The 62,025-nt window shown below is 38.8% G+C and overlaps 1 protein-coding gene across 2 annotated transcripts; it reads right to left on the bottom strand.

Annotated features, from left to right (window-relative positions):
• Positions 1-1,952: 1,952 nt before the first annotated feature.
• Glyatl2 (glycine-N-acyltransferase-like 2) lies at positions 1,953-35,016 on the bottom strand. Of its 2 annotated transcripts, XM_087607145.1 has the most exons (7): positions 34,935-35,016; positions 16,557-16,602; positions 13,983-14,072; positions 12,608-12,715; positions 7,235-7,361; positions 5,776-5,947; positions 1,953-3,034 (listed from the first exon to the last, which is right to left on the bottom strand). In XM_087607145.1, exons 3-7 carry the CDS (start codon positions 14,058-14,060, stop codon positions 2,632-2,634), a joined length of 888 nt encoding a protein of 295 aa, XP_087463271.1. In that variant the 5' UTR covers positions 14,061-14,072; positions 16,557-16,602; positions 34,935-35,016; the 3' UTR covers positions 1,953-2,631.
• Positions 35,017-62,025: the final 27,009 nt, after the last annotated feature.

Raw genomic sequence — 62,025 nt, 5'->3', positions numbered from 1 at the left:
TTTTCTTTTTTCTTTTTAACATTTTTATTATTTTTCTCTATTACATCTCGACTGCAGTTTCTCCTCCCTCCCCTCCCCACCATCCTCCCACCTCCCCTCAATTTTCTTTCTGATTTATATATTACATTATGTTATATATTATGTATATATTTATATGTTATATATTATTCTTTGATAATTCCACACATGTCTGTAATTTTTTTGATCATCTCCACCACCCACTTCCTCTAGATCCACCTCAAAATGTCTCTTCCAGACTTCTCTCTCTCTCTCTCTCTCTCTCTCTCTCTCTCTGTGTGTGTGTGTGTGTGTGTGTGTGTGTGTGTGTCCCATTGAGCCTAATTAGTGCTGCTCCTAGATGCACATGGATATAGAGCTATCCTCTAGGGAAAACCTACGAGTGGCCACCCTCCAAGAAAAATTGACTCTCTCTCCTAAGCATCTATGGTTGCCAATAACTCCTTAGGTAGGGTGGGGCCTCATGCACTTCTTCCCTGTCCATACTGAGATTTCAATTAGCTTGATCTTGGGCAGGTCTTTTGCAGGTAATCACAGCTGAGATGAGTTCATGTGTGTAGCAGCCATGCCATGTCCAGAAGCTAGCATTTCATAGCTCTCTTCCCATTCTCTTGTTCCAACCTTTCTGTTTTTAAATTTTTTAATCACATCAAATCTTTTTTATACTTTGTATTGCATAGAAATTTTCACATTTAGTAGATACTGACTGAATATTAGCTATGCAAAATTATATACATGAAGAGTAAAAAAATTAATAGAGCTAAAAGAGCCCCTATACCACTTTATTTTGACTCATTCACTTTTTAGTGTATTCAGCAATTATCTCTATCCAGTTCTTCCTGTGATTTAGAAAATTTGGTGGGTACAAATGGGGAACAGTGACACTGAAGTACAATTTTAGGCATTTCTAGTTCAATTTTTTGCTTATTTTCTACTCTTAAAAAACCAAGTGATTCATGATAGAAAATCTCATTAACATGCCTTGTGTGCTTTCAGTCTTCACTAGTGATCCCTGTAACACAAGAAGACCTCTTGAAGAAAGGAAAGATTTCATTCAGAATCCGTTGAAGACCTCTTCTTTAGTCCTCCCCCTCCCATACTGTTTTTATTTTCATTTTTACATGTTCGAGCTGCCTAATCCTTGGTGTCACTGTTTACCAAACTTTGAATTATGATAGAAAATAGGCAAACCCTATTAGGTACTGTACAGTAATCTAACGTCAACTGGGATTTATTCCAAGAAGCATCCGCCCCTAGAGGACTTGGCGACTGCTGCTGCCCTCTGCTGGCTTGCCAAAGCCTGCAAAGTTCAGAGGATCTTTTTTGGACTGTCCTTCATTCTCTTTTTTTTTTTTTTTTTTTCTTTTTTTTCGGAGCTGGGGACCGAACCCAGGGCCTTGCGCTTCCTAGGTAAGCGCTCTACCACTGAGCTAAATCCCCAGCCCCCCTTCATTCTCTTTTAATCTGACCACTTTCTGCTCAACTCAGCTATGAATGCGACCACATTATTTATCCTCTCTACAGAAGAGCTGATCTCTCTATAACCTAAGATATCACTCTCCCCTCCCCTCTTTTCCCTTCCACCCCCTTCCCTCTTCTCTCCTCCTCTCTACTACCCTCCTTTCCTCTCCCTTCAGCACCCCAGTTCTGCTTCCCATCCTCCTTCCTCATCCCAACTTCTTCCTTTCTCCTACATAACAGACATCCGTTTTTCCTGTTTTTAATGTTGTTATTTTCTCTTCTCCACACAGTTCTTTGCTTTCTAGAGCTTAAGCTTCCATAAATAAAGAATTTATGACATATAAACGTTAGACTGAAGTAATGAAGCTCAGCCTTTAGAACAATGCTAAGTGTTCCTTCCTGGCACGGGAAGTAATAGTGAATGTTCATTGAAAAAAAAATACAAATCTAGTCTCAAAGATCACCAGTTAGTCTTTTTAACTGTTTAAAGATTACATTTACTTATTTGTGTGTGCACATGCGCCCCATACCTGGGGAGGTTAGAGGACAAGTCGATGGAATAGATTCTCTCCTTTTACAATGTGGTTCCCAGGAATCAAATTCAGGTTACCAGGCTTGACTGCAGGCACATTTACTTGCTGAGCTCTAGTCTCTTTTCTAACAATTCTTACAGTTGTACCACACATACTGTGTATCTGTGTTTGCATGTATAGTAGTTTTTACATATTAACAATTTAATGTCTGGTGAGTGACATGAGAACAAACTTCTCCAACCCATAAAAGCAAAGCTACAGAAAGCCAGAGGAAGTATGCCTGTGTGCAGGGTTGTGGGGGGTCAGGTCACAAAACAAACCTACTGACTAATAGCCATGGATCAATGAGCCTGCAAAATGAATAGGAGAGAGTACAATTTAGCCAAATGTGTTACAGGAATCCTGAGAATGTGGGAGCAGGACATGGTGGCCTTCTGTATGCTGAGAAATGGAATTAAGAGCATGAGCAATGTGAGGGCGAAGAAACTGTGTGCAGCTCAGTGTGATGCAACCCTGCTCTCTAGAAACACACACCACCCTAATGACAGTTCACTTCTCTCTGTTCACTCAGCCATTTCTCCATCTACAAGTGCAGTCCCCCTCTCACTCTTTTCTGGCTTTAGAGAGGTACCCAGTTCCACTGGTTCCAGGTACAGGGCATGGGGACATGCCCCAGCACAGCAGACATTCTCTGAATGGTGAGGTTAACCTTATCCACATGTAAATACATGGGAAAGCCCAGCTTCTCTAGTGTATGGACCTGGTGAAAAGCAACAAGGTAAATGAGGTTCTGGTGCCGGTACTTAGGCAAGGTGCCTGCCATTCTTAGTTCTCCAGTGTGATCCATCAGGGCCCAGGACACAGGGGTCCCCTCAGGCCCCATAATACAGACGCTGGGAAAGGTAAAGATACAGCGTTCAATGAACTTCTGGCTTTTCTCATTGCCACCAAAATACCAGATGCTATTCACCAATGCAGCATGCTTAACATCCAGGCGGGCAAATTTGAATAACTGATGGTCACTATTGAAAACAAGAAGAAAGAAGTCGTTAGCTACATAGGTGGTGAATAAGTTTATTCATTTCCCCCTAAATTATTCCAAGAGGCAAAAGATAGAATATCTAAGATATTGTACTCTGCCATCAGATTGCCTGAGTTCCCATCATTAGCGCCGTTCTCTCTCTCTCTCTCTCTCTCTCTCTCTCTCTCTGTGTGTGTGTGTGTGTGTGTGTGAGTTTGCTGATTAATCACTCTTGAATTTTTGAATTTCCTCATCTAGTGATCAAGAATAATAAGCAATTTTCATGGTAGACTAATGAGCCAGCATGGTAAGGACTCAGATTCAGCGCCTAGCAGGTAGTAAAACTTTTCCAAGCAATATTTCCAGTTCTTATTTGCCTGTGACCATTGATTTTCTAAGAGAGTTCAAATATGATCATTTTTGTTTTATATAAAAGGAAAAATGCAGATAAGCAAGATTCCTAAAACACATGAAGCAAGCAGAAAAGTCAAAGTTCAGAATCATAGAACTTGGTATCTTGTGCTCCTGAGACATTGTGATGAGCAAAAGAAAGTCAAGAGCAAAAAAGGCAACAATGTGGAATGAAGATGGCCCTTGTCACTAAGTCCTGATGTCTGAAGACACCTATAATGATGCAAAGGGGCTTAGGGAGTCATCCTGGAGCTCTGAAAGTGGAATGAACCACTGCATTTCAACTCTAGTTACACATTCCATCATCCATGTGCTGAGCAAGCTATCGTGTCATTGGACTCTTTCTGTTGAGAGAATATACTGAACTCCTATCTCACAGTAGGACAAACTTTCTAGTATGTTCTAGATGGGGATGCTGACCAGGTAACCATGTAGTTTACAAAAAGAACAGAGTTCTTCCAGGTACACAGAGAGTCATGTGCCTGAGCATCCTCAAATCACATACCCATTGCCAGCTTTCCATTCTTCTAAGCATTATGTTAAACATAAATTGGACAATGTGAAATGTGTTCAAAATCTGTTTATTAGAATTCAGTTGTCTTATGCAGAGAATTAACTGAACACATATTTGTTTAAAACCTACTGTGTGCCAGCAACTGAGGATCCCAGCTCCTGCAGCATTTGCTTTCTTCTTAGAGAATGAATCAAATATTGAACCTGTAGAATAAATTAACTAGTTCCAAATACTCAGGAGTGCTATGAGTAAAACGAAGTTGGGCCCTTGTGGAGGTGACTTTTATTGCAAGGAGGTAACTAGTGAACAGATCTGGGTAACAAAGTAAATGGTTAGGATAAGATTGATCTGCTTAGGAGAGAGATATTTTAGACAGAGTGGAGCTAATAATCTTAGAGGCCTGAGCTTGTGAATGTTAAGTAGAAATCTTATAAAGCTATAGTACAACATGGTTGTACATTAGCTTCTGCATTTAGCTTCAGCACTAAATGAAATCATGAAATCATTCACACAAAGGCCTCAGGTCACCGAACTAATATTAGATTGTTAATTGGTTTCTCTGAGAAAGAGGAGTGAGCAAGAGAGTGAGTGAAAGCAAGAGATCAAAAATATGAACAAGAGTCCCTCAGCTTTAGTCCTTACCAAAATAATTAACTTGAAGTAACCTGACGTCAACCAATATGACAAATTCTATTGTTGTATCTTCTTTTTCCTATTTTACATGGAAAATAATATTGAAATGGCAACACTTTTGGGTGCCGTTATTTTAGCCTTTCTCAGTCTTTGGAATCAACCTCTTCTTCTTTAGACTACTTCTTTTGGCAGAATGTCTAATTTTCTGATTTTATACTTATATGTAAAAGACAGGTAATGTTTCTCTAAAATGACCTTGTCATATTTTTGACAAAGGCTAGACATTTTGGAGGGAAGAAACAATAGAAGAAGCCAGGTCTGAGAGGTTGATGTAAATCTCCTCTTAAAGGGTCAAGGAGTCCAAAATTATCTGGAAGTGTGGCAGGAAGCACTGAACTCTTGTGAACAGAGACATGGTCCTTATTTAAATCTCACTGTGATTACACAGCAGCTCTGCAGGATACTGGTTGGATGGTTATTAGACTAGAGTTGGCAGGGGTAGTGAGGGCATGGCAGCTTAATGAGCAACCCACATTCAACCTGTGTAAGCAATTAAAAATTTAAATTATAGTTATTTGTTCATTTGTATGGGTGTTACAGGCTCTCACAGGAAGATCAGAAGATAACTTTTGGGAGTTGGTTCTGTTCTTCATTGTGTAGGTTCCAGAGATTGAATTCAGGTAATCAGACTTGCCAGCAAGCACCTTTAACTGTTGCACCATGTCACTAGCTCCTGATATAGACAATCTGGTTTAGAAAAGGGACATTTAAAGATATGTTTAGGATTTTAGTATAAGGTCATCCCAATTATTTTGGGGGGTCACAAATCCATAACTGCCCTTACAATAGACAAAAGAGGAAAAGACACAAATGAGAGAGAAGGTCATGTAAAAGTGTTCTTAGGGAGCGAAGCAATGCATCCCAAAGCCAAGGTACTCCTGGGATGTCATTAGGTGTTGGAACAGATCAGAAGGGACTCTACGCTGTGAGTTCCAATGTGTCATACAGCTCTGCCACATCTTGATTTTTACCTTCTAGACTACAAAATAAGGACAGATCGCATGCGTGCTGATTCTAACCCATGTTTTAGGGTGAAACTTTCATGATTACTTTGAAAACCTAACAGAGGAGGCATGTCATTAATAAGAAAGTGAATGGTTCAGAACAGCTTTGTTCATACTTACAAAGGCGTGGGTTTCTCACTGCTGACTACTAAGTGCTTTGCATCCACCAAGGAAGGAGTCAGTTTCTTTGCTGTATGAGATACCATATAGAGAAAGCACTGCTTATGCTTGACCTTGCCCAAGTTAGTGGCTCCAAGGTTTTCTATCACTTTGCCCAGGTCTGACTGTGAACCTTTATGGGGAGAATAAGGGAAAAAGATATATAATTATACATATTAATATTTGGGGAAAGCTACTCAGTGGAGTCAAAGGGAATATTAACAGAATCAAGTCTTGTGTTAAATCATGATAGCTTTTTATATTATAGAGATGAATTCCCTGCATTGTCTTTTTAATTTAAGTTTTGGATGGTATCATGAAGCCTGTCTACATAAGCCTGCAGTTATATCTACCAAAGAAGATGAGTTAGAGGCAAGGAACTGAAAAATGAATGGATGATTTCTATGTCCTTAGCCCATTACATTGTTATTATAAGTTTCTTAGTTTCATGTCTTTTTCTTTTCCTTTTTTTTTTTTTGCACCAACATGACTCCCTTCACCATGAATTGGCTTTTGTTCATTTGTAAAATTTGCTTAGGCTTATAGGAAAATGTGATTTAGTAAACATGTTTCAAAGAAAGAATGCACTGGGTTTAACTTTCACATTTTGTTCCTGATCCTGTGACATTTACATGTCACCCAATCCAGTTCCCCCTGTCCCTGTAGTTAAGAGTTGACACAGTGCTATTATTCCAAAATGCCAGACTTGGGTTCATGATGAGCCTATTCCCACAGATAACCCATATGTGTGAACTCAGATGAGACCAGCAGAGATGCATAGCTGAATCTGACCCACATTTCCTACCCATACAATTGTAAGGTTAAATGATTGTCATTTCGAAATGATATTGAGAACACTTGAAATTCTATAAAACTAAGTAGGATATTCATAAGGTTTTTTCTTTAATGGTATCATTTAGTACTTAAGGGCTGTGTTTGAAATCATATTATAAGCATTTTTCTCATTATTTTTAAATCTCCATAGCAGAAGTAACCTACCCTTTACCACACAGCTAAAAACTGGTTCAGCCAGGCTTCAATCTTAGATTATACAAATCCAGAAGCCGTAGTCTTATTTACTAAAAAATTCCTGTGACAATGTGACAATATATTAAAACAAATATTAAATGGAGGATACATTGCTCCCACATTTATGTTGATTAATAAAATATAGACATTCTAAAGAATAAGTCCTAAGATGGTAAGGAATTACATTAAATTTCTTTGAAAATGTTATACACTGTAACTCAAGGGTTCCTTTGGAGGGGGTAGATGCTAAGCCAAGGAACAGACAGCAGCCTGTTCAGTGTCCATGGCTTGCAAAAAATTTGTGTGGGGTGTTGCGATGCTTGTTCAAGAAGTTATTTCCATCGTGTGTACAAAGAAGGTCACAACATCCCACATGCACCCAATTTCTTACTTTGGATCTGCAAATGTTGTTTCCAGTTAATGACGTCTGATGAGCCAAGGAATTCCTGACAGTGCTTGGGATCCTTGGAATAAATTAGGTAAGTGTTGTTGTAGTGGTCAAGGTCATCTGTCATGTCCTGTTTTAGAAAAGAAGAATCAATCGAAATGTTTAGAGGTGGTATAGTGTTTGTTATATCAGTATTCAGTTTCATGGTGGTATTTAAAAATAATAAAAATAGTAGTTCCTGTAGATTTATGTTGTAATTATTTACAATTCAAAGTCAAGACAAAATACCCTCTTTCAATTCAAAGTAAGGGTACAGAGCTAAACAAAACATCCTCAGCTGAGGAATATTGAATGGCTGAAAAGCACGTAAAGAAATGTTCAACATCCTTAATCATCAGGGTAATGCAAATCAAAACAACCCTGAGATTCCACCTCATACCAGTCAGAATGGCTAAGATCAAAAACCCAGGTGACAGCAGATGCTGGCGAGGATGTGGAGAAAGAGGAACACTCCTCCATTGTTGGTAGGATTGCAAACTGGTACTACTCTGGAAATCAGTCTGGAGGTTCCTCACAAAATTGGACATTGCACTACCTGAGGACCTAGCTATACCTCTCCTGAGCATATACCCAAATGATGCTCCAACATACAATGAAGACACATGCTCCACTATGTTCATTGCCACATTATTTATATTAGCCAGAAGCTGGAAAGAACCCAAATGCCCTTCAATGGAGGAATGGGTACAGAAATATGGTACATTTACACAATGGAGTACTACTCAGCTATCAAAAAACAATGACTTCATGAAATTCATAGGAAAATGGATTGAACTAGAAAATATTATCCTGAGTGAGGTAACTCAATCACAGAAAAACACACAAAGCATTCTCTCACTGATAAGTGGATATTAGCCCAAAAGCTCAAATTACCCAAGATACAATCCACAGACCACTTGAAGCTCAAGGGAAAGGATGACCAAAATGCGGATGCTCCCACCCCTTCTTAAAAAGAGGAACAAAAATATCCATAGGAAGGGATATGGAGGCAAAGTTTAGAGCAGAGACTGAAGGAACATCGAGTCTGAGCCTGCTCCACATGTGGCTCATATATATACAGCCACCCAAACTAGATAAGATTGATGAAGCTAAAAAGTGCATGCTGAAAGGGACTGGATATAGATGTCTCCTGAGAGACACATCCAAAGCTTGTCAAATCTAGAGGTCAATGCAAACTGAACTAAGAACAGGAACCCCTTTGGGGGAATTAGAGGAAGGACTAAAAGAGCTGAAGGGGCTTGCAACCCCATAAGAGCAACAATGCCAACCAGCCAGAGCTTCCAGGGACTAAACCACTACCCAAAGACTATACATGGACTGACCCAGGGCTCCAAAAGCATATATAACAGAGAATAGCCATGTTTGGGCACCAATGGAAGGGGAAGTCCTTGGTCCTGCCATGGTTGGACCCCAGTGCAGGGGAATGTTGGAGGGGGACAGTAAGTGGGGTGGATGGGGGGGACCACCCGTATCGGGGAAGGGGAGGGGAAGGGGGCTTATAGACAGGAAATTGGGAAAGGGAATAACATTTGAAATGTAAATAAAGAAATATATCTAATAAAAAATAAAATTTCAAAAAAGAGCATTACCCCAAGTCAAGAGAAACCAGAGTCTTATAAAATTCATGTAGAAGAGTCAAAATAACAAATTAAAAGCAAAACATTTAGGAAAAAGTATACTTCCTCTGGGCTATAAATGCTCTGGGATTCAAATTTATTCTGAACACAGTTTCAGAATATTCACCTACAAATAGAGAACCAATCTGTGAGACAGATCACAATGAGTGTGTTTCTAGCCCCTAATACAATGTGTGCCTGGATAGAGTCAATGGCTCCTACTGCTTCAGTGTGTCTAGATACCAAGGCAGGCATTCTGACTTGGAAGTAGATGATTGTTTCTGATCCCTGCATGAATGAGTCTTTATGCATCAATGAGATAGGAAGAGATACACATGTCTGTCCTCAAGAGTATTCTGGTGTGAACTGTGAGTTGGAAGTTAATGAGTGTGGATCCCAACCATGCGACATTGTGCTATGTGTCACACGATATTCTTAGGGCTTACTTCTCTGACTATGCACCTGATTTCTTGGAGGCCACTGATGAATATGCCAGTCAGTCATGTCTCCATGGAGGTCTTCATGTGGATAGAGGAGACAACTACTACTGTGACTAAACAGATACTAGATTGACAGGGACACACTGTGAGTCTTTGATGCCCCATTGTTGGTCAAAGCCTTGTCACAATGACACATCATGTGAAGACACTGTTGACAGTTATATTTATAACTGTTGCCCTGGATACTCAAGTGCCCTCTGTGAGAGAGACATAAATGAATGCAGTAGCAATTCCTGCCAATTTGGTGGGGAACATGCTCAGCTGTTCTCAGAGGACAAATGGGGACACATGGCAGGCCTGCTGTCTTCTTTCAACTTGGAGCCTCAGGCTCCATTTGAATTTGTCAACCTGGGTTCTTAGAGGGGAGTCTACCAGAACTGTCCTCTGCGAGGCTATACTGAACAGCTGACCATAGCAGATGCAGAGACCTATAGCCAAACATTAGAATGAGTTTGGAAAGTCTCTTTGAAGAGTTGGGGGAAGGATGGAGGAACTGGGAGACATGGGGACTCCACAAACAAGATCAGTAGAGTCAACTAATCTGAACCCTTAGGTGCTCCCAGAGACTGAACCACCAAGCAAGGAGCATATCAGGGCTGGCCCTGGCCCTGGCCCTGCCCTCCTCACACACATGTATCAGATGCGCAGCTCGGTCTTCATGCAGGTCCCCCAACAACTGGAGCTGGGACTTACCCTGACTCTGTTGCCTGCCTGTGGATCTTGTTCCCCTAACTGACTTGCTCTGTCTGGCCTCAGTGGGAGAGGATGTGCCCAGTCTTGCAGTGACATGAAGTATCAGGATGGGTTGGTACCCGGGGGTGAGGGAACCTCTGCATTTCAGAGATGAAGGGGAGTGGTAGTGAGAAGAGTGGCCATGTGAGGGAAGAGAGGTGGAGTCTGTCGTCAGGATATAAAGTGAACAAATAAATTAATGAAAAAACAAATAGGGAGCCAAAGATAAAGCTAATAAGATAGATACTCCTCAGAGTAACTTATTATTATTGAGAAAATGACAACCACATAAAACAAATAGATCAACATATATGCATGTACATGTATACATATATATGTGGAACAAGTTTATAAACCCATAATAGCACTACTTAAATATAAGAAGCATACCACAGAAATATTACTTACATTAACATATAATCTGAATGCTTTTATTTCTCTAATTTTAATGAAATATTAAATAAAATATGTATATTTATAATAATGCTTTAGATCAAACTATTGATTTTCCTGTTCTGCCTTATAAAATATTTAAGTCATCTTCAAAATTCATGTTGGCAAAGTTTTCCATTTGGAATCGAGAATAAACTCTGATTCACTCCCTGTAACATTAACCACCTGTAGCTCTTTTCTTCTACTTTGTTTTAGTGATTTTGCTGTAGGTGATTGATGTAAAGGCAGTGCAACACCTCGGTAGGAAACCAATACTACAATGGAAAGTTGTCATAGAGTGAGAATCAGTTGTATTATTTGATATCCGGTGATTTTAAAAGACAGGAACCATATTGCAGTCTAGGATAATAGTTGAAATGGAACTAAGAACTCACTTGTTACAATATACAAATCTAATTTAGTAAATGTTCTTATCTCCAAATATTTACTTACTTTTATTTTGTGGGTATGAAAGCCTTTCTTGCATGTATGTGTGCATACGACATGTGTTGAATGCCTTCAGAGGCCAAGAGGGCATCAGATTCCAGATAACTGGAGTTACTGACAGTTGTGAGCCACCACATAGGGTTAGGAACCAATCCCTGGTCCTCCACAAAGGCAACAAGTGTTCTTAACCACTGAGCTATTTCTCTAACCCTCAGGAAATATTTTAATATTTATAATAAAAGATCAAGCCATTCTTTGAGTCTCAACATGATCTTAACTTAGTATGACCTATCAATTTCCTAGCCACCAGCAAGTCTCAGATGCCAGAAAAGCAAGAGGCTCCCAGGATCCAACAGGGGTGAGATTAGCTGAAGTGTTCAACAAAGGGGAGGGAGAACCTATATCCAGAGTTTAGGCAAGGCACCTGGTTGGGGAATGGGGCCACCCACTCTTTGTTGAACTCAAAATTGTAACCCAGAACTGCTCCTGTCTAAAGGAAATACAGGGACAAAGAATGGAGCAGAGATTGAAGGAAAGGCCATCCAGAGACTCCCTCACTTGGGAATCCATCCCACATGCAGCCACCAAACCCAGCCACTATTGCTGATGCCAAAAAGTGCTTGCTGACAGAAACCTGATGTGGATGTCTCCTGAGAGGCTCTGCCGGAGTCTTAAGGATACAGATGAGGATGGTTGCATCTAACCATTGGGACTGAGCATCCCAACAGAGGAGTTACAGAAAGGACTGAAGAAGCAGAAGGGTTTCACAACCCCATAGGAAGAACAACAATTCCAACTAATCAGACTCCCCAGAGCTCCCAGGGTCTAAGCCACCAACCAAAGAGTACACATGGGGAGACCCGTGGCTCCAGTCGCATATGTAGCAGAGAATGGCATTGTCTGGCATCAATAGGAGGGGAACCCTTGGTCCTGTGAAGGCTCGATTCCCCAGTGTAGGGGAATGCCAGGGCAGTGAGGTGGGAGGAGTTGAGTGGTAGGGGGAGCACCCTCACAGAAGCAGAGGGAGCAGGCATGGGAGAGGGGGAGACAAGGAAAGGGAAAAACATTTGAAGTGTAAATTCATAAAATATCCAGTAAAAAGAACTAAGAAAAGAAAGAAGGAAGGAAGGAAGGAAGGAAGGAAGGAAAGAAAGAAAGAAAGAAAGAAAGAAAGAAAGAAGAAAGAAAGAAAGAAAGAAAGGAAGGAAGGAAGGATGGATGGATAGAGGGATAAAATTTGCCTGCAGTTCAAATAAGCCAGTGCTGATGGAGGAACCGTTCTAGCAAACAAACAAAATCATGAGTGGAGATAAAATTGTACAACCTGTACCTGTAGTTAACTTTCTCCATGTGTCATTACTATAACCATTGTGTATTTCCCTACATGTCATACTATTCTGTAATTTTTCTGTAGACATTTTTGCATTCTTTCAGACAGAGTATTGGTTGACATCATTATAATTTATTTCGTTTCTCAGGATGAGAGTAGGCATCTACCATAGTACCATATTACCACATTGTCACACACACATTCTAGGAATTCAACAAATGTAGGGGTACAGGCATATTTATTGTATATTGCAACTTACCTGTTCCTGTGGTCGAATAACAACAGTATTAAAATCAGGCCACTTGTCCACCACAGCCTTGAGCTTGAATGGGTTTCCCTGGTTCATGTGGAAGACAGTCCCATAAACCTAAATATTTTAACATTGTAGGAATGTCAGCACATTACAAAATGATGGTAAAATGTAGCATATTTGACCTGAACAAGGATCATTCCCATGAAATTATGAAAATTGTTGAAAAGATGTAATCTTTCAAATGGTTCCTAGTGACTAGCTGCTTGTTCTAACAAAAATATATTTTAAACATTAGTAAGATAAAATATAAGGAATGATAAGATCTATAAATAAACCAATGGGCACCCCCGTTGTAGAATCTAATAGATATTTTACATGGATTTCAGATTTCTTTCATGTGTCAAGTGAATTTTATGAAGCTGAGCCTTTTCAGAAATGAATTCCATTCATTACCAGTGTTTTCTCTCATTACTCCTTGAAGCATTTTTATGATTGCTGCTTTAATATCCATATCATGTAATTTTTATACTTGTATCATGTAGCTGTTGATATCTGTTTATCATCTAACTTAAAATTTTTGTTCCTCATCTAAGCTAAGATTTAGCCAGGCTTAGTATCTCAGCTAGTAGGGATGCTGGGGCAATTAGATTGAAAATGTAAGGGACACCTGAGGTATAGAGCGAGCCACAGGCCAACTTATAAAAAAGTGGCTTCAGCACCATGTGCATATTTTATAACAGAAAATTTTACCTCATCTCTTCTGGGAAGATGTGATAGGTCAAATTCTGGTTCACAGTAAATTCCACAACAAGTTGTGTGGTACATATGACACCTGGAAATTCTTGTACATTTAATCTTTCTTTCATTGAAATAATATGTGCTATGAAAAAGCATCTGATGATTCTCATTTTAATTTAAAATCTTCCCCTGCTAGAGCCCTTTTAGGGCTGTAGGAAAGCAAAATTGAAGTAAGATCAGAACCCTTATCACCTGATATCTAACATGACTTCAACTAAATGATGTGTTAAGAATCAGGAAAAAATCTTTTCCCTACTGGCATTTAAATCTAAGACTTTGCACCTGCTAGGCAAACACTCTATCACCGAACTATAATAGTTCCAACTTTCTTTTGAGTGTTTATTTTGTGATAAATTCTCACAAAATCGTGAAATATCCTTTGGAAGTGAACAGTGACATGTTTTAGACAGTGGCGAGCAGCTCTTTGCTCCTATAAAATGAGACTTCTTTCTTCTCTGGGAAAATAAGCACAGGTTAGAGACCCGCTGTGATCTCAATAAGTTTTCAGTGAGTCTTGACCTCTTCCTTCCCCTGCCATAGCAAGGTGCAGTCCTTAGTTGCTCTGAGAATGTATTAATTTTACCTTTAAGGACTCAGGGAGGTGCTTCCTTAGGGAATTCTTCAGAATCTGCAGTGCCTCAGAACTCTGTATATAGAACATCTCTTCTAATACCTTAGATGAAAAAACAAAAAACAATGATAGCATGTTAGGAGTGGGGAGAGACTTACATAGCGTGTCTAGACCACCTCTAAAGCCTCTAATGATCCGTAGGCTTATAAACATCTAGAATTTATTTCTCTCAGCTTGAGGAAGTCCATGATCAAGGGATTGGTCTGTGTCTTGTTTTGTGGCACTCTGCTTTCTGTCTGTTGGGTACACTTTCTTGCTCTGCCTTCTCAGGATGAAAGGACTAAGCTTGCTTTCTGGAGCTTAATCTACAAAGGCATTCACAACATCCAAAAAGGTGACTGATCCAATAACCCTGCAAGGGCCCAGACCTATTATTATCATATTGGCAATGCGTCCCAATACATGACTCTTACAGAGACACAAACATTCAGACTATAGCAACGTTAAGCTCAATCGACAGTTATTGAAAATGTTCCTCCTGTTTTATTAAACATTCTCTGTAGTCATTGAAAAACAGTTGGACATATGTGTGAATATAGTTCTCAATTTTCTCTTTGGTTTCATTCATGTTTGTTGTTCTTATGTTAATGCCTTTTGATTGCTGTGTCTTAAGGGAGAAAGGGTTTATTTTGGCTAAGAGTTCTAGGTTTCAGCCCATCGTGGTGGAAAAGTCAATGTATCAGGAACATGAAGCAACTGGCCAGATTATCTCTACTGTGAGAAGCTATCAATGGGGACATGTGTGCTAGGGCTCATATCAGTTTGTATACAATTCAGAAGCTTGCCCAGGGAATGTTCTGCCTGCAGTGAACCCTGGAATTGGCCTGTTTTAGCTGCCTTGAGAGACAAATGATTGTGTAGTTTTTGATGTTTGAGCCTATGGTTTCTGTGCTTTTCAGTTCCTGAGAACCCAAGGTACTCCCTAAGGCAGTGAAACATTCAGGCCATACATTTGTCTCTGAGTTTCTTAGAAGCCAGTAGAGCATGTAGACCTTGGCTGGACATTTAATATTAGACATTAATCTTGTATCCCTGGTCTGGCTTGCAAACCCCCATATAGCCTGTTGTATATAAAAATGAGGAGGATATAAAATGTTCGATTGCTTAAAATAAACTTTTCTCAGTCTCAGTCTTGCTGAGATCCCTTCAGCCTGGCCTGACTCATTCACACTAACCACAGTGAGAAACCCTAGTTCTTATCCCTGCACATAATTAAGATGGGTTATGTATCAATAAACATAGTTCCAAAGTTTAGATACCCAGGTCTCAAATGTCTTGAGATTCTGTCAATTCTGATAATTAACACTAACCTTCACAGATATGATGAGTCTAACAAAATTTTAGGTGTTATGGTTATTTAGAATATTTATATAAACTTATTTTGGAATAAGTCTGTGAATGTTTGCTAAAATGCTTCTGAAGTTTATATTAAGCTATCAGTCAGTCAATAGCCCATTTAGGTAAGAAGTAATATCAGAAAAATATCGGATATTCCAACACATGATATATTGTGACGTATCTCTGCATGTTTCTCAGATCATCATTAAAATTTTCTGACATATTTTAAGTTGGGACTTTAAAATTAATGTTTTGTTACATAAACTTTTAATATAAACTTACTTCATTCTGTGGGTGATGTTGTGGATAAGTTACAAGATTTAAAAATTTTCTATTATATCTATTGAAATACAATTCATTCTTAAATAATTAGCCCTACATGTTATAAACTAGTACTTAACATATTAACCCCAGTAGCTTCTTGCTACTACTATTCATTTGAAGGTTATTTTAAATTTGCCTTCTGTATAATCAGCCATGGATTTTTTGTGAAGAAAATTATTTCTCTTTATCCTTTTCTGCCTATTTCTTTTTGCTGTCCCTTGGAACTGCATAGAAATTCTAGTAGGTGTTATGCTTATAGGCTTTTATTTTGTTTTGTTTACTTAGTGCACACTATCTTTTCCTTGGGAAGCACATCTATGAATTCGAGAAGTTTTAAATCTTTGAAAACTTCAGCACAGATAAGAGAGTCTCCTGGGTCTCTTTTTTGGTTAAGGAGCTATTGGCAGCTGATGGCGGCTGGGACAAAATGGTAATTTCTGTTGGGATATTTGGACACTGCCTATGCCAGAGTGGATGGCCCCCCATGGTCAGCGCTAATTGGACTCAAGAGTCTAGTAATAATAATTTAAAAGGAGGACATGAAGTCAGAAGGGACACAGGTGTATTAGTCCCCAGAGAATTTGAGGAAGGTAGGAGGGAATGGAGACATTGTATATATCTATCATTGTATATATGTATCAAAATTTCAAAGAATAAGTGAAAATATTTTTAAAAATGGTAAGTGCTTCTTGAGATAAAGATAGATTTCTCACTATGGAAATGCACCTAAATAATAGCTGCTAATAATAGTAATAGGTCAGGAAGAGGTATCCTTTCAAATACTAAGGTCATCCAGATGGCACATAGCTTTAATCTTAGCATTTGGGAGGCAAAGGCAGGCAGACCTCTGAGTTCAAGGCTAACCTGGTCTACAGAGTGAGTTTCAGGACAGGGTTACCCAGAGAAACCCCTGTAAAGGAAAAAAAAATGCTAAGTTAGTAGGGTTAGAGAGATGACTCTCGACAATTATGAGTACTTGTTGCTCCTGCATATAATATGGGGTTAATTCAGTGCACCTGCAGGATAACTCTTGATCTTCTGTTACTCCAGGTCCAGTAATGTCCACTTCCTTATTTTAATTAAAAATTATTTTTTCCATTGTAATTTGTTGTTTTTCCCCTACCACAAATCCTCCAAGATTCTCCCCAATTCCCTCCTCACACAACTTTATATTATCTCTTTCTCTCAAAAATAAAACCAAGAAACAAATATGAAATAAAACAAGGACCAAAAATAGGAATAAATAAAAAATGAGCAAAAGACAAGTAAGGAAAAAATGCCAAAAGAAAGCAAAAAGAAACAAAAGGTTTACAAAGCAAACAAACAAAAATTGAGTTTGGTGTGTTGGCCAGCTACTCCTGGGCTGGTACTTACTTGGTGTGTGATTAATATACCCGCTCCCTAAGAGAAGACTGATTTTATCTTTGGCAGAGGGTGTCATTTTAAGACAGAGATAGTTCCTTGGTTAGAGATTGGACCTCATGTTCACTGCACTTCTCTGTCTTGGTGTTGAGACCCCACCTGGCTTGAATCTTTGCAAGTCGTGGTGTACTGCCTTAATCTCTGTAAGTCCACATATGCCTCAGTCCTGTTGTGTCTGAACAATACCTGTTCCTGGGAGTCATCCATTTCCTCTGGCTCAAATGATCTTCCTGCTTTCTCTTCTGCATGGTTTCCTCAGTGTTGAAGGGAGGCATTTGGCGAAGACATTCCTTTTGTGACTAAGAAGTCCAAAATCTCTCATCTCAGAACATTGTCTAACTGTGAGTTTCTCTGTTAATTCCCATCTATTACAAGAAGAACTTCCTTTGAGGTGGATTGAAGAAAGTACTGATCTCTGGGTATAGCAGTATGCTATTAGGAGTCATTTTATTGTTGTTTTTTTTTTTTTTTTAGCAGAATAATACTTTTGTGTTTTTCCCTAAGACCATGATATATCTCGTCTTGGGTTCATGGCCACAACAGGAGTGTCAGGTATGGGTTACATCTCATGGATTGGGCCTTAAGTTTAATTTTAAAAGGGGGTTGGTTACTCCCATAGTACTTGGGCCAGTACTGTACAAGTATATCTTTCAGGTGCATCACTGTTTTAGGCCACAGTGTTCATAGCTGGATGCTATTGGTAATTATCTCTTTCTTCCAGAGTGTGTAAAGTATCTTTCGGTATCATGGACACTATTCAGGAAAGAGGAAATTTCTAGTTAGGCACCAGCTAAATTTTTCTGTCCAATGACATAAGTGTTGGCCTCAGCAATAGGGCCTTAGCATCAGCCTGTGATGTTTGGGGGTTACATAGGTCCCCTTTGGCCAATAACTCAAGATGTTATCCATTCCTGAACCTGGAGGTTTTACTGGGTATCTAATGATGTCTAGTTGGGGCCCTGTCTCCCATATAATTTGGACACCCCATTTAGAATCATTTCACATATATATTAGGAAGCTTCCACAGTAGTAATTTTCCATGTGTTTCAAGTAGCACTTCGTAGTAGCAGTGCCTTCTCATACTCCTTCCTTTACCCTTCTCTCCTATCATCTTCATCTTTAATCTTTCTATTCTAGCTTCCCCTGTAGCTCTTCATAATACTATATTTTATTTCCCCTTCTATGGGTGATCCTTTCCTCTCCCCTTGTCACTTACTAGTTACCTAATTTCTATGGTTATTCAAATTGTAGTAGACATTCAAAAGCCTAAAACCCACATATGCAAAAACACAGTATTTATATTTTTGGTTCTGAATTACCTCAGTCACAATAATATTTTATAGCTTCATCTATTTACCTTCAAATTACATAATTCAAGCCATAATTATGTAATTGAAGGTAATTAATAGGTTAATAATAACCTATTGTGTACCTGAGTCAAATTTCCATTATCCATTCTTTTGTTGAGGGACATCTAGATTGGTTCCAATTTCTGACTATTATGAATAGTACAGCATTGAACATGGATGAGAGAGGGCTCTGTAGTAGAATGTAGAATGCTTTATGTATATGATCAAGAAAGTATAGCTGGATCTTATGGTAGATCTACTCCCAGGTTTCTAAGGAACTACCTACCACATTGATTACCATACTGGCTGTGCCAGTGTGTAGGAATGCCAGCAATGACTGTATGTTCTCCTTCTTCAATATCCTCAATAGCATGTGCTGTCTGTCATTTAGGTCTTTATATAGTGCTATTAACTTAGTTCTTTATATACTTTAGATACTGACTTAAATCAGATTTATAGTTGGTAAATGTCTTTTATCATTCTGGAACATGTCACCTCGTATGGATAGTGGTGTCCTTCCCCATCAAAAGATTTTCAGTTTCATGAGGTCTCATTTGTTAATTATTGCTCTTAGTGCCTGTGCTGTCATCATTCTTTTCAGAAAGTCTTTTCCCATGCCAATGAATTAAAAACTAGTCCCTACTTTCTCTTTTATCTGACTCAGGGTCTTTGGTTTTATCCTGAAGTCATTGACGTCTTTTAATTTGTGTTTCACAGGGTAATAAATATGGTTCTATTTGCATTTTTACAAGCAGCCATCTAGGCTGACCAGTACCATTTGCTGAAGATGCTTTCTTTTCTATAGTATGCATTTCTGGCTTTTTTGTCAAGGATCAGGTGTCCATAAAAAGAACATGCCCACAGAATAATTAAGCAGGGATCATAGGGACATACAAAGGCTAAAGTGGCAACCACAGAAACAGCCTGGGTCTGTGCTATGGCCTCTGCATATATCTTATTATTATCTAGCTTTATGCTCTTGTGGGACTCCTAACAGTGAGTATGCATGTTCATGTGTTGGTGTCCCTGGTTCTTTTAACTGCTCTTGGGATCCTTTTCCTCCTCCTAAGTTGTCTCATGCAGTTGTGATATGAGGGTTTGCACCTCGTCTTTTTGTATCTTGTTATGCCATGTTCAAGTCTTTTCTGAAGGGAAACAGAAAAGGAGTGGATCTGGGGGAGAAGGAAGGTGGTATAGTTGGGAGGAGTGAAGAGAGAGGAAACTGTGTTTGGGATGTATTGTATGAGAGAAGAATATATATCTATATCTATATATCTTTATCTATCTCTATATCTCTATATCTCTATATCTCTATATCTCTATATCTCTATATCTCTATATCTCTATATCTCTATCTATCTATCTATCTATCTATCTATCTATCTATCTATCTATCTATCTATCTATCTATCTATCTATCTATCTCTGTGTACTTATTTCCAGGTTTTCAATTCAATTCCATTGTTTGTGTCTGCTTTTATGCCAATGCTTTGGGGTTTTGTTTGCTTGTTTTTGTTTACTATACTTTTATAGTACAATTTGAGATCAGGGATGATGATACCTCCAGAAGTTGTTCCATTTTTCAGTATTGTTTTAGTCATGCTGTTTCTTTTCTGTTTTCATATGAAGCTGAAAATTGTCTATTTCTGCAAAGAACTGTGTTGAGAATTTGATGGGGATTGCTTTGAGTCTGTAAATTGCTTTTGTTAGGATGGCAGTTTTTACAGTATTAATTCTATTGATCCATGAGCATGGGAGATTTTTTTTATGTACCTTTTCTTCAGTGTCTTCTTCAATTTCTTTCTTCAATGTCTTAAAGACTTTATTATATAGATATTTCATTTGCTTGATTAGAGTTAACCCAAGATATTTTTGAATTGCTTCCATGACTTCTTTCTCAGTACATTTTTAGTTTGTATATAGGAGGGATGCTGGGTTTTATGTGATAACTTTGTATCCTACTATTTTGTTGAATGTGTTTATCAGCTGTAAAAATTCTCTGGTGGAATTTTAAGGATCTTTTATACATCTTTCTAGCATGTACCTTCTTCATCTCCTTCACTTGTCTTGTTGCTCTAGCTAAAATTTCAAGTACTATAATAAATAGATATGGAGAGAGAAGGCAGCCTTGTTTGTTCCTGATTTTAGTTGAATGCTTTGAGTATTTCTCTGTTTAGGTTGATATTGACTCTGGGTTCACTGTAAATATTCTTTTTTTTAAGATTTATTCATTTATTATATATAAGTACACTGTAGCTGTCTTCAGACACCAGAAGAGGGCATCGGATCTCTTTGCAGATGGTTGTGAGCCACCATGTGGTTGCTGGGAATTGAACTCAGGACCTCTGAAAGAGTAGTCGGGTGCTCTTAACCGCTGAGCCATCTCTTCAGCCCATAAATATTCTTTTTTATGCTGCAGTATGTCCCTTGTAAGCCTGATATATCCAGGACTTTTATCATGAAGATATGTTGGATTTTGTCAAATGACTTTCTGCATGTAATGAGATGATCATGTGATTCATGTCTTTCAGTTTGTTTATATGGAGGATTGATTTATCAGTTTATATATGTTGAACCATCCCTATATCTCTTGGATGAAGCCTACCTCATCATTGTGGGTAATCTTTTTTTGTTGTGTTCTTGGATTCAGTTTGCAAATATTTCATTGAGAATTTTTGTATGTAAGTTCCTAAGTGATATTGGTCCATAATTTCATTTTGTGTTGAAACTTTGTGGAGTTTTAGTATCTGGGCATAGTTTTCATACAAAATAATTAGTAAATATTTCTTGTTTCTAATTTTCAAATAAATTAAAGGAATATTGGCATTACTTATTCTTTGTAGTTCTGGTAGAATTCTGTGTTGAATCTATCTTGCCCTAGGCTTTCTACCTGGGAGCATATTTTAAATTAATGATTCTATTTCATCAGAGGTCAAGGGTTTGTGTAATTTGCTTATTTAATCTAGATTTAACTTTGTTAGTCCATATATATCAAGAAATTCCTCCATTTCTTTTTGATTTTCCAGTTTAATAGAATACAGATATTTAAAGTCTTTGATTCTCAGAATTTCTTCAGGGTCTTGTAATATCCTCTCTTTCATTTCCAATTTTATCAATTTTGATCTTATATCTCAACATTTTAGTTAATTTGATTAAGGGTTTGTCAATATTTTTGGTGTTCTCAAGGAAGCAGGTCTTTATTTCATTGATTCTTTGTATTTTGTTGCTGTTTACATTTCATTGATTTTACAGCTGAGTTTATTTCTTCTTGTCTATACTTTTTAGTGTTTTCCTCCTGTTTTCTAGAACTTTTAGGTACACAATGGCTTCTGTGATTGTTGTACACATGTGCTTCACACACAAACACACATACACACATGTGCATATATATATATATATATATATATATATATATATATATATATATATATATATATATAAAACCAGGGAAAACATTCACATGCATAAACTAAAATAAATCTTCTTAATGCTGAGGATGTATGACTGTACAGAGGTTAATATATATTTAGTGTATGGTTTTCAATTTTGAGATTATTAAGGTTTTAAGAACAGTTTCAATTTCTTTTCTGCTGTTTATTTTATTAATTTTGTTCTATTTCTTCCTTTTACAAGCTTGGAGCCTCTCTCTCTCTCTCTCTCTGTGTGTGTGTGTGTGTGTGTGTGTGTGTGTCCCCTTCTTTCCCCTCTGTTTTCTCTTTCTCTTTGTGTGTGTTTCTCTCTTACTTTTTTCAATTAAGTTTTAAGGTATTGTTTTGTACAATCTAAATTACTGATAACATCCATAATATATCTTACCAGTGAGGAACATACAGACTCAATGAAAGAAATCAATGATTTCATTAAGTATATAACAAGGAAAATTAAAGACTAAATATCAGATTGCAGATAGAGAGAAACATCAGCGAAATGGCAGAATACCATCAAATCATATGGTCACATCATCCAGCAGAAATCAACTAGGAAAGCTAGGGCAGTCAGCTGGGAGTTCCCAGCTATAAGAGTCCGATGGAAAAGGTCCAACCCCACTTCTGGTTTTCCCTTACCATTGTAGGCAAATTTGTGTTATAGGAAAAACAAATAATAACCTCTGTTGGAAATAATGTTCTGTCTGTTCATCTGTTCTCAAGAACACAGTGTTTTCACTCCAGGGCTCTTTTATTGCTTGGCTTCTTCCTCATCACAGAGTTAGGGAGGCCATCCCATCCCATCCCTGAATAAAGAGTCTTGGAAAACAATTAAAGGCAGACATGCATGAATCTGAAGAGAGGATACCAAGTCTGATTTCATAGCCATCTCTCAGTAAGCTCACAAGCACATGCTATTTTGTTTCCTTTTCTGAGTGAGGTTCACACATCTTCCCTTGAGACCCCCTCATTCCCCATTCCTCTGTGTCTGTGGACTGTAGCATGGTTTCCTGTACTTCAGGGCTGATGTCTACTTACAAGGGAGTATGCACCATGCTTTTCCTTTTCGGTCTGGGTTACCTCAGTCAGGATGATATTTTCAAGTTCCATGCATTTGCAGACAAATTTAATGATGTCTTTGTTTTTATTAGCTGACTAGTATTCCACTATATAGATGGAACACATTTTCTTTATCCACTCTTCAGTGAGGGACACCTAGGTTGTTTCTAGTTTCTGGCTGTTACGATTAAAGTTACTATAAACATAGATGAGCAAGTGTCATTGGATGTAGATGGAGTAGGGGGATTGAGTGGCAGAGGGGGATAAAGGACAGGTATGACGATGGCAATCAGGTGTGTGTCAGGGGCCGAGGGCTGGGAGTGAGAATGCAAGTCGGTGTGGGGGACATCTTTGGAACTAGCTGGAGACCTGGGATGAGGTTGGCTATGATGACACTATGGGGCTGATCCTAGTTGAGAATCCTACCAGTGGGGGATATAGAGACTGAAGTGGCCACCTCCTGTAGTCAGGCAGGGCTTCCAGTGAATGAAAGGACACATCAACCGACTCACAAGTTGTGCAGGGATTAAGATGGAGAGACTGAGGGAATAGCTAATCAATGACTGGTCTAGCTTGAGACCCATGCATGAGAAAGCCAACCCCGACACTATTAATCACATTATGCTATGCTTGCAGACACGAACCTATCATAACTGCCTCCTGAGAGGCTTGATCCAGCAGCAGATGGAAATAGCTGCAGAGACCCATAGCCAAGCATCAGGCTTGGGAAGTCTTGTGGAAGAATAAGGAATAGAATTGAGTAAGCTGAAGGTGTCAAGGATACGACAAGAAGACCTATAGAGTAAACCAACTTGGGTCTACGGTAGTTCACAGAGACTTAATCACCAACCAAAGAGCATGCAGGGGCTGGACCTAGACTCCTGTATATTTGTAGTAGATGTGCAGCTTGGTCTTCATGTGGTTCTCCTAACAAGTGGAACAGGGGCTGTTTCTGCCTCTGTTGCCTGCTATTGGATCCCCTTCCTCTACCTGGACTGCCTGGCTGGCCTTCAGTGAGAGAGGATGTGCTTAGTCCTACTGGGACTGCAAGTCCTAGGATGGGTTGGTACCCAAGGAGGGCTTCTACTTTTCTAAGAAGGGGAGGGTGTAATGGGGGGATTTGTAAGAGTGGGCCTGGGAGGAGAGGTAAGAGGAGCTTCGATTAAGATGTAAAATGTTGAAAAATTATGGAAAGAAAAAAGGATCACATGGCGATTTTTCAATATAATGTTCATTACTGTTACTATTCAAGTAATGGGTTTTACTACCACAGTCTTTCATATATATGAAAATATATATATTTCATATATATACATATATATGATTTCATTAAGTACATAACAAGGAAAATTAAAGACTAAATATCAGATTGCAGATAGAGAGAAACATCAGAGAAATGGCAGAATACCATAAAATCATCTGCTCATACGTGTGTGTGTGTGTGTGTGTGTGTGTGTGTGTGTGTATAATTAGACTTTGTTCATATTTATCCCTGTCCTCTATCAATGTTCCCATGTCTGATTTTACAGCATAGACATGCCATTATCACTGTTCCATCATTTCCTTTATGGCCTTTGTCTCTCTTTTATAGTCCTCTTTTAGAGTAATGACCTACACACACACAGTGTGCATGTGTGTGTGCATGTGTGTTAACATGGCCAAGGAAGGAGAACTACAATAAGGGAGGAAGACGTCTTAAGGAAGGTAAAGACTCTATTCCTTGTATTTGTATTCTATTATAAATAATGTATGAGTAAACATGAATGTGCAAGTATCTCTGTGGGGTGTTGATGTAAATTCCCTTTTTTACCTAAGCAGGAATGGTGTAACTGTGCTATACAACAGTTTTCTTTTTATGATTTTTGAGGTAACTTCACCCTACCTTCTACAGTTTACATCACCAACAGCAGTGCAGGGGTTCCTGCTTTCCCCACAGGCTCTGAAACATTTGTTACCATTTATTTTCTTGATGGTGACCCATTCTGAGTGGGTAAAATAGACTCTCAAAGAAGTTTTAATTTGCCTTTGCTTAGACACCAACCTTTCAGATCTGTCTAGTGGCTCATTAGCTCCCTACTGATTGGATGATTTGAATTTTGGGTGTTTAGTTTTTGCAATACTTTATACTTGATATCAACCCATACTTGATGTGTAGGTGGGAAATTTTTTCCTCATTAAGTAGATGGTATAGTCACTTAAGTGATGTTTTCTCTGCTGTACTGAGGAATTTATTATGGGATTCAAAACTCCCTTTGTAAACTGTTCTTGTGTGCATGTGAAACTGAAGAAAGGGGTGTATCACGACATGCTGACTTGCAATCATTGTTATATCTCTCTGCTCCATTTTCTTTGTGTTCACTGAAGAGGTAATTTTAAATCATAACTTTTGAAGTTAACTGATTGTTCTCTTACTTAATAAATTGTACTTACTGAGTATCAAGAAGAATGCATAGCATTATCCAGGTTCTTGAATTTATGGCACAAATTGTTAAAGCTATTTTCTTATCATTCTCTTGTTGTCTGTATTCTCTGTGTAGTGTTCCCTACTTCATTCCTGGTATTGTTAATGTGTGCCTTTTCATTTTACTTCTTGGTAAGTTTAAAGCAGAGATACATAAATTGAGTTCTTTTACATTTTGTCCAAAATGATTATTTGGTTTTTGGAGGCATTCATGTATACTGTTGACCATATAGCAGAATCTGTGTTCTCTAATAGATGATAGTAGCAATACTTTTTTACTCTAATATCCTGGAGAATATCAAAAATAGTAGTAATCTAATATCTCTATAGGCATTCTGACTTTTTCTTTAAAAGTGTTTTTCAGTTTGTCACAAGCACAAAAAGCATTTTGTTTTTGCACAAAATCATACACACTGTTGTAATGCCTGCAAACTGAATATCATGAGTGTTTCACAAATGTGAACACACACACACACACACACACAGAGACACACACATAATAAATGAGCAAAAGTGTGTACCCAGAACTGAACTGAACCTGTCATACAGCTCTGTGTGCCTAAATCCCATGGGAGAGAGAGCTGAATTCCCAGAAGAGCAGACAATCCTGAGAACCCAAGATGGACTGCCACTTCTGCCCACCTCCTTGGCTCAAGAGCAAACTGTGTAGTGCCTCTGGATACAGGAATATAAAAACAATCAACAACACAAACCTGCTGGTTTCTGCCTGCTCCCTGAATTGAACTGAACTAGTCACACAGTTCGTTGCACCCAAATCCTGTGGGGTAAAGTGCAGACATTCTTAAGAACTCAGAGGAGACAAACATTTCTCTACACATTCCTGATCAAAGAATAAATCACTTAGTGCCATCTGTGCCCACTAGGTACAGGGACCTAGGAGCATTCAGGGCAGGACCCTTGGGGTTTCTGCCTACACCTAGAGCTGAGTCGCCAGGAGTGCAGACACACCTGAGCTCTCTGTTCCCAGATACCGATGAAAGAAAAAACAGGTAAACAGGACTGCTGACACACAGGACTTCAGGAGGGTCAAGCCACTGTCACAGACAGCAAGACAAGCTAAAACCAGAGCCAAACTAATGGCAAGAGGCAAGCACAGGAACCTAAGAAACAGAAACAAAGACTACTTGGCATCATCAGAGCCCAGTTCACACACCAAAGCAAATACTGGATATCCAAACACACCAGAAAAACAAGATTTAGAATTAAAACAACATTTCATGATTATGATGGAGGACTTTAAGAAGGACATAAATAACTCCCTTAAAGAAATACAGGACAATACAAGTAAACAAGTAGAAGCCCTTAAAGAGGAAACACAAAAATCTCTGAAAGAATTACAGGAAAACATAATGAAACAGGTGAAGGATTTGAACAAAACCATCCAGATTTTTTATCTTTATTAAATTGAGTATTTCTTATTTAAATTTTTATTGTTATTCCCCTTCCCAGTTTCCGGGCCAACATCCCCCTAACTCCTCCCCCTCCCCTTCAATATAGGCTTCCCCTCCCCATCCTCCCCCCATTACCACCCTCCCCCCAACAATCACATTCACTGGGGGTTCAGTCTTGGCAGGACCAAGGGCTTCCCCTTCCACTGGTGCTCTTACTAGACTATTCATTGTTACTTATGAGGTTGGAGCCCAGGGTCAGTCCATGTATAGTCTTTGGGTAGTGGCTTAGTCTCTGGAGGCTCTGGTTGGTTGGCATTGTTGTTCATATGGGGTCTCGAGCCCCTTGAAGCTCTTCCAGTCCTTTCTCTGATTCCTTCAACAGGGGTCTCATTCTCAGTTCAGTGGATTGCTGCTGGCATTCACCTATGTATTTGCTGTATTCTGGGTATGTCTCTCATGAGAGATCTACATCCGGTTCATGTCAGCTTGCACTTCTTTGCTTCATCCATCTTATCTAGTTTGGTGGCTGTATATGTATGGGCCACATGTGGGGCAGGCTCTGAAACCACCCAGATTTTTAAAATGGAAATATAAACAAGAAAGAAAGCACTAAGGGAGACAACCCTGGAGATAGAAAATCTAGGGAGGAGATCAGGAGTCATAGATGCAAGCATCACCAACAGAATAAAAGAGATAGAAGAGGGACTCTCAGGGGCAGAAGATACTATAGAAAACATTGACAAAACCATCAAAGAAAATGTAAAATGCAAAAAGCTCCCAGCCCAGAAAATCCAGAAAAATAAGGACACAATAAGATCAAAGAGGTATAGAAAAATAAGATGTATAGAAGAGAGTGAGACTCCCAACTTAAAGGGCCAGGAAATACCTTCAATAAAATTATAGAAGAAAACTTCCTTAATCTAAAGAAAGAGATGCCCATAAACATAAAAGAAGCTTACAGAAGTACAAATAGATTGGGCAAGAAAAGAAATTCCTCCTGTCACATAATAGTAAAAACACCAAATGCAAAAAGCACAGAAAGAATATTAAAAGCAGTAAGGGAAAAATGTCAAGTAACATATAAAGGCAGACCTATCAGAATTACAGCAGACTTCTCACCATAGACTATAAAAGCCAAAAGATCCTGGACAGATGTCATACAGACCCTGAGAGAACACAAATGCCAGCCTAGGCTACGATGTCCAGTAAAACTCAATTAACATAAACGGAGAAACCAAGATATTCCATGACAAAACTAAACTTACACAATATCGTTCTACAAATCTAGCCCTAGAAAGGATAATAGATGGAAAACTCCAACATAAGAAGGAAACTAACACCCTAGAAAAAGCAAGAAAAGTAATCTCCTTGCAATGAAACCAAAAGAAGAGGGACACACAAACATAATTCCACCTCTATCAATGAAAATAACAGGAAGCAACAGTCATTATTAGTTAATATCTCTTAACATCAGTGAACTCAATTCCCTAATACAAAGACATAGAATAAGAGACTGGATACAGAAAGAGGACTCAGCATTTTTGCTGCATAGAGGACACACACCTCAGAGACAAAGACAGACACTACCTCAGAGTAAAAGGCTGGAAAACAATTTTCCAAGCAAATGGTCCAAAGAAACAAGCTGGACTAGCCATTCTAATACCATATAAAATAGACTTTCAGCCAAAAGTCATAAAAAAGATAGTGAAGGACACTTCATATTCATCAAAGGAAAAATCCACCAAGATGAACTCTCAATCCTAAATATCTATGCTCAAAATGCAAGGATACCTACATTCATAAAACAAACCTTACTAAAGCTCAAAGTACATATGGTACCTCACAGAATAATAGTGGGAGATTTCAACACCCCACTCTCATGAGTGAGCAGATCATGGACACAGAAACTAAACAGAGACATAGAGAAATTAACAGAAGTTATGAACCAAATGGACTTAACAGATATTTATAGAACATTTTATCCTGAAATAAAAGGATATACCTTCTTCTCAGGACCTCATGTTACCTTCTCCACAATTGACCATATAATCAGTCACAAAATAGGCCTCAACACATGCAAGAAGATCGAAATCATTCCATGCCTACTTTCAGACTAAGGCTGGTCTTCAATAACAATAATGATAGAAAGCCCACATATACATGGAAGTTGAACAACACTCTCCTCAATGACAACTTGGTCAAGGAAGAAATAAAGAAAGAAATTAAAGACTTCTTAGAATTTAATGAAAATGAAGGTACAACATCCCCAAAGTTATGGGACACAGTGAAAGCTGTGCTAAGAGGAAAACTCATAGGTCTGAGTGCCTGCAGAAAGAAACAGGAAAGAGCATATGTCACCTGCTTGACAACACACCTAAAAGCTCTAGAACAAAAAGAAATAAATAAACCCATGAGGAGTAGAAGGCAGAAAATAATCAAATTCAAGGCTGAAATCAACCAAGAAACAAAAAGGACTATAAAAGAATCAACAAAACCAGGAACTGGTTGTTTGAAAAAATCAACAGCCTAGATAAACCCTTAGCTAGACTAACCAGAGCTGACATAGAGTATATCCAAATTAACAAAATCAGAAATGAAAATGGAGACATAACAAAAGAATCTGAGGAAATTAAAAAAGATCACTAGATCCTACTACAAAAGCCTATATTCAACAAAACTGGAAAATATGGAGGAAATGGACAATTTCCTAGACAGATACCAGGTAACAAAGTTAAATCAGGAGCAGATACACCATCTAAATAAACCCAAAGTTCCTAAAGATACAGAAGCCATTATTGAAAGTCTCCCAACCCAAAAGTGCCCAGAACCAGATGGGTTTAGTTCAGAATTCTATCAAACCTTCATAGAAGACCTCATACCAATACTGTCCAAACTACTCCACAAAATAAAAACAGAGAATTACCTAATTCCTTCTACAAAGCCACAATTATGCTTATACCTAAACCACACAAAGACCCAACAAAGAAAGAGAACTTCAGACTAATTTCCATTATGAATACTGACACAGAAATATGCAATAAAATTCTTGCAAACTGAATCCAAGAACACACCAAAATGATCATCCACCATGATCAAGTAGGTTTCATCCCAGGAATGCATGGATGGTTCAATATACAGAAATCCATCAAAGTAATTCACTATATAAACAAACTCAAAGAAAAAAAACCACATGATCATTTCATTACATGCTGAGGAAGCGTTTGAAAAAAATTCAACACCCTTTCATGATAAAAGTCCTGGAAAGAGCAGGAATTCAAGGCCTATTCCTAAACATATTAAAAGCAGTATACAGCAAACCAGTAGCTAACATTAAACTAAATGGAGGGAAACTTGAAGCAATTCCAATGAAATCATGGACTAGACAAGGCTGCACACTCTCTCCCTACGTATTCAATATAGTACTTGAAGTCCTAGCCAGAGCAATCAGACTACAAAAGGAGGTCAAAGGGATACAAATTGTAAAGGAACAAAGTCAAAACATCACTATTTGCAGATATATGACAGTATACTTAAGTGATCTAAAAGTTGCACCAGAGAACTACTAAGCCCGATAAAAAAAACTTCAGGAAAATGGCTGGGTATAAAATTAACTCAAACAAATCCATAGACATCCTCTATTCAAAGGATAAACAGGCTGAGAAAGAAATTAGGGAAATGACGCCTTCACAATAGTCCCAAATAATATAATATAATATGCCTTGGTGTGACTCTAATCAGGCAAGTGAAAGATCTGTATGACAAGAACTTCAATTCTCTGAAGAAAGAAGTTGAAGAAAATGCCAGAAGATGGAAAGGCCTCCCATGCTTATGGATTGGCATGATTAATGTAGTAAAAATGACCATCTTGCTAAAAGCAGTCTACAGGTTCAACGAAATTTCCATCAAAATTCCAACTCAGTTCTTCGTAGAGTTAGAAAAAGTAATTAGCAAATTCATTTGGAATAACAAAATACCCAGGATAGTGAAAACTATCCTCAACAATTACAGAACTTCTGGGAGAATCACCATCCCTGACTTCACACAGTATTACAGAGCAATATCACGCAAAAAACTGTATGGTATTGGTACAGATACAGGCAGGTAGGTCAGTTGAATAGAACTGACGATCCAGAAATGAAGCCACACACCTATAGTCACTTGATCTTTGACAGAAAAGCTAAAACCATCCAATGGAAAAAAGATAGCATTTTCAACAAATAGTGCTGGTTCAACTGGAGATGAGCATGTAGAAGAATGCAAATTCATTCATTCTTATTGCCCTGTACAAAGGTTAAGTCCAAGCAGATCAAGAACTTCCACATAAAACCATATACACTCAAACTAATAGAAGAAAAAGTGGAGAAGAGCCTTGAACACATGGGCACTGGGGAAATTTTCCTGAATAAAACACCATTGACTTAAGCTTTAAGATCAAGAATTGACAAATCCACCTCATAAAACTGCAAAGCTTCTGTAAGGCAATGGACACTGTCATTAGGACAAAACAGCAACCAACAGACTGGAAGATCTTTACAAATCCCATATCTGATACAAGGCTAATATGCAAAATATACAAAGAACTCAAGAAGTTAGACTCCAGATAGCTTAATATCCCTATTAAAAATAGAGTAGAGAGCTAAACAAAGAATTCTCAGCTGAGGAATATTGAATGACCGAGAAGTATCTAAAGAAACGCTCAACCTCCTTAGTCCTCAGGGAAATGCAAATAAAAACAATTCTGAGATTCTACCTCACATCAGTCATAATGGCTAAGTTCAAAAACTCAAGTAACAACAGATGCTGGCATGGATGTGGAGAAAGAGGAACACTCCTCCATTGTTCGTGGGATTGCTAACTGGTACAACCTCTCTGGAAATCAGTCTGAAGGTTCCTCAGAAAATTGGACATTGGACTACCTGAGGACCCAGCATATACCCAAATGATGCTCCAACATACACCAAAGACATATGCTCCACTATGTTCATTGCCACATTATTTATAATAGCCAGAAGCTGGAAAGAACCCAGATGTCCTTCAACAGAGGAATGGGTACAGAAATGTAGTACATTTACACAGTGGAGTACTTCTCAGCTATCAAAAACAATGACTTCATGAAATTCATAGGCAAAATGTTTGAACTAGAAAATGTCATCCAGAGTGAGGTAACTCAATCACAGAAAAACACACAAATTATTCTCTCACTGATAAGTGGATATTAGCCCAAAAGCTCAAATTACCCAAGACACAATCCACAGACCACTTGAAGCTCAAGAAGGATGACCAAAGTACAGATCCTTCAGTCCTTCTTAAAAGGGGGAATGAAAATATACATAGGAGGAGATATGGAAGCAAAGTTTGGAGAAGGGACTGAAGGAATGGCCATTCAGACCCTGCCCTACATGTGACTCATATATATACAGGCACCAAAACTAGTTAAGATTGATGAAGCTAAGAAGTGCATGCTAAAAGGAACCTGATATAGATGTCTCCTGAGAGACACATCCAAAGCTTGTCAAATCTAGAGGTCAATGCAAACCACTGAGCTAAGAACAGGGCTCCCTTTGGGGGAAATTAGAGGAAGGACTAAAAGAGCTGAAGGGACTTGCAACCCCATAAGAGCAACAATGCCAACCAACCAGAGCTTCCAGGGACTAAACCACTACCCAAAGACTATACATGGACTGACCCAGGGCTTCAAAAGCATATATAACAGAGAATAGCCCTGTTTGGGCACCTGTGGAAGGGGAAGTCCTTGGTCCTGCCATGGTTGGACCCCCAGTGCAGGGGAATGTTGGAGGGGGATGGTAAGTGGGGTGGATGGGGGGGAAGCACCCGTATTGGGGAAGGGGAGGGGACGGGGGCTTATAGACAGGAAATTGGGAAAGGGAATAACATTTGAAATGTAAATAAAGAAATATAATAAAAAATAAAATTTCAAAAAATAGCATTACCCCCAAATCAAGAGAAACCAGAGTATTATAAAATTCATGTAGAAGAGTCAAAATAACAAATTAAAAGCAAAACATTTAGGAAAAAGTATACTTGCTCTGGGCTATAAATGCTCTGGGATTCAAATCTATTCTGAACACAGATTCAGAATATTCACCTACAAATAGAGAACCAATCTGTGAGACAGATCACAATGAGTGTGTTTCTAGCCCCTAATACAATGTGTGCCCGGATAGAGTCAATGGCTACTACTGCTTCAGTGTGTCTAGATACCATGGCCAGACCATGTCAAATACAGAGGCATATGCTAGCAGCAAACTACTGAACTGAACTAGACCCTAGTTGGAGGAATTAGAGAAAGGATTGAAAGAGCTGATGGGGCTTGCAACCCCATAAGAGCCACAATACCAACCAACCAGAGCTCTTAGGGATTAACGCACTACCCAAAATGTATACATGGAGTGACACATGGCTCCAGCTGCATATGTATGGCCTTGATGGGCACCAATGGAAGGAGAAGTCCTTGGTTCTCCCAAGGTTGGATCCCCAGTGTAGGGAATTGTCTGGGGGGTGGTGGTGGTGGTAAGTGGGGGTAGACAGGGAGGGGAACACCCTTATAGAAGAATGGGAGGGGAATGGTTTAGGGGACATATGTCAGGGAACCTGGTAAAGGGAAAATCTTTGAAATGTAAATAAAAATATCCAATTAAAGGAAAAAACAATTACTAATACAAACAAACAAATGAGCAAATGCAATGGCAGCAGCCATAAAAGCACGATGTCCAGTTAGTGGTGCAGATTGAAACCCAGAAAGGTTAAATGACTAAGTCTTAGCATTGTCCTAGATCAATCTGCTATGGCTTTTAGGATTTTCAGACTGACTTTTCACATTATTGAAAATATATCCAGTTAAAATAATCGAGAGAAAGCAAATCTAAAAAATAGTTGTCATAGAAATAATATCAAGGAATAAAAGAAAAATATGCAATGATTGTGTCCAAACTGTGATGATATTATGTTAGTATAAGCTCACAATCTGTCAGTGATCTATGGAACTATTACACAAAAACCATGATGCATATGTAGGAGTGAAAAATTACTAAATTAAAATGATAAAGCATGAAATTAAAAAGTAGTATGAGGACTTTGATTGAAATTGATAATTATGATTTTATGCACATCTAATATGAAGTATGCATTAGAATATGGAAGAATATAAAAAGATGAATTAAAATGGAATCAATATGTTAGATCAAATCCCTAAGTTACCTTTCTTAAAGACAAATCCCTAAGTTACCTTTCTTAAAGAACATTTCAGCTAACACTGAAACCACTTTATATTCATCTTCATATTTTTCAGCATATACCATCTCAGATATGTATTAAACTTTTCACTCTCCTGTTAAGTATTTATCTAATGAAAGAGCTGCCTGCTAAAGAAATTATCATCTGCCCAGCATCCCTGAACCATAGTTGCTAAATAAATAAATGTTGGCTAGAACAGCATGTTTCTTTGCAAATATTGCTAACCAAACATACTAGCCATCTTTCACAATCTCTCCATAGTGTGTCTTTGTTTGAAATGGAAACTTGCCATAGTTCTTTCAAAAAATTTTACACCAATCAACACACAAGACTGGATGAAGAAAAGCCCACGTGGCCTCAAAATTGCATCAAGAATTATAGGCAATGAAGGAAGGAAAGAGTTTGCTTTTCCCTGGGAGGAGCACACCAGTTGGTTGCTCTGTGTCAAATCGTCAGCCCTAAAAACATAAACATAGGTAGCATTTTACAGATGGAACAGGTTTTATACATACATACATACATACATATATATATATATATATATATATATTATCAATTAGTTTAAGAAGAGGCTATGAATTTGAAAAAGCATGGAGGAGTATACGTAAGCTTCAGAGGGAGGAAAGGAAAGTGAGAAATACTGTAAATAAACTATAATCTCCAAATGAAAAAAAATTTCCCCATGGTACACATTCGTAGGCGTGCAAGCTTCTCAAGTTGAATTAACTCCCTTTTGTGTGGTACAGGCACCCACAAAAAAAGATCACTGCTTCCTATCTAAGACCAACACTGTTTGATTTTTCCCACCTCATATGAGGGTAAGAACAGGGAATCAGCATTCTTCTGTGATCAATGCTTACCTATAAATCTGTATCCACACAGAGAGCTTCCTCAGAACAAATAATAAGCAGTGTATCTTCCTTGAACAGCAGTAAGTGCAGTGTTTTGGTAAATGTTTTACAGAAATCTCTAGACTTGGGATGCACTCTGAACCTTGCTCTTTTACTAGAAAATAGGAAAACAAAATGTTGACTACCTTGAGAGTCAGAAGTATCCAGGTACTTCCCATGTATGTGTTGCCCAGAAAGATGACAGTGCACATTTGAGAGTCAGATTGTGTGTGCCCTCTCAGCTCTGCTTACATTATTTTTTAGGCCCACAGGAAAACAACAGACAAGGTCTAGAAAGATATGTGATTGTTTAGAAAATGTAGATTTGCTCATTCCTCCCTTTCTAATTGTCTGCTGCACTACCAAGACAGAAGCCAGAGATATTGGATGCAATTAGCTCTGTAAAAATTAGTTCCTTATCTATACACATACAAGGCAGCCATCCTCATGTATACAGCAGCTGAACGTTTCCTCCAAATTTCTGTCTCCTGCCTCTGTGTCCTCAGTCATCTCATAGTGATGCTCAATAAGCAGGCATCAGTAACATTCTTTTGACCAATACTTACTTGTTTTATGTGCACGTGTATTTTGACTGCATTAATTTATTTGAAATACATGAGTGCCTCATGTATTTTTTTGTGAACCATGTGAGTGTCTGGCACCTGAGAAAGCCGCAGGAGGTATTGGATCTCTCCAACTTAAGTTACAGATGGTTGTGAAAGATTTTGTGGGTGCTGGGAACTGAAATTTGGGTCTTCTGGAAAAGCAGAAAGTACTCCTAACCACTGAGACATCCTTGTAGCCCAACACTCTTTTTTTCTCTTTTTTCTTTTTCTTTTTTTTTCTCTTTTTTCTTTTTTTCGGGGCTGGGGACTGAACCCAGGGCCTTGCGCTTGTTAGGCAAGTGCTCTACCACTGAGCTAAATCCCCAATCCCCCCCCCCCCCGTCACACTCTTGATAGCAAAGGAAATTTTAGCACTGAGAGATGAATATCTCCATGCTGATTGCATAAACTATGAGATAGGAAGATAAAATTTCATTGCAGGGCCTGCCATCTGGGGAACCCCTACCCCAGTTCTCAGACTTGTTCTACCTCGAATGGATAAATCAGAAAAGAGTATGTTCTTTCCTAATGTTTTGTGTGAAATAAGTGTAAAAAGAAATGATTGTCTTCTTTACATATTAATTAATGCTAGGAATTAACATGATGGCTGTTATTCTTTACCTAGCTAGTTCCCCAAATAATCACACAGACACATTTAATATTTCAAAGCTTAGGTCTTAGCTGGGTACACTCTCAACTAGCCCATATAAGTTAACCTGACCACCTAGCTTCATTCATCCACATGGCTAACTATACCTTCCAGAGTTCCTTTCTCCCTCCTAGGAAGTCCTACTTATCTCTCTATTTCCCAATCACAGGCTTTAGTCTTTAACTGAGCAATTACTTTGGGGAGCAAGGTTTCCACAACAAAAGCTGGAGTACATGGGAATTTCCTCTTAGGGCAACCAGATCTAAGAGTACTGAAATTATCATTTGAATCTTTATCAGCACCAGACCAACTCTAACAAATAAACAAGAAGAGAAATACGCTACTAGAGTTGGGATGCATCCATTCTGCCTTTAAAAGTATTAACTAATAATCTTATAGTAGATAGATATTTATTTAGTTAGAGGAATATGGGCACAACTGTCTCAATATTTAAGTTGAGAGTGATAATGAAGATACTACATCCTTCTGATCCATAGTAAGCATCTGAGATTGACTCATGATAGAATTGCCAGGGCTCCAGCATCTTTATGTAGCCTCCCCTTTCCTGTTTTGTCACCAGCAGTATATGTGGACTCTCTCCTAGGACAGCTCTATGAATGACTGCAGTTTTCTTTAAAAGTAGGTCTTCTATCAGAATCACACCAGACTTTTTGCCGGAAACTATGAAAGCCAGAAGATCCTGGACAGATGTCAGACAGACCCTAAGAGAACACAAATGCCAGCCCAGGTTACTGTATCCTGCAAAACTCTCAATTAACATAGATGGAGAAACCAAGATATTCCATGACAAAACCAAATTTACACAATATCTTTCTACAAATCCACACTACAAAGGATAATAAATGGTAAAGCCCAACATAAGGAGGCAAGCTATACCCTAGAAGAAGCAAGAAACTAATCGTCTTGGCAACAAAACAAAGAGAAGAAAAGCACACAAACATAACCTCATATCCAAATCTGAATATAACAGGAAGCAATAATCACTATTCCTTAATATCTCTCAACATCAATGGCCTCAATTCCCCAATAAAAAGACATAGATTAACAAACTGATACGCAAAGAGGACCCTGCATTCTGCTGCCTACAGGAAACACACCTCAGAGAGAAAGACAGACACTACCTCAGAGTGAAAGGCTGGAAAACAACTTTCCAAGCAAATGGTTGGAAGAAGCAAGCTGGAGTAGCCATTCTAATATCAAATAAAATCAATTTTCAACTAAAAGTCATCAAAAAAGATAAGGAAGGACACTTCATATTCATCAAAGGAAAAATCCACCAAGATGAACTCTCAATCCTAAATATCTATGCCCCAACACAAGGGCACCTACATATGTAAAAGAAAGCTTACTAAAGCTCAAAACACACATTGCACCTCACACAATAATAGTAGGAGATTTCAACACCCCACTCTCATCAATGGACAGATCATGGAAACAGAAATTAAACAGAGACGTAGACAGACTAAGAGAGGTCATGAGCCAAATGGACCTAACAGATATTTATAGAACATTCTATCCTAAAGCAAAAGGATATACCTTCTTCTCAGCTCCTCATGGTACTTTCTCCAAAATTGACCATATAATTGGTCAAAAAACAGGCCTCAACAGGTACAGAAAGATAGAAATAATCCCATGCGTGCTATCAGACCACCACAGCCTAAAGCTGGTCTTCAATAACAATAAGGGAAGAATGCCCACATATACGTGGAAATTGAGCAATGCTCTACTCAATGATAACCTGGTCAAGGAAGAAATAAAGAAAGAAATTAAAGACTTTTTAGAATTTAATGAAAATGAAGGTACAACATACCCAAACTTATGGGACACAGTGAAAGCTGTGCTAAGAGGAATACTCATAGGTCTGAGTGCCTGCAGAAAGAAACAGGAAAGAGCATATGTCACCTGCTTGACAACACACCTAAAAGCTCTAGAACAAAAAGAAGCAAATACACCCAGGAGGAGTAGAAGGCAGGAAATAATCAAACTCAGAGCTGAATTCAACCAAGTAGAAACAAAAAGGACTACACAAAGAATCAACAGAACCAAAAGTTGGTTCCTTGAGAAAATCAACAAGATAGATAAACTCTTAGCCAGACTAATGAGAGGACACAGAGAGTGTGTCCAAATTAACAAAATCAGAAAAGAAAAGGGAGACGTAACTACAGATTCAGAGGAAATTCAAAAAATCATCAGATCTTACTATAAAAGCCTATATTCAACAAAACTTGAAAATCTGCAGGAAATTGACAATTTTCTAGACAGATACCAGGTACCGAAGTTAAATCAGGAACAGATAAACCAGTTAAACAACCCCATAACTCCTAAGGAAATAGAAGCAGTCATTAAAGGTCTCCCAACCAAAAAGAGCCCAGGTCCTGACGGGTGTAGTGCAGAATTCTATCAGACCTTCATAGAAGACCTCATACCAATATTATCCAAACTATTCCACAAAATTGAAACAGATGGAGCACTACCGAATTCCTTCTATGAAGCCACGATTACTCTTATACCTAAACCACACAAAGACCCAACAAAGAAAGAGAACTTCAGACCAATTTCCCTTATGAATATCGATGCAAAAATACTCAATAAAATTCTGGCAAACCGAATTCAAGAGCACATCAAAACAATCATCCACCATGATCAAGTAGGCTTCATCCCAGGCATGCAGGGATGGTTTAATATACAGAAAACCATCAACGTGATCCATTATATAAGCAAACTGAGAGAACAAAACCACATGATCATTTCATTAGATGCTGAGAAAGCATTTGACAAAATTCAATACCCCTTCATGATAAAAGTCCTGGAAAGAATAGGAATTCAAGGCCCATACCTAAACATAGTAAAAGCCATATACAGCAAACCAGTTGCTAACATTAAAATAAATGGAGAGAAACTTGAAGCAATCCCACTAAAATCAGAGACTAGACAAGGCTGCCCACTCTCTCCCTACTTATTCAATATAGTTCTTGAAGTTATAGCCAGAGCAATCAGACAACAAAATGAAATCAAGGGGATGAAGATTGGTAAAGAAGAAGTCAAAATATCACTACTTGCAGATGACATGATAGTATATTTAAGTGATCCCAAAAGTTCCACCAGAGAACTACTAAAGCTGATAAACAACTTCAGCAAAGTGGCTGGGTATAAAATTAACTCAAATAAATCAGTAGCCTTCCTCTACACAAAAGAGAAACAAGCTGAGATGGAAATTAGGGAAACGACACCCTTCATTATAGATCCAAATAATATGAAGTACCTCAGTGTGACTTTAACCAAGCAAGTAAAAGATCTGTACAATAAGAACTTCAAGACTCTGAAGAAAGAAATTGAAGAAGACCTCAGGAGATGGAAAGATCTCCCATGCTCATGGATTGGCAGGATTAATATAGTAAAAATGGCCATTCTACCAAAAGCGATCTAAAGATTCAATGCAATCCCCATCAAAATACCAATCCAATTCTTCAAAGAGTTAGACAGAACAATTTGTAAATTCATCTGGAATAACAAAAAACCCAGGATAGCTAAAATTATTCTCAACAATAAAAGGACTTCAGGGGGAATCACTATCCCTGAACTCAAGCAGTATTACACAGCAATAGTGATAAAAACTGCATGGTATTGGTACAGAGACAGACAGATAGACCAATGGAACAGAATTGAAGACCCAGAAATGAACCCACACACCTATGGGCACTTGATTTTTGACAAAGGAGCCAAAACCATCAAACGGAAAAAGATAGCATTTTCAACAAATGGTGCTGGTTCAACTGGAGGTCAGCATGTAGAAGAATGCAGATCAATCCATGCTTATCACCCTGTACAAACCTTAAGTCCAAGTGGATCAAGGACCTCCACATCAAACCAGATATACTCAAACTAATAGAAGAAAAACTAGGGAAGCATCTGGAACACATGGGCACTGGAAAAAATTTCCTGAACAAAACACCAATGGCTTATGCTCTAAGATCAAGAATCGACAAATGGGATCTCATAAAACTGCAAAGCTTCTGTAAGGCAAAGGACACTGTGGTTAGGACAAAATGGCAACCAACAGATTGGGAAAAGATCTTTACCAATCCTACAACAGATAGAGGCCTTATATCCAAAATATACAAAGAACTCAAGAAGTTAGACACCAGGGAGACAAATAACCCTATTAAAAAATGGGGTTCAGAGCTAAACAAAGAATTCACAGCTGAGGAATGCCGAATGGCTGAGAAACACCTAAAGAAATGTTCAACATCTTTAGTCATAAGGGAAATGCAAATCAAAACAACCCTGAGATTTCACCTCACACCAGTGAGAATGGCTAAGATCAAAAACTCAGGTGACAGCAGATGCTGGCGAGGATGTGGAGAAGGAGGAACACTCCTCCATTGTTGGTGGGATTGCAGACTGGTACAACCATTCTGGAAATCAGTCTGGAGGTTCCTCAGAAAATTGTACATTGAACTGCCTGAGGATCCAGCTATACCTCTCTTGGGCATATACCCAAAAGATGCCCCAACATATAAAAAAGATATGTGCTCCACTATTTTCATAGCAGCCTTATTTATAATAGCCAGAAGCTGGAAAGAACCCAGATGCCCTTCAACAGAGGAATGGATACAGAAAATGTGGTACATCTACACAATGGAATATTACTCAGCTATCAAAAACAATGACTTTATGAAATTCGTAGGCAAATGGTTGGAACTGGAAAATATCATCCTGAGTAAGGTAACCCAATCACAGAAAGACACACATGGTATGCACTCATTGATAAGTGGCTATTAGCCCAAAGGCTTGAATTACCCTAGATGCCTAGAACAAATGAAACTCAAGACGGATGATCAAAATGTGAATGCTTCACTCCTTCTTTAAAAGGGGAACAAGAGTACCCTTGGCAGGGAATAGAGAGGCAAAGATTAAAACAGACACAGAAGGAACACCCATTCTGAGTCTGCCCCACATGTGGCCCATACATATACAGCCACCCAATTAGACAAGATGGATGAAGCAAAGAAGTGCAGGCCGACAGGAGCCAGATGTAGATCGCTCCTGAGAGACACAGCCAAAATACAGCAAATACAGAGGCGAATGCCAGCAGCAAACCACTGAACTGAGATCAGGACCCCCGTGAAGGAATCAGAGAAAACACTCGAAGAGCTTGAAGGAGCTCGAGACCCCTTATGAACAACAATGCCAAGCAACCAGAACTTCCAGGGACTAAGCCACTACCTAAGGACTATACAAGGAATGACCCTGGACTCTGACCTCATAGGTAGCAATGAATATTCTAGTAAGATCACCAGTGGACAAGGAAGCCCTTGGTCCTGATAAGACTGAACCCCCAGTGAACGCGATTGTTGGGGGGAGGTCAGCAATGGGGGGAGGATGGGGAGGGGAACACCCATAAAGATGGGGAGGGGGAGGGATTAGGGGGATGTTTGCCTGGAAACCGGGAAATGGAATAACACTAGAAATGTAAATAAGAAACACTCAAGTTAATTAAAAAAATTTAAAAAAAAATGTATGGTCTTAGGGTTTCTAACACTCTTGGGTCTCCATTGCAGCTTAGCACACCCCCAACCCCAGCTTTGTGCAATGTCTTCTCATGTCCTCTTTGTACGGATTCTGAACTTGCCACACGTTGCCTGGACTCAGTAGCTTTCTGGAATGTTGGTGCAAGAATGAATGATCCCTTCACTTTTTTATTTTGCATGAATGCAAAATCACTGCATGAATGACCTGCAAAGTTCTGCTGGAAGTTTGAGGCATCATCTCTTGTGATCCCTGCTGGAGTGGTTTCTATACTCTTCAGCACTAGTGCCCACAAAAACACTTTCATGTTTTCATGATTTTTAGTAAAGAAAGTTTTAAGCCACGTTCTAATTTCAGACTTTGCTTCATTTTCCCAAGCTTGGTGAAGTCTTTATTGGGTGAAGTCTTTCTTTAAAGTACCTTCATTTCCTACTGTCCTAGTGTAAAGAGTGGGGTTTCTCCTTTGGGCACAACATCTTTCATAATTATAGATGCTTTTTCTGAACCTGCCCTGTATGCAGCTTTTAAACTCACATGAATGGCCCTAGTACACATCTCATTAAGTCCTTATTCTATTCTTAAACTTGATGAGGTGGGCCTCCACTGTCTGCATTTCTCTCAGCATTCTGTTTTTTATTTCTCTTACCAAACTGGTCCATTAAGCTTTATGGACACTTTTTAAACTGTTCTATAATCTGCAGTGCTCAACTCTTCTACATCTCTCCCAGGAGTCAGTTCTATGAGTCATGGTCAAGATTTTCAGTGAAACACCCTACTACTTTCTGCCAAATTTTATTACATTTTTAAAATAAATGTGTTAATGATATCAATGTAAGGAAATAAGTTTTTATTTAGACTCATGGTTTAAGAGTATACCCCAATGTGGTGGGGGAAATGATAGGATTACTGGTTGAGATTCCTCATACCTGATTGGACTAAAAAGTAGAAGGCAGACAGACAGACACACAGACATGCATACACACACGCACACATGCACATGTACACATGTGCGCCCTATGGTCACAGCATATGGATTCCTTGTTTTACCCCTTTTAATCAGTCTAGAACACAGCACAGGATTTGACACCATCCACATTTTGTGTTAGTTTTCTGTTCACAGTTAAAACTCTGTGCAAAAATCCACATGAATGGTCACAGATGGGTGTGATCTAGGAAATTCCAAATTCAGTAGGCTGAAAAAGATTAACAGTCACATCTGTGAGTCACGCTGACTTACTAAAAATATACATTGCTGATATATTATTATTATTATGCTACAGAATTGCATCATCTCTGAACAAACTCCAGCTTTTTTCTGCTTTTTCCTTTTTCATGTTTTTTATACAAGTTAATTCACGTGATACATTGAGAGAAGTGATAAAAAACAGTATTGTCTTGTTATCTTTCTTTTGGGGCAAACAAAGCTGTTTGTTTATGTGTTTTTCATTATTTTTCGTTTTGAAGACCGGGTTTTATGTAGCACAGGGTAGATTTGAATTTATTGTGTGGTTGAACTTGGACTTCTGACACCATTGCTATACCTCAAAATAGTTAATGTTATAGTCATGTACATTATACCTGTTGGATATTTACTCTTGTAAATTAGGTTTAGATCATCCCGCAAGCCTATAATCAGGTTAAAGATGTTCTTTTTTATCCCCAACTAGCTGGGAGTTTGTGCTTATTAAGAATATTACATTTTGGGCCCACAGCTCCCTGCTCCCAAACCCCGAGGGAGAGAGAGCTCACTGCCCAGACAGATGGGCACTCCTGAGACTGCAGAGCGGGAGAGACCACCAATACTGCCCACCCCTGCCCATGTCCCTGGCCCAAGAGGAAACTGTATAGAGCCTCTGGGAACAGGAAGATAAGGACACTCAAGAGGCAGGTCTCCTGCAGTCCAGACACAGCTGGAATCTGAAGAGACCTGGTCAACAGCTCCCTGCACCAAAATCCCGTGGGAGGGAGAGCTAAACCTTCAGAGGGGCAGACATGCCTATGAAGCCAGAAGAGACTACAATCTGCCCACATTTCTGACTCCAGAGGAAAACACCTAATGCCATCTGGGACCCCTGTGCAAAAGGGTCCGCAAAAAGGCGGGGCAAGCCCTTCTGGTTACCGCCCTCACAGAGAGCTCAAACACAGCCCCCCACCCCAGGAGCAACTTGAGCCCCAGGACCAGAGGTAAGACCAACTTTTCTGCTTCAAGTGACCTGCCTGGTGGACTCAGGACACAAGACCACAGGAACAGCTGAAGACCAGTAGACAGGAAAGACTACACGCCCGAAAGCAGAACACTCTGTTCCCATAACTGGCTGAAAGAAAACAGGAGAACAGGTCTACAACACTCCTGACACACAGGCCTATAGGACAGTCTAGCCACTGTCAGAAATAGCAGAACAAGGTAACACCAGAGACAACCTGGTGGCGAGAGGCAAGAGCAGGAACCCAAGCAACAGAAACCAAGACTATATGGCACATCGGAGTCCAGTTCTCCCACCAACACAAACATTGAATATCCAAACACACCAGAAAAGCAAAATCTTGATTTTAAATAACATTGGATCATGATGATGGAGGACTTCAAGAAAGGCATTAAGAACTCCCTTAGAGAAACGGAGGAAAACATAAATAAACAAGTAGAAGCCTATAGAGAAGAATCACAAAAATCCCTAAAAGAATTACAGGAAAATACAATCAAACAGGTGAAGGAATTAAAAATGGAAATAGAAGCAATCAAGAAAGCAGAAAGGGAGACAACCCTGGATATAGAAAACCAAAGTAAGAGATAAGGAGCTGTAGATACAAGCATCACCAACAGAATACAAGAGACAGAAGAGAGAATCTCAGGAGGAGAAGGTTCCATAGAAATCATCGACACAAGTGTCAAAGATAATGTAAAACAGAAAAAGCTACTGGCCCAAAACATACAGGAAACCCAGGACTCAATGAGAAGATCAAACCTAAGGATAATAGGTATAGAAGAGAGTGAAGACACCTAGCCCAAAGGACCAGTAAATATCTTCAACAAAATCATAGAAGAAAACTTCCCTAACCTAAAGAAAGAGATGCCCATACACATAGAAGAAGCCTACAGAACTCCAAATAGATTGGACCAGAAAAGAAACTCCTCCCATCACATAATAGTCAAAACACCAAATGCACAAAACAAAGAAAGAATATTAAAAGCACAAAGGGAAAAAGGTCAAATAGCATGTAAAAGGAGACTTATCAGAATTACACCAGACCTCTCACCAGAGACTATGAAAGCCAGAAGATCCTGGACGGATGTAATACTGACCCTAAGAGAACACAAATGCCAGCCCAGGTTACTGTATCCAGCAAAACTCTCAATTAACATAGATGGAGAAACCAAGATATTCCATGACAAAACCAAATTTACACGCTATCCTTCTACAAATCCAGTGCTACAAAGGATAATAAATGGTAAAGCCCAACATAAGGAGGCAAGCTACACCCTAAAAAAAGCAAGAGACAAATCGTCTTCACAACAAAACAGAAAGGATAAAAGCATACAAACATGATCTCACATCCAAATACAAAGATAACAAGAAGCAACAATCACTATCCTTTAATATCTCTCAACATCAATGGACTCAATTTCCCAATAAAAAGACAGAGATTAACAAACTGGATACACAATGAGGACCCTGCATTCTGCTGCCTACAGGCAACACTCCTCAGGGACAAAGACAGACACTACCTCAGGGTGAAAGGCTGGAAAACAACTTCCCAAGCAAATGGTCTGAAGAAGAAAGCTGGAGTAGCCATTCTAATATCGAATAGAATCGATTTCAACCAAAAGTCATCAAAAAAGATAAGGAAGGACCCTTCATATTCATCCAAGGAAAAATCCACCAAAATGAACTCTCAATCCTAAATATCTATGCTCCAAATACAAGGGCACCTACATACATAAAAGAAACCTTACTAAAAGTCAAAGCATACATTGCACCTCACACAATAATAGTAGGAGATTTCAACACCCCACTCTCATCAATGGAGAGATCATGGAAACAAAAATTAAATAGAGACATAGACAGACTAAGAGAAGTCATGAACCAAATGGACTTAACAGATATTTATAGAACACTCTATCCTAAAACAAAAGGATATAACTTCTTCTCACCACCTCATAGTACTTTCTCCAAAACTGACCATATACTTGGTCATAAAACAGGCCTCAACAGATACAGAAAGATAGAAATAATCCCATGTGTCCTATCAGACCATCACGGGCTAATGCTCGTCTTCAATAACAATAAGGGAAGAATGTCCACATATACATGGAAGTTGAACAATGCTCTACTCAATGATAACATGGTCAAGGAAGAAATGAAGAAAGAAATTAAAGGCTTGGTAAATTTTAATGAAAATGAAGGTACAGCATCCACAAACTTTGGGACACAACGAAAGCTGTGCTTAGAGGAAAACTCATAACTCTGAGTGCTGCAGAAACAGGAGAGAACATATATCAGCAGCTTGACAGCACACCTAAAAGCTCTAGAACAAAAAGAAGCAAATACACCCAGGAGGAGTAGAAGGCAGGAAATAATCATACTCAGTGTTAAAATCAACCAAGTAGAAACAAAAGGACTACACAAAGAATCAACAGAACCAAAAGTTGGTTCCTTGAGAAAATCAACAAGATAGATAAACCCTTAGCCAGACTAATGAGAGGACACAGAGAGTGTGTCCAAATTAACAAAATCAGAAATGAAAAGGGAGACATAACCACAGAATCAGAGGAAATTCAAAAAATCATCAGATCCTACTACAAAAGCCTATATTCAACAAAACTTGAAAATCTGCAGGAAATGAACAATTTCCTAGACAGATACCAGGTACTGAAGTTAAATCAGGAACAGATAAACCATTTAAACAACCCCATAACTCCTAAAGAAACAGAAGCAGTCGTTAAAGTTCTCTGAACCAAAAAGAGCCCAGGTCCAGATGGGTTCAGTGCAGAATTCTATCACACATTCATCGAAGTCCTCATACCAATACTATACAAACTATTCCACAAAATGGAGACAGAGCGCTACAGACTTTCTTCTATGAAGCCACAATCACTCTTATACCTAAACCGAACAAAGACCCAACAAAGAAAGAGAACTTCAATCCAATTTCCTTTACGGATATCAACACAAAGATACTCAATAAAATTCTTGCAAACCAAATCCAAGAGCACATCAAACCCATTATCCTTCATGATCAAGTAGGCTTTATCCCAGGCATGCAGGGATGGTTTAATATACGGAAAACCATCAACATAACCCACTATATAAACTAACTGAAAGATAAAAACCACATGATCATTTCATTAGATGCTGAGAAAGCATTTGACAAAATTCAACACCCTTCATGATAAAAGTCCTGAAAAGAATAGGAATTCAAGGCTCATACCTAAACGTAGTAAAAGCCATATACAGCAAACCAGTAGCTAACATTACACTAAATGGAGAGAAACTTGAAGCAATCCCAGTAAAATCAGGGACTACACAAGGCCGTCCACTCTCTCCCTACTTATTCAATATAGTTCTTGAAGTTCTAGCCAGAGAAATTAGACAACAAAAGGAGATCAAAGGGTACAGATTGGAAAAGAAGTGAAAATATCACAATTTGCAAATGATACGATACTATATGTAAGTGATCCCAAAAGTTCCACCAGAGAAATACTAAACCTGATAAACACCTTCAGCAAAGTGGCTGGGTATAAAATTAACTCAAATAAATCAGTAGCTTTCCTTTACATAAAAGAGAAACAAGTTGAGAAAGAAATTAGGGAAACGACACCCTTCACAACAGTCCCAAATAATATAAAATTCCTTGGTGTGATTTTAACCAAGCAAGTGAAAGATCTGTATGATAAGAACTTCAAACCTCTGAAGAAAGGAATTGAAGACAATCTCAGAAGATGGAAAGATCTCCCATGCTCTACGAAAAGCAATCTACAGATTCAATGCAATCCTCATCAAAATTCCAATCCAATTCTTCAGAGAGTTAGACAGAACAATTTGCAAATTCATCTGGAATAACAAAAAATCCAGGATAGCTAAAACTATCCTCAACAATAAATTGATTTCCGGGGGAATCACTATTCCTGAACTCAAGCAGTATTACAGAGCAATAGTCATAAAAACTGTATGGTATTGGTACAGAGACAGGCAGATAGACCAGTGGAATAGAACTGAAGACCCAAAAATGAACCCACACACCTATGGGCACTTGATTTTTGACAAAGGACCCAAAACCATCCAATGGAAAAAAGATAGGATTTTCAGCAAATGGTGCTGGTTCAACTGGAGGTCAGCATGTAGAAGAATGCAGATCGATCCATGCTTATCACCCTGTACAAAGCTTAAGTCCAAATGGATCAAGGACCTTCACATCAAACCAGATACACTCAAACTAATAGAAGAAAAAAAAGGGCAGAATCTCAAACACATGGGCACTGGAGAAAACTTCCTGAACAAAACACCAGTGGCTTATGCTCTAAGAGCAAGAACCGACAAATGGCATCTCATAAAACTGCAAAGCTTCTGTAAGGCAAAGGACACTGTGGTTAGGACAAAACAGCAACCAACAGACTGGGAAAAGATCTTTACCAATTCTACAAGTGATATAGGGCTTATATCCAAAATATACAAAGAACTCAAGAAGTTAGACCGCAGGGAGACAAATAACCCTATTAAAAATGGCGTTCAGAGCTAAACAAAGAATTCACAGCTGAGGAATGCCAAATGGCTGAGAAACACCTAAAGAAATGTTCAACATCTTTAGTCATAAGGGAAATGCAAATCAAAACAACCTTGATATTCCACCTCACACCAGTCAGAACGGCTAAGATTAAATCCTCCGGTGACAGCAGATGCTGGCGTGGATGTGGAAAAAGAGGAATACTCCTCCATTGTTGGTGGGATTGCAGACTGGTACAACCATTTTGGAAATCAGTCTAGAGGTTACTCAGAAAATTGTACATTGAACTACCTGAGGATCCAGCTATACCTCTCTTGGGCATAGACCCAACATATAACAAAGACACATGGTCCACTATGTTCATAGCAGTCTTATTTATAATAGCCAGAAGCTGGAAAGAACCCAGATGCCCTTCAACAGAGGAATGGATACAGAAAATGTGGTACATCTACCCAATGGAATATTACTCAGCTATCAAAAACAATGACTTTATGAAATTCATAGGCAAATGGATGGAACTGGAAAATATCATCCTGAGTAAGGTAACCCAATCACAGAAAAACACACATGGTATGTACTCATTGATAAGTGGACATTAGCCCAAATGCTTGAGTTACCCTAGATGTGCCAAACACATGAAACTCAAAAAGGATGAACAAAATGCGAATGCTTCATTCCTTCCTTAAAAGGGGACAAGAATACCCTTGGGAGGGAATAGGGATGAAAAGTGTAGAACAGAGGCAGAAGGAACACCCATTCAGAGCCTGTCCCACATGTGGTCCATACATATACAGCCACCAACTAGATAAGATGGATGAAGTAGAAAAGTGCAGGGTGACAGGAACTGGATGTAGATCTCTCCTGAGAGACACAGACAGAATACAGCAAATACATAGGCGAATGCCAGCAGCAAACCACTGAACTGAGGACGTGGCCCCCGTTGAAGGAATCAGAGAAAGGACTGAAAGAGCTTGAAGAGGCTCGAGACCCCATATGAACTACAATGCCAACCAACCAGAGCTTCCAGGGACTAAGCCACTCCCCAAAGACTATATATGGACTGACCCTGGGCTCCAACTCTATAGGTAGCAATGAATAGCCTTGTAAGAGCACCAGTGGAAGGTTAAGCCCTTTGTCCTGCCATGATTGAACCCCCGGTGAACATGATTGTGGGCGGAGGGCGGTAATGGCGGGAGGTTGGGGAGGGGAACACCCATAGAGAAGATGTGGGGGAGGGGTTAGGGGAATGTTGGCCTGGATACTGGGAAAGGGAATAACAATCGAAATGTAAATAAGAAATACCCAATTTAATAAAGATGAAAAACAAAATGAAACAACAACAACAACAAAAAAAACCCCACGAGACATTAAGAGGTTAGCAAGATCGCTCAGTGGTTAGCAACACCTATTTCTCTTGCAGAGAAACCAGGTTCTGTTCCTAGTACCCAAATGTCAGTTCCCAACCACACCATCTGTAACTCCAGTTCTAGGAAACTGAATACTATCTTCTGGTCTCCATGCCTACCAGGCACATATATGGTAGATAGACATATATGCAGACAAAACACCCATGTACATAATATGAAAGTTAATAAAAATTTCAATGAGAAAAAAATACCCAAGCTAATAAAGGTGAAAAAAATAAAAGCAATATTTAGCAAAAAAACTTGAAAATATAATAAAGGTCATATTGTCAGGAAAAAAATAACCCTAGTACCTTAAAAATTACGAAAATAGAAAGTACCCCACTACTCCTGAAACAAAATGTGTGTGGGTGTATGTGCGTGTGTGTGTGTGTGTGTGTGTGTGTGTGTGTGTGTGCATGCGTGTGTGTGTATGTATGTATATGAATGTGTGTTAGTTTTTAAGATTCATTTACTTATTTTTTATGTGTATTCATGTTTTTCTGCATGAATGTGTGTGCAATATGTGTGTGTCTAGTGCCCATGAACATTAAAAGAAGGCATTGATTGGATTTCTTAGAACTGGAATTAAAAATGGTTTTGAGCCACCTTATGGATACTGGGAACTGAGCCTGTATCTTATGCAAGAGAAACCAATGTTCTTCACCACTGGCTGATCTCTCCAGACTATGAAGACTCTTTTTAAGATGTTAATTTGTATTAGTCATAGTAAAGTCCAAGCATGCAGTCTTCCAGAAATTCACCTCTCCCACTTGTTTCAAAAATGACAGGGAGAAGTGTTGAAATTTTTAATTACACTGTGGGCTTACCAATGCTCTTATTCCTTTTAGTTCCATAACTTTTTCCTCATTCATTTTGAGTGTCCTTTGTTAGCTGTATATATTTCAGAATGTTAAGTACTTTTTGGTGAATTAATAGCTTTGTAGTCTTGTAAAATATATATTTTTTAAATCTCTGGTAACATTTTAGGCCTTTTTTTGGGAAAATGTCTTTCTGAAACAGTAATGGACTTCTGTGGTAGAAGAGCATTTATCCATTTCTGACACAAAAGTTCTGTCTCAATAAAAATTACACACAATCCTTTAGGGTTTGGCAAAATAGAGATTTGTTTATCATAGTTTCCCAGAAGAATCATGTGCTTACTCTCTTACTGTACACACTATCACTTAGGAAACTGTCTCAGTGTTTCTATTGCTGTGAAGAGACACCATGACCATGGCAACCCATGCAAAAGGAAACATTTAACTGAGAATGGCTTACAGAGGCTTAGTTCATTATTGTCAAGGCAGGATGCATGGTGGCATACATGCTGCTGAAGAGGTAGCTACAAGCCGTACGTGTGGATGAGCAGGCAGCAGGAAGAAATAGTGACAGTGGGACTGGCTTAAGCATCTGAAACCTCAAAGCCAACTCCAAGTGACACACTTCTTCCAAAAGGGCCACACATCCTAATGGTGCCATTCGTTAATGGGCCAATGAGGGCCATTTTCATTAAACCACCACAGAAACCAAATTAGCATTAGTGTGTTAGCTTCAGTCAACTTTGTAACTATAGAAAATGTACAGTTTGTTTGTCTCGCATTAATTTGTCTTACTTGTCTTTTGCTTTTATATGATGGTTTCAAATTTGGTGTTTCTATAGGTTTTATTTTGTGCACGTGTGTATGTGCATGCATGTGTTGGTGTGTGTGTGTGTGTGTGTGTGTGTGTGTGTGTGTTTGTATCTATTTTTCTTTTGTTATTATTCTGGTTTGTTTAATTCTTTTGTTTGCTTGTTCTAAACAGAGAGAAAAGGTGTGGGGGTTGGGTGGCTGGGGATGAAGGGAGATGAAGAGGGGGGGAAGAGAGGTCAGGTCACTTCAGGTAGTGAAGTGGGGAGGACCTGTGAGGAACTGAGGAGGAAGAAATCATAATCTAAACATATGTATGAAAAACTATTTTTATTGGATATTTATATTTAAATTTCAAATGTTATTCCATTTCCCGGTTTCCCATCCATAAGCCCCCACCCCACCCCCTTACACTTCTACTATAAGGGTGTTACCCCTCCCCAACCACCCTCTCTTCCCGCTTCCTCTCATGACATTACACTAGACTGGGTTTGGGGTAAAGCCTTGGCAGGGCGAACGGATTCTCCTCCCATTGAGGCCAAACATGGCCATCCTCTACATATGCTGTTGGAGCTATGGGACTGTCTATGTGTATGCAGTCTTTAGGTAGTGGTTTAGTCCCTGGGAGCCCTGTTGTTCTTATGGGGTTACAAGCCCTTTCAGCTCCTTCATTCCTGTCTGTAACTCTTCCAACAGGGATCCTGTTCAATGGCTTGTTGCTAGAATTCACCTCTATATTTGTCATGCTCTGGCTGAGCCTCTCAAGACACAGCTAGATCAGACTCCTGTCAGCATGCACTTCTTGGCTTTGGCAATATTGTCCAGTTCTCTGAAGAAGCTCCAAACTGATTTCCAGAGTGGTTGTACCAGTTTGCAATCTCACCAATAATGGAGGAGTGTTCCTCTTTCTCCACATCCTCAACAGTATCTGCTGTCACCAGAGGTTTTAATCTTAGCCGTTCTGACTGGTGTGAGGTGGAATCGTAGGGTTGTTTGGATTTGCATTTCCTTAATGAGTAAGGATGTTGAGCATTTCTGTAGGTACTTCTGAGCTATTCGATATTCCTCAGTTGAGAATTCTTTGTATAGTTCTGTACCCCGTTTTTTAATAGAGTTACTTGATTCTCTGGAGTCTAACTTCTTGAATTCCCTGTATATATTAGATATTAGCCATCTATAGGATGTAAGATTGGTAAAGATCTTTTCCCAATCTGTTGGTTGCCATTTTGTCCTAACAACAGTGTCCTTTGCCTTACAGAAGCTCTGTAGTTTTATGAGATCCCATTTGTCAATTCTTGATCTTAGAGCATAAGCCATTGGTGTTTTGTTCAGGAAGTTTTCCCCAGTGCCCATGTGTTTGAGATTCTTCGCCACTTTTTCTTCTATTAGTTTGAGTGTATCTGGTTTGATGTGAAGGTCCTTGATCCACTTGGACTTAAGCTTTGTACAGGGTGATATGAATGGATCGATCTGCTTTCTTCCACATGCTGACCTCCAGTTGAAAATGCCATTTTTTCCCATTGGATGGTTTTGACTCCTTTGTCAAAAATCAAGTGACCATAGGTTTGTGGGTTCATTTCTGGGTCTTCAATTCTATTCCACTGGTCTATCTGCCTGTCTCTGTACCAATGCCATACAGTTTTCTTTTACCACTATTGCTCTGTAATACTGCTTGAGTTAAGGGATAGTCATTCTCCCAGAAGTCCTTTTATTGTTGCAGATAGTTTTAGCTATCCTGGGTTTTTTGTTATTCCAGATGAATTTGCAAATGGTTCTGTCTAACTCTCTGAAGAATTGGATTGGAATTTTGATGGGGAGTGTATTGAATCTGTAGATTGCTTTTGGTAAAATGGCCATTTTTACTATGTTAATCCTGCCAATCCATGAGAATGGGAGATCTTTCCATCTTCTGAGATCTTCTTCAATTTCTTTTTTCAGAGGCTTGAAGTTCTTATTGTACAGATCTTTTACTTGCTTAGTTAAAGTCATGCCGAGGTATTTTATATTATTTGGGACTATTATGAAGGGTGTTGTTTCCCTAATTTCTTTCTCGGCTTGTTTCTCTTTTGTGTAGAGAAGGCTACTGATTTGTTTGAGTTAATTTTATATCCAGCCACTTTGCTGAAGGTGTTTATCAGTTTTAGTAGTTCTCTGGTGGAACTTTTGGGATCACATAAACATACTATCATATAATGTGCAAATACTGATATTTTGACTTCTTCCCTTTTTACCCACACCCCTTTGATCTCCTTTTGTTGTCTGGTTGCTCTGGCTAGGACTTCGAGATGTATATTGAATAAGTACGGAGAGAGTGGACAGCCTTGTCTAGTCCCTGATTTTAGTGGGATTGCTTCAAGTTTCTCTCCATTTAGGTTGATGTTAGCTACTGGTTTGCTGTATATTGCTTTTACTATGTTCAGGTATGGGCCTTGAATTCCTGATCTTTCCAGGACTTTTATCATGAAGGGGTGTTGAATTTCGTCAAATGCTTTCTCAGCATCTAATGAAATGATTATGTGGTTCTTATCTTTGAGTTTCTTTATACAGTGGATTACATTGAAGGATTTTCATATATTAAACTAACCCAGCATCCCTAGGATGAAGCCTACTTGATCATGATGGATGATTGTTTTGATGTATTCTTGAATTCTGTTTGCAAGAATTTTATTGAGTATTTTTGCATCAATATTCATAAGGGGAATTGCTCTGAAGTTCTCTTTCTTTGGTGGGTCTTTGTGTGGTTTAGGTATAAGAGTAATTGTGACTTCATAGAAGGAATTCGGTAGTGCTCCAACTGTTTCAATTCTGTGGAATAGTTTGGATAGTATTGTTATATGAGGTCTTCCATGAAGGTCTGATAGAATTCTGCACTGAATCCATCTGGACCTGAGCTCTTTTTTGATTGGGAGACTTTTAATAACTGCTTCTATTTCTTTAGTAGTTATGGGGTTGTTTAGATGATTTATCTGTTCCTGAATTAACTTCCATACCTGGTATCTGTCTAGAAAACTGCCCATTCCCTCCAGATTTTCCTGTTTTGTTGAATATAGGTTTTTGTAGTAGGATCTGATGATTTTTTAAAATTTCTTCAGATTCTGTTCTTATGTCTTCCTTTTCATTTCTGATTTTGTTAATTTGGATGTGCTCTCTGTGACCTCTGGATAGTCTGGCTAAGGGTTTATCTATCCTATGGATTTTCTCAAAGAACAAGCTCCTGGTTTTGTACAGTCCTTTTTGTTACTACTTGGTTGATTTCAGCTCTGAGTTTGATTATTTCCTGCTTTCTACTCCTCTTCTGTTTATTTCTTTTTGTTCTAGAGCGTTTGGGTGTTCTGTCAAGCTGTTGATGTATTCTCTTTCCTGTTTCTTTCTGCAGGCACTCAGAGCTATGAGTTTTCCTCTTAGTACCACTTTCATTGTATCCCATAATTTTGGGAATGTTGTATCTTCATTTTCATTAAATTCTATGTAGTCTTTAATTTCTTTCTTATTTCTTCCTTGACCAAGTTGTCATTGAGTAGAGCATTGTTCAACTTCCATGTATATGTGGACTTTCTGTCATTTTTGTTGTTAATGAAGACCAGTCTTAGAGTGTGGTGAACTTATAGGATGCATGGGATTATTTCTATCTTCCTGTATCGGTCAAGGCCTATTTTGTGACTGATTATATTGTCAGTTTTCAAGAAGGTTCCATGAGATGTCGAGAAGAATGTGTATCCTTTTGTTTTAGGATGGAATGTTGTATCTGTTAAATATGTTAAATCCATTTGGTTTATAACTTCTGTTAGCTTCTCTACATCTCTCTTTAATTTCTGTTTCCATGATGTCCAGTGATGAGGGTGGGGCGTTGAAATGTATTGTGTGAGGTGCAATGTGTGTTTTGAGCTTTAGTAAGTTTTGTTATGAATGTAGGTGCCCTTGCATTTGGAGCAATAGATATTTAGGATTGAGAGTTCATCTTGGTGGATTTTTCCTTTGATGAATATGAGGTGTCCTTCCTTATCTATTTAAATGCCTTTTGGTTGAAAATCAATTTTATTTGTATTTAGAATGGCAACTCCAGCTTGTTTCTTCTGGACATTTGCTTGGAAAGTTGTTTTCCAGCCATTAACTCTGAAGTAGTGTCTGTCTTTGTCTCTGATGTGTGTTTCCTGCATGCAGCATAATGCTGGGTCCTCATTATGGATCCAGTCTGCTAATCTATGTTTTTTTATTGGGGTATTGAGACCGTTGATGTTGAGAGATATTAAGGAATCGTGATTGTCACTTCCTGTTATTTTCATTGTTAGAGGTGGAATTATGTATTTTTGTCTCTTCTTTGGTTTCATTGCAAGGTAATTATATTTTTTTCTTTCTGTACGATATAGTTTCTCTCCTTGTGTTGGAGTTTTTCATCTATTATCCTTTGTAGGGCTGGATTTGTAGAAAGATATTGTGTAAATTGGTTTTGTCGTGGGATATCTTGGTTTCTCCATCTATGTTAATTGAAAGTTTCTCTGGATACAGTAACTTGGGCTGGCATTTTTGTTCTCTTTGTGTCTGTTTGACATCTGTCCAGGATCTTCTGGCTTTCATAGTCTCTGGTGAGAAGTCTGGTGTAATTCTCATAGGTCTGCCTTTATGTGTCACTTGACCTTTTTCCCTTACTGCTTTTAATATTCTTTCTTTGTTTTGTGCTTTTTTTGGTTTTGACTATTATGTGAGAGGAGGAATTTCTCTTCTGGTCTAATCTATTTGGAGTTCTGTAGGCTTCTTGTATGTTTATGGGCATCTCTTTCGTTAGGTTAGGGAAGTTTTCTTCTATAAATTTGTTGAATATATTTACTGGCCCTTTAAGTTGGGAGTCTTCACTTTCTTCTATACCTATTATCTTCAGGTTTGATCTTCTCAATGTGTCCTGGATTTCCTGTATGTTTCGGGCTCAGACCTTTTTGTGTTTACATTATCTTTGACAGTTGTGTCGATGGTTTCTATGATATCTTCTGGCCCTGAGATTCTCTCTTTTATCTTGTATTCTGTTAGTGATGTTTGTATCTCCAGCTCCTTGTCTTTTCTTTTGGTTTTCTATATCCAGGGTTGTCTCCCTTTGTGCTTTCTTTAATGTTTCTATTTCCATTTTCAATTCATTCACCTATTTGGTTGTGCGTTCTGTAATTCTTTCTGGAATTTTTGTGTTTCCTCTCTAAGGGCTTCTTCTTGTTTACTTGTGTTTTCCTGCATTTCTCTAAGGGAGTTCTTTATGTCTTTCTTAAAGTCCTCCATCATTATCAAAAACTATGATTCTAAATCTAAATCTTGCTTTTCTGGTGTTTTTGGATATCCAGTATTTTCTTTGGTAGGAGAACAGGGCTCTGATGATGCCAAGTAGTTTTGGTTTCTGTTGCTTAGTTTCCTGTCCTTGTCTCTAGCCATTGGGTTGTCTCTGGTGTTTGCTTGTCTTGCTGTTTCTGAGAGTGCCTTGACCCTCCTGTAGGCCTCTGTGTCAGCACTCCTGTAGAACTGTTTTCCTGTTTTCTTTCAGCCTTTCCTGAGAACAGGTGCTCTGATTTCAGGTCTATCGGTGATGTCTAGGCACAGGCAGGAATCAAAGGATCCTGCCCCTGATTGCTCGTGTAGGTCCTTGCATCCGGTGGGCACAGTTGGCACTCTTTGATTCTCTCTTGGGCAAGGACTGTGGACAGAGGGTATTCTCCTCTGATTTCTTAGGAGTATCCACACTTCTGCAGGTCCAGCTCTGCCCTATGGGATTTGGGTGCAGGGAACTGTTTGGCTGGTTCTGTTTCGTCCTGAGTGCAGACCAGAACAGCAGGTACCAGCGGCTGTCTGTTCCTATATACCTGTGTCCAGAGGCACTGTGCAGTTTCCGTTTGGACCAGGGATGGGGACCAAGGTGTTCAGAAGTGGAAGTCTGTCCTGCGGCCTCAAGATGTCTGCACTCCTGGGTGGTCCACTCTCTTCCCCTCGGGATTTCCTGTATTTCTTAAAGGGAGTTATGTATGTCCTTCTTAAAGTTCTCTATTATTGTCATGAGATGTTGCTGTAAAATTATAAAAAGGCTTTCTTTTATCCTACACTAGATCTGGCACCATAGTGCTCAAAGATATCTGATACATATCTTCATCTCAGTTAGCAAAACCTCTCACGCGCTCTGCTCCATCCCATATCACAGTGCTGATGGCTTCTTTCTGAGCCTGGCAACAATCTCTCTATCCACCTAGTTTCCAAGGCAGGTTGCCACCATGCCAGAAATATACATCCCAATTCTGTGGCGGCCTAGTGTCTCCAGCCACTACATACTCTCTTGAACTTAAATCGCCACATGAAAGAACACAGAACACAATAACATCTGATCTAATTGATAAGATATAATTGCCTACCTACCTAGACATACAAAGCCTCATACACATCCATCCCTTAAGAATATTCATAACAACCTGTAAATGTGCAGAGAGGAATCTTGACATCAGCCTTTATGTTCTCTCCACTCTTCTGCCTCCTCCAGTCTCCTCCTCTCTCAAAAACTTTTCTTCCACCCATCCTTCCTTCTTGTCAAATGACAGGCCTCATTCTGTCTTCTACCTGTCTTCACCTGTATTACATCCTACATTTCACCATTTTTGTCTAAATAAAAATAAACTTTTCTCTCAAGTATAAACTGAGCACAACTATTATCATTTTGTAATTAAGTGCATAAAATATAACTAACACCCAGTCCAATACTCTATCAGTTAAACAAAACTTTTAGTTATCTACTCCAACTGAAGAAAGGCTTAAAATCTATGTTATAATTTGGCTAGCTTTTATACTATCTGATAACTATCTAATAAAATATGTACTTTCAGAGTTAAAACAGCCTGATAGGCTATGAGACTTTAATCAGTCTTCAACCCTTTCAGAAATCTGAGAATGATCAATTATCTAAAAACATAGGAAGTCTAACATGGCTTCCAGAACTGAGAGGTTATGGAGACAAATCTCCACTAGCACAGTCCTCTGTTAGCAACATATGAGTGCAACTCTTCAGCCTTCTGGCCCAAAATCAGCTGACAGACTCTTGAAATGCAGAAACCTTGAAGCACTGACAATTCTGGCTTGGTAGCGATTATTAATCAACAACTATTCTGCATAAAGTCTCCCTTTTTGGACAGTATAGTCTGTAGGTGAAATGGGCAGTTTCTGCCCAGTGGCTGCTTAACCACAAAGTATTGCCTCACGTGGAGATAGAAATGCTCAATTTCTTCATTAAACCTGCCAAAGGAGAACTGTTAGGAGCAGACATGTCTCAACCAAAGATAAATAACTTTATATCTCATATTTTGTGGATTTCTGACATTTTTAAAAACCATCTATCTATAGAAGGTAACCTGGACTATCTTATTATCTTGAAAGTATTCTAACAAACTTAGAGCCATGAATTTGCTATTTGGCCCTTAACTCACATGTGTAATCAACTCAGAAGTTTGTAATGGCATCAATAGAAGGACTGACTCTAGACCTTGCTCATTTAAACTGTTTTAACAAATAAATTATATACCAAAGCAAAATATGATTTTAGCTTAGTTACCAAATGAGATTATGTCTGTACAACTCAATCTATCTAATTCTTCCCTCTTAAATTATGACCAATTCTAAATTCTTCCTAAAAATAATCTTAGAATAACTATTTTCAGCCCCCTAAAATTCCAGGGAATCAGAGCAACAACTCCTCAATAACTTCTTCAAGCTGTATATGGGCGTTGAGATATCCTTGGTGAGTAGGGGGTAGAGAAATGGAGCAAATGTTGTAGCTGGGTGTGTGTCTTGACTGGACCCAGCTGAAAGTCCTTTAGACCAGGAATCCAAGTACGTACATTCTGCAAAATATAATTCTCAAGAGAAAAGTTTAGAATAGAAATATCTTTTTGTTTGATTCCTTGAATCTAGTTTTCAGGCAGTCTCCCTCTCTCAAATCTGATCGGTATGACTCTGTGAGGTTTCCAGAGCCCAATCACTGTTTTTAAAGACACAAAGACAAAACCTTGCTACCAAAATACTGTGTTCTTTAATCTGTAACCAGAAAAACTTGTATCTTGCACTCTCTCCCAGAATAATAATAAAACTATAAAACTCAAAGTCACACCAATTATGAAGATTAAAGTATTTTAAAGAAGGAAGTGGTCTAAACAGTAGTGTATGAGCCTGTCAGGAATTTTTAATCTGTCATATCAGGAATTTAACCCCAAATTCCCGTAGAGCCCACGTTAACAGAATCTGAGCTTCCTGTTGTGGGAAATATCAAAAATAACCACAAACCCTGGCTAGCTGGCATCAAAGAGCCATATGGCCTTTAGAGGGGGTAATTCATAAATCAAATTAAACACCCTCTATCAATTCTAATACCAGGACTTTAGCCCAAAATATATCAATCTGTCAAGCTCTCTACCTGGAGCCTCAGATTTTTATTTAACCTTAATATCCACAAATATATCAATCTGTTAAGCTCTCTACCCAGAGCCACAGATTTTTATTTAGCTTTAATATCCTAATTCTCTACTTAGCGTCAATGACTAATTTTTTCCTATCTAAGTTCCAAACCATGGGTGAAAATCCCCATGTGATTTGGGTAATCTCTGTACTGTCTTCTATTTAAAAACAAATTTAATCACCTTCTAATAATAACTATTATTAAGAAGTAGCTTGTCTAACTAGGATTTTAACCCAAAATTCCTGTGAAACCCCCATTAGAAGGAATATGAGTATCCTGAAAGACTGTCTAAACAACTTTCTTTAAAAAGCAGCTTTTAATCTCTAACTCTCTGAGCTGTCACTACTTCTCACAGCAGAGGATCTACTAGGCTGTTTCTTTGTTTAAAGTTCGCATGCTTGAGACATCACATGACTCAACATGGCGCTGGCCTCCCCTTACTTAGAAAATAAAACTTTCTCTCAACTCTTAGGATTACTAGTGGATTCTCCCCCACCACATTAGTTTGACAAGTGTTGCTGTAAAATTATATATATATATATATATATATATATATATATATATATATATATATATATCCTTTCTTTTATTCTGCACTAGATCTGGCACAATAGTGCTCCAAGATATCTGATACATATCTTCATCTCAGTCCATATCTTCATCTCAGTCAGCAAAGCCTCTCACCCTCTCTGCTCCATCCTATATCACAGTGCTAATGGCTTCTCTCTGAGCCTGGCAACAATCTCTATCCATCTAGTTCCCAAGGCAGATTGCCACCATGACAGAAATATACATCCCAATTCTGTGGTGGCCTAGTGTCTCCAGCCACTACATACTCTCTTGAACTTAAATCACCACATGAAAGAACACATAACACAATAACCTCTGATCTAATTGATAAGATATAATTGCATACATAGACATACAAAGCATTACATACATCCATCCTGTAAGAATATTCATAACAACTTGTGAATGCACAGAGAGGAATCTTAACATCAGCCTCCATGTTCTCTCCAATCTTCTGTCTCCTCCAGGCTCCTCGTCTCCCTAAAACTTTTCTTCCAAACATCATTCCTTCTTGTCCAATGACAGACCTTGTTCAGTCTTGCACCTGCCTTCACCTGCATGATGTCCTACAATGAGATGTGATTTTAAATCCAAATCTTGCTTTTCTGCTATTTTCATGAATTTGATTTTAGGGAAAAACTGGCCTCTGATGATGCCAAGTAGTCTTGGTTTCTGTTGCTAAGGTTCTTGTGCTTGCCTCTCGCCATCAGGTTGTCTCTGGTGTCAGCTTCTCTTGCTATCTCTGACAGTGACTTGATCCTCCCATAATTCTGTGTGTCAGCACTTCTGTAGACCTGTTTTCTTACACCCAGATCTGGATCCAGAGTGCTGTGGGACGGGTTCAGTTCAGGGCACAGGCAGAAACCATCAGGTTCCTGCTGCTGACTGCTCCTATGTTTCTGTATCCAGGGGGCACTAAGCAGGTTTCTCTTGGGCCAGGAATGTGAACAGAAGTGGTGGTCTTCCAGAACTTGTATAGGATTGTCTGCACTTCTGAGAGTCCATCTCTCTCCTCCATGGGATTTGGGTACAAACAGCTGTGGAATCAGTTCAGCTCCAATGAAAAACCATTTTTAATAATATATATTAAAACTCATTTTGTGGGTCTTTAGAGATTCTCAGTGGTTAAAAACACTGGCTGCAGCTCCCGAACCACGCTGATCCCGGTCTACAACTCCCTGCTTCCAAACCCCATTGGAGAGAGAGCTCATCACCTGATGTGTGGGTACTCCTGAGACTGCAGGGCAGGAGAGACCACCAGTACTGCCCACCTTTGCCCACATCCCTGACCCAAGAGGAAACTGTATAGGGCCTCTGGGAACAGGAAGATAGGAGCACTCAAGCTGCACGAGGCCTTCAGTCTAGACTGTGCCCGGATCAGAAGGGACCCGGTCAAACAGCTCCCTGCACCCAAATCCCATGGGAGGGAGAGATAGACCTTCAGATGGGCCCACAGGAACAGCTGAAAA

The sequence above is a fragment of the Rattus norvegicus genome, chromosome 1 (assembly GCF_021556685.1).
Source record: "Rattus norvegicus strain SHRSP/BbbUtx chromosome 1, alternate assembly SHRSP_T2T, whole genome shotgun sequence".
NCBI classification, from domain to species: domain Eukaryota; kingdom Metazoa; phylum Chordata; class Mammalia; order Rodentia; family Muridae; genus Rattus; species Rattus norvegicus.
Note: the sequence above shows the minus strand (reverse complement) of the source record. Positions and strands in the feature narration are given on the sequence as shown.

Bases quoted from the DNA above. Each gene is read 5' to 3' on its own strand.
- Glyatl2 (XM_087607145.1), bottom strand. From the start codon at position 14,060: ATGTTCTATATACAGAGTTCTGAGGCACTGCAGATTCTGAAGAATTCC. The intron at 7,362-12,607 runs GTAAGTTGCAAT...TTTCTAAAACAG, and splicing joins TTATTCGACCACAGGAACAG to GACATGACAGATGACCTTGA. The intron at 3,035-5,775 runs GTAAGTATGAAC...TGTTTTCAATAG, and splicing joins AGTGAGAAACCCACGCCTTT to TGACCATCAGTTATTCAAAT.